Source organism: Mchenga conophoros, linkage group LG13 (assembly GCF_057382185.1).
Source record: "Mchenga conophoros isolate Kocher_MC1m ecotype Shallow Benthic linkage group LG13, M_conophoros_male_GT1.1, whole genome shotgun sequence".
In the NCBI taxonomy this organism is placed as follows: domain Eukaryota; kingdom Metazoa; phylum Chordata; class Actinopteri; order Cichliformes; family Cichlidae; genus Mchenga; species Mchenga conophoros.
Genome location: NC_140538.1, coordinates 30,964,645 through 31,036,733, shown reverse-complemented (window position 1 = coordinate 31,036,733; position 72,089 = coordinate 30,964,645). Strand labels below are relative to the sequence as shown.

Genomic DNA, 72,089 nt, shown 5'->3' with positions numbered 1-72,089 from the left:
AGAGTGAATGAATAGTGGAATTGTAAAGCGCTTTGAGGGCCTCGAAAAGTGCTATATAAATGCAATCCATTATTATTATTATTATTATTATTATTATTATTATTATTATTTCAGTAATTCAACTTAAAAAGTAAAACCGATATTAAATACTCATTATTTGCCAAACTAGACATTTTTAGCCCATTTAGTAATTATGATGATTATGATTTTGAACTTAAGAAAACCCAACTTCAAAACCAGAATATTGTGAAAAGGTTAAATATTTTAGACTTAAAGTGCCACTCTACTATGAGCTAATTAATTCAAATCATCTGCAAAGGGTTCCTGAGCCTCTAAATGGTCTTTCTAATTTAGGACGACTCACAGGATGGACATGACTGCTGTCCTGACAGCTGTGGGGGAAAAAACACATAATTGACACCCTCCATAAAGAACACCTTAAAAGACATTGGCTGTTCCCAGAGACTATCAAAGCACATTAATAGAAAGTTTTGTCCAATGTAAGTGTGGATGAAAGGGGTGTCACATAGTGTAGTGGCTAAGACCGCAAGGCTGCTACTGAAGCATCCTGGTCTTCCATAACACCTCAACAGATCCACAGACTGATTGCATCCATACCACGCTGCATGGAGGCAGTAATTTATGCAAAAAGGACCCAAACAAATAGAACAGGTTTTTCATAAGTTCTACGTCTTAATTATTAACATTATAACAAATACTTGAAATGCCTCACTTTGTATGTAATGAGTCAATATCGGTAATTTCACATTTAATTTGAATTACTAAAATAAATGAACTTTTGCACATTACTCAAATGTTTTCGATTTTTGCCTGTATGCAATCCCTTTCAATAGAAAACATTTAAACTGACTGGAGTCTATATATGATTCAGTTAAAATGAACTGTAAAGTGCCATGCGATGACATGTTGTGAAACGATGCCATGTAAACTAACTAAACTATTTCTAAACAATTTTTTTTAAACAATTTCTGTAGGGCTCAGTTTTGGTTGGAGCTGTTTGCGGATCTTCGAGACGCTGGATACTTCAATGGAAGTCATGAGCATCAGTGTCTTTTGAGATTTTGCTTCAGAAGGATCTTGATGAATGTGTGAAGTTGTGGAACACTCATCGGATTCGTCCCTCAAGAACAGCTTCATGTCCAGGAGGCGTGCCAAATGAACTGTACTACCTACCCCACAGGTAATGGATAATAATGATCAAATAATTACTTTGTGTAAACATATATTAATGCAATTGTCTTCCATTGACCACAGATACGGCTCCAGGGACTGTGGATTCCTGATTCAACAATCTGAACTGGACACTTTTCTTGAGTCTAGGCTGTCAGTAGTTGTATGTGGGGACTCAAACATACAGGAGTATCTGAATTTTGTAATGGAGCAAAATCATTTTCAAAAGCCAGTCTGCTGGGAGTCTGCCACTGAACTCTACATGAAGTTATTAGAAATTGCAAATTTCAAAAAAAAAAAAAAAAAAAAAAAAAACCCAAAAAAAACCCACCTTTTTTCTTTTTTTTTTTTTACCAAAACCTATAGCATATGCTGTATTTTTGTACTAGGCTACATGAGTTGGCTGAAGATGCCAAAAGTTTAAGTTAGTGTTTGTAAAAGCACATTCTTACTGCAATGTCTTGCTAATTGTGATCCTTGTTTAGCTGATGGAAGTTGAGATACAGTCCTGAAGATTTCGATAAATAATAAAATCAAATCTTGCACTGTATTGTGGGTTTATTACAACTTTTAAGAGTAGAACACGGTGCACTTTTAAATGCCTTTACTTTTAGCAGCACTGTCAAACATTTGAACAAATCAAGTCAAGCCATTGTATTTTAAATCCCCTTTGAACATATGTACCTACATTTTAGAATAAAAAAAAAACACACGCTCAAATACATAACTGATTTCTGGATAAGTCCTGTATCAAAAAACCTACAGAATTTACAATGTAATGCCAAGAAGAAGCAGCTGTAAGTGACTGGGTTATCTAATAAAATTACAATAAACCTGGTAAACCAAAATGGATTTGTGCTGTACCACTAGTATGTCCCACCTTCTCCTATTCATAACATATTTAAAAAAAATCTTGACTTAAAAACTTGAGAAACAAATCAACAGCAGGTTTGAAATACAAGGCCAGACATCCTAGAAACATCCAAATCCTGGGGAGTTTTGAATTCCAAAATCCATGTTGGATTTAAACACAGAATATGAGGTTGTCATGGGTAGTTTCAATGAGTTTAAGCATGTATTTGCCATCGGGAATAAAGAGTCATCCAGGAACTGTAGGCTTGGTAGTGGATCTAATCCAGAAGGTGGCAGTGATGTTAGCCCAGTTGCAAACATCAGAACATCGCCCACCGACACAGCAGTTTGTGATTCTGCAAAGAATAAAAAATAAATTAAAAAAATTATATATGTATATGTGAATTCAACACATTGTCTTGTAATGAGTACTAAAAGAAATACTGGTACAGTGGGGCAAAAAAGTATTTAGTCATTGTGCAAGTTCCCCCACCTAAAATGATGACAGAGGTCAGTAATTTGCACCAGAGGTACATTTCAACTGTGAGAGACAGAATGTGAAAAAAAAATCCATGAATCCACATGGTAGGATTTGTAAAGAATTTATTCGTAAATTAGGGTGGAAAATAAGTATTTGGTCAATAACAAAAATACAACTCAATACTTTGTAACATAACCTTTGTTGGCAATAACAGAGGTCAAACGTTTACTATAGGTCTTTACCAGGTTTGCACACACAGTAGCTGGTATTTTGGCCCATTCCTCCATGCAGATCTTCTCGAGAGCAGTGATGTTTTGGGGCTGTCGCCGAGCAACACGGACTTTCAACTCCCGCCACAGATTTTCTATGGGGTTGAGGTCTGGAGACTGGCTAGGCCACTCCAGGACTTTCAAATGCTTCTTATGGAGCCACTCCTTTGTTGCCCGGGCGGTGTGTTTTGGATCATTGTCATGTTGGAAGACCCAGCCTCGTTTCATCTTCAAAGTTCTCACTGATGGAAGGAGGTTTAGGCTCAAAATCTCACGATACATGGCCCCATTCATTCTGTCCTTAACACGGATCAGTCGTCCTGTCCCCTTGGCAGAAAAACAGCCCCATAGCATGATGTTTCCACCCCCATGCTTCACAGTAGGTATGGTGTTCTTGGGATGCAACTCAGTATTCTTCGTCCTCCAAACACGACGAGTTGAGTTTATACCAAAAAGTTCTACTTTGGTTTCATCTGACCACATGACATTCTCCCAATCCTCTGCTGTATCATCCATGTGCTCTCTGGCAAACTTCAGACGGGCCTGGACATGCACTGGCTTCAGCAGCGGAACACGTCTGGCACTGCGGGATTTGATTCCCTGTCGTTGTAGTGTGTTACTGATGGTGACCTTTGTTACTTTGGTCCCAGCTCTCTGCAGGTCATTCACCAGGTCCCCCCGTGTGGTTCTGGGATCTTTGCTCACCGTTCTCATGATCATTTTGACCCCACGGGATGAGATCTTGCATGGAGCCCCAGATCGAGGGAGATTATCAGTGGTCTTGTATGTCTTCCATTTTCTGATGATTGCTCCCACAGTTGATTTTTTCACACCAAGCTGCTTGCCTATTGTAGATTCACTCTTCTCAGTCTGGTGCAGGTCTACAATACTTTTCCTGGTGTCCTTCGAAAGCTCTTTGGTCTTGGCCATGGCGGAGTTTGGAGTCTGACTGTTTGAGGCTGTGGACAGGTGTCTTTTATACAGATGATGAGTTCAAACAGGTGCCATTCATACAGGTAACGAGTGGGGGACAGAAAAGCTTCTTACAGAAGACGTTACAGGTCTGTGAGAGCCAGAGATTTTCCTTGTTTGAGGTGACCAAATACTTTTTTTCCACCCTGATTTACGGATAAATTCTTTACAAATCCTACCATGTGAATTCATGGATTTTTTTTTCACATTCTGTCTCTCACAGTTGAAGTGTACCTCTGGTGAAAATTACTGACCTCTGTCATCATTTTAGGTGGAGGAACTTGCACAATTGGTGGCTGACTAAATACTTTTTTGCCCCACTGTATGTCCTCGTCTTGTGCTACTGTTGCTACTGTTACAATACAGACAGAGCGACATAGAGCTGAAGTCAGGGAGAAGAGCTCTATAACATACAGTCTTTTAGCTCCAGGCAGAAAGACACAAGATGAAGGATTTTCCTTATGGATTGTTGGCCAGTTGCTTTACATCGTCGAGCTTTCAAATGGAGCTCAGGAAGAATGTGAACAGAAATGATCTGGTGTTGGATTTTAATAAAGAGATGCAGCATCAAGATCCTGATGTCACATGATCATAGCAAAGGGAATTTTTTGGATGTTTGTATGTGTAGATGGAAATAAAAGGAAACAGAACCTGAATGTAAAGGGAAACCAACAGAACATTTAGCACAAAGACTCATGAAACAGCATTTCTATAGTGACAGCTGCAGAGCGGCCCACCTTAATTTGATCTTGCAGGGTTTTTTTCAGCAAAACAAATGCTGCAGACAACCTCAATCATTCTGTTGTGCTTTATTGCTCCAGCCGTCCTGTAAACGAGTCCCATCTTGCGGCCACATTTGGTAATGTTTCTGGAAACTAGCTTTACTATGAGCCAGTGATGATTATTTTTAATGAGACTGTAAGTGTCAGGGCTCTGTGTGCGGGCAGGCGGAGAGGAGGATCCAAACGCAGGACTCAGACACTAACTTGAAACTCAAAGAGCTCAGCTTTATTGCTGGTACGAAAGCAAAACATGAAGTGAACATGGAATATGGAGAACCGAAACACACAGGCATAATCTGATGGCACGACGCGACACCTAGCATGGGAAAACACAGGGCTTAAATACACAGGGTAGTAATGAGGGAATGGGCCACAGAAGGGAGACACAGCTGGGGGAGATCAGGGCTAACGAGACGGGGGAGCTAGGCTGCACACACACTAACATAAGACAAAGACTTTCACAATAAGACAGGAAACAAGAAGTACTAAACCAGATGCAGACATGACACTGAACAGAAACTGCAATACACATGAGAACCCAAAACCTAAGAACTGATCCCTCACCAAGAATAACAGAAATAGATCCATAATGATAATAATAAACAAAGCACCAGAACATCAGAAAACAATCCATAATGCAAAAATAAACCAAAACATACTAAACTCAAAATACTGAACTGAATACTGAATACAGAACCGTGACAGTAAGGTTGTATAGTGCAGATGCAGGCACTGTGGGGTTACCCTTATCAGTGCAGAGGCTGCAGCACTTGTAAACAATCATCCAGTTATTACTATTATTATCATAAACTGTTAGATCTGTTACTACTCCTTCAAGGAGAGGTCTGGACCTTTACCAGGCGTTACCACTGCAGTTCTTTCATTCTTTTGTCAACCATTCTACTGTAGGTATGATGGTGTGCTTGAGAAGTAAACAGTGCAGTCAATATATTTGGTACAACTGCGGTAACAGTTTTATTAATAATAGAATTTTTTTTAATGCAAGTAATGTAATAAAAACATCCATTAGTTCTAGTAAAAATAGAGCTGGCAGACCTCAGTCTAAGTCCTTATTTTCCACCCTGATTTACGGATAAATTCTTTACAAATCCTACCATGTGAATTCATGGATTTTTTTTTCACATTCTGTCTCTCACAGTTGAAGTGTACCTCTGGTGAAAATTACTGACCTCTGTCATCATTTTAAGTGGAGGAACTTGCACAATTGGTGGCTGACTAAATACTTTTTTGCCCCACTGTATGTCCTCGTCTTGTGCTACTGTTGTTAAAAATAAAAAACTAAACAAAAACAAAGTAAGCTAAATATACTATGGGAGCAGTAATTAGGCCTTGGTTACAATATAAAGTGTAACCAAAATCAATTACATAGTATTATTATAACCATAAAACTATCACATTTTCTGTGGTCGGCAATTATCAGAAGCCCAATTCCACACACCTGCAAGTCTGTGATTCCTGAGAAAGTGCTTGGACATTAGTCCAGCTCCAACTTATCTTCAAAGAACGTGTAGAATCCTTTAACACACTCACTTTACTGCAGCAAGTGTGAAAGCATTTAGGTTGGACAAAACCCAGAGTATAGCTACCAACGGTACATTTACTACACTTCACACATCTGTCTAGAATGTGCCTCCATTGTTGAACAAGAGGAAGTGACCTACTGTGCATGTACAATTTTATTTACATTGCAAACACCTCATGTGTCACGGGTAATGGGGAAATACAGACTCAGTCGCGGAGCTCTGGATGCGAAGCAAACAGTGCGTTTATTTACAGTGCTCAAAAACAGTCTCAAAACACAAAGCGAAGTGCAAAAATTCAACGGTGATCATCTCCAAATTCCCAGTGGTGTGCAGGTGAGTCTCCCAAGTGATTATCCAAGTGTGTTTCTCCTCCGAGAGCTTAATCCAGCGGGCTCCTTCTCTCCAACCTTCTGCTCCGTATCACTTCCTCCTACAAACGAGTGACGACAACAACAGGTGAGAAGGGTAGCCGGCTAAAGCTATGTTACAAGTAACAAACACTGTTTACTACCAAGCTTCCAGTACAATCCAGCATCGACTGCCATCCGGACACACAGTTAAATACCTCAGCCCACAACGAAGGATGATCAGTGACAGCTGGGTGGCAAATTAGGTGCAGGTGTGTCAGCCACTGGGTGGAGGAGGAGAGAGAGAGAGAGAAGCACACACATACACACACAGGCAGGTCGCCCCGGGAAGGACCGTCCGACCATGACATCATGTGTCCAAAGACAGCAAAGTCATGTCCAAAATCATATGAAGCTGAACAGACATCAGATCGGAAAGAAATGAAAGGAACTTGTGTGGGTCAGTCTTTTTCTGCAATCACCTGCAGTGAAGTGACAATGAAATTAAAGAATTTGGAGCTTTTTGTCACTGCTGTTTATTGCACTGTATGTTTTAATGCAGTTAGCACTAAACTGAAATTAGACCACACAAATCCACTGTTGGCTTAATAAAATCAGTAACCTACACAGAAGGTTCACTGTGGCTCCAGCACTTATTCAACAGAATAAGTAACAAGGTATTAGTCTTCAGGCTGAAGGTCAAACAGATGTTTAAAAAATTTTTTTTGCTGTCCTTCTGCAATCCACTCTCTTCATCCACTCACTGCAATATGAAGCGATAGACTTTTTCATTTCGTCATCCATATGTGTCGTTATATCGAACAGCCCTATTTTGAACTCTCCTTGTCCTTTGAGTGCGCAGTTGCCTTTGTTATATAGCAAGGTATTTAAAATGAATAAATAAATATCCCGTTCATTTCAATACGCATGATCTGAGCATGCGCGGAATGACACGGAGCTATTCTTTGATCCTTTGATCTTCTCAAAGGGGAGACTGTGACGTGACGGTCGACGTCACCATCTCTGCCACATGAGTCCATAAATAGAGGTGCTTTAACACAGTTTTCCTTGGTGCTTTTCAGACATGGCCCTGCAGCAGTTCCAAAGTGAGTCAATGGAGAGAATAGCTCAGCGTTTAGAGCTTCTCATAGAGCAAAATAGAAGGCTTAATGGATGGACAACATTCAAAGGGAGTTGAATGAACTAAATGAAGAGACTGAGAATGTGAGGCATGAGAAAGTACCACAGAGTGCTGTTGCAAACTTCGTGCGTTTCGTAGGTCTAGGTCTAGGTCTAGGTCTTGCCATAACGGGCACTATTCTCGGTGCAGTTTGGGGCAAGTTGTCTCATCAACTTTGGGGCAAGTCGTCACATGTGACGTCGTCGTCACGTCGTCACAGCCTCGCTGCCCATGCCCTCCCAGGCTAAAACTCCGCTGTCAACATTATTGGAACCTGAGATCGCTGCGGCGGGTTTCTGGACCTCCTGAACCCCGAGCGCCAACTCCAGCTCCCGCTAGGATTGGCCTGGTGAATGCCAGATCACTTTTAAACAAAACTTTTATTCTTCGGGACTTCTTCAGTTCCTGTGATCTGGATTTTCTGTGTGTGACTGAGACATGGCTGAGTGTTGGTGAGTCCAGTGTTCTATCTGAACTTTTACCTGTGGATTGTTGCTATTTTAACTCGCCACGGACGTCAGGCAGAGGTGGAGGCACAGTGACTGTTTACAAGAAGGATTTTAAATGTAAGCAGTGTTCGTTCTCCAGCTTTGAACTTACCTCGTTTGAGGTGAGTCGTACAAACCCGATTTTCTGAGCTGTCATCTATCACCCCCCGAAATACAATAAGAACTTCATAAACGACTTTTCTGATTTTTTTTTAGCTAGGATTATGCCCAACTATGATAGAGTTCGTATTGTTGGAGATTTTAATATACACGTACTGTATGTTGTCCTGATAAGCCACTGGTAAAGGACTTTTTAAGCCTTATTGACTCTTTTAGCCTGGTACAGTCCGTACGTGGCCCTACACATGAGCACGGACACACATTGGACCTTGTTCTGTCATATGGTGTGCCTGTCACTGACTTGGAGATTTGTGACTGTGCACTCTCAGATCATATGCCTGTCTTATTCAACGTTGGTTTGACATATACCGCAGTTAAATCTGGCGCTGCTACTCGGTGCTGTCGGGTTATTAACCCCGCCACTGCTGCGCAGTTTTCTGCTCGGCGGCCCTTCTGACTTTGTCTCCTCTGATACAGAAGAGCTAAATTCCTGGTTTTATTCTTGCTGTCAAAAAATCATGGACTCTGTGGCTCCTTTAAAAACCAGGCAGCCTAAGGCTAAACCTGAGCCTTGGTTTAATGAGAGCAGTCGTGCTGTTAAGAGGGAATGTCGTTGAGCAGAACGGAGGTGGAAAAAGGATAAACTGCATGCATCATTTCCTCTTTTTTTTAAACTTTTTATTTTGTACTTTTTCCAATTTTATAGTACATGCAAACCAAAACACGAAAAAAAGAACACAAAAGAAACAAACCAAAAAAATAAATAAAGGACACCCAATCTGTGGAAGAGGGGAAAAGGGAAAAAAACCCAACAACAACAACAACAACAACGAGGAGAGGTCCCTGCCCTATGGGGCTGAGTGAGTCTTATAAACTATCCATTTTGTCCACCGTTTTCGGTGTTTGTCAGATTTCAGTCTCAAAGTGTAGCTCATTTTCTCCATTATATATATGTCATCGATTACATCAGTCCATTCTTCCAATTTTAAAGGGTCACTTTTCAGCCAGTTTTTTGTTATTACCTTTTTGCTTGACAACAACATAATTTTAAACAAGTAATGGTCCTCCTTTCTTACATTTTCCCATATTCCAAAATACATTACTTGTGCCTCACACAGCACGTCATACCCCAGCACTTTCGTCATTGTTACCGCAATGCTTTCCCAGTAAGGTTTGATATTTTTACACTTCCAAAACACATGAGAATGATTGGCGTCCCAGTCTCCACATAATCTCCAGCATTGTTGGGGTGTTTTCAGCTGCTTGCTTTTGATATAAGGAGTAATAAAGAACCTAATCACATTTTTCCAGCCATATTCTCTCCATCGTCTAGAGCTAGTGGAATTATGCTGTGTGAGCCAGTCATCCTCTGACAACTCAAGATGTAATTCCGATTCTCACTTTTGTTTGATATATAATGTAGATGAAATAAGTACACTATACGAGGCAAATTATGTAAAGATTAGTAATACAATCCAAAAAGATTTGATTAAATGGGTTCCTATTCAAATTTTGCAGGCCATTATATAATTTCGATAAAATTCTTGATGGAGGATTTTTATATGCACCTTTTATTATTTCTATTATATGGCTTCCTTCTCTCAAGAACTTCTTCCTAATTTCTGTATTGTAAAAATGTCTTAATTGAAAATACCTAAATAAATCTGATTTATCCAGTCCAAATTGTCTCTGTAGATTCTCGAAGGATTTGAATGTTGTCCCGTCTATTAATGTACACATTGCTGTAATTCCTTTATTGACCCATCTTAAAAATGTACTGTCCCATTGTCCACTTTGGAATTTTCGAGAATATGCAGGCCAAATCAGCAATTTACAGTCTTCTATAATTCTATATTTCTTCACTATAATCCACCAGAGTTTAATAGTGAATTCAGTAATAAGATTTGTGTTCGTAGACTGGATAGTTTCTTCTCCCAATCTTGCTTGTGGATGACATGATAAGCAATAATTTATCTCCATATGCTTCCATTTTGAGGTGTAATCCGGTGAACACCAGTAAACAATATATCTCAGCTGGGCTGCATAGAAATATTCCTTGAAATTCGGGAGGGCAACTCCTCCTTTTTCTTTTCTTAATTGGAGTATTTTAAATCTTATTCTTGGCTTTGTCCCTTTCCAAATAAATCTACTAACTAATTTATCCCATCTACCAAATTGTGCATCTGGTATATGGACTGGCAATGAAGTGAACAGATACAGTAGTCGGGGAAGGACATTCATTTTTATTACCTCTATTCTTGAGCTAAGGTCCATGACAAGCGGAGCCCATTTAATCAAATCTTTTTGGATTGTATTACTAATCTTTACATAATTTGCCTCGTATAGTGTACTTATTTCACTAGTTAGATAGACACCTAAATATTTGATCTTATTTGAGTCCCATTTTAGTTTATTGTGTGGATGCTTTAAGAGAGGCATATTCGAATCGTCATATCTCCTTAACGAAGCAAAGTTAAGACATGAGGCTTGTCCCAGTATATCTTCAGACACTCCTGACGCTCACAATTCAAGAATTTCTTTCTCACCTATTACCGTTCTGAAATGAGTTGGACTTGTTTGAGGGTACGAAATTTGTCCTTCGCTCAGATTTCTTCAGATTTCAAACTCTGGAAATGAACCACTTTTTTCTCTCGTCATAACTTTTTGTTGGATTTCCACAGAGACCTGAAAATTTCCATGAGTGTTCACCAAAGCCTGCTGTCTCTTACGGTGAAAGAATGATATCGATACTCCAAATAGATTTAGAGTTACAAAGCGTTGTTTGAGGGCAAGTCAAGGCAGTTTTTGCTTCGCTCTACTCAGTTATGGTGCATTAGAAGTCAAATATCTTTAATAATTCATATTTTAATGATAAATTGTCAACAGTGGAAGATTCCCCCATCTCTTCTGAACAAAATGGTGTAAGAATGACCGCTCTAGCCCCTGCGGTTAGGAAATTATAGTCATTTGTTTGAAGGGAGTCCTCACTATGAGAAATAGACTGCAAAAATCCTGTGTCTCTCTGTACATGCACCTGTTTTGGCGGGAAAAAGTACACAGGCTCTCTGATTGGTGGATTCAAATTCAGCAGCTCCCAGGCTGACCTAGAAACTTACTTCTCTCTCCGTGTCTGTGTGTGTGTGTGTGACAGAGAAAGAGAGAGCCTTTTTATGGGATGATTTGTGCTTAATATAGTATTTCTGCTTTTTATAGGATTTGTGCTTAATATAATATTTCTGCTTTTTATAGGATTTGTGCTTAATATAATATTTCTGCTTTTTATAGGATTTGTGCTTAATATAATATTTCTGCTTTTTATAGGATTTGTGCTTAATATAGGATTTCTGCTTTTTATAGGATTTGTGCTTAATATAGTATTTCTGCTTTTCATAGGATTTCTGCTTTTTATAGGATTTGTGCTTAATATAGTATTTCTGCTTTTTATAGGATTTGTGCTTAATATAGTATTTCTGCTTTTTATAGGATTTGTGCTTAATATAGTATTTCTGCTTTTCATAGGATTTGTGCTTAATATAGGATTTGTGCTTAATATAATATTTCTGCTTTTTATAGGATTTGTGCTTAATATAGTATTTCTGCTTTTTATAGGATTTGTGCTTAATATAGTATTTCTGCTTTTTATAGGATTTGTGCTTAATATAGGATTTCTGCTTTTTATAGGATTTGTGCTTTTCATAGGATTTGTGCTTAATATAATATTTCTGCTTTTTATAGGATTTGTGCTTAATATAGGATTTCTGCTTTTTATAGGATTTGTGCTTAATATAGGATTTGTGCTTAATATAATATTTCTGCTTTTCATAGGATTTGTGCTTAATATAGTATTTCTGCTTTTTATAGGATTTGTGCTTAATATAATATTTCTGCTTTTCATAGGATTTGTGCTTAATATAGGATTTGTGCTTAATATAATATTTCTGCTTTTTATAGGATTTCTGCTTTTCGTAGGATTTGTGCTTAATATAGTATTTCTGCTTTTTATAGGATTTGTGCTTAATATAGTATTTCTGCTTTTTATAGGATTTGTGCTTAATCATAATATTTCTGCTTTTTATAGGATTTGTGCTTAATATAGTATTTCTGCTTTTCATAAGATTTGTGCTTAATATAGTATTTCTGCTTTTCATAGGATTTGTGCTTAATATAATATTTCTGCTTTTTATAAGATTTGTGCTTAATATAGTATTTCTGCTTTTCATAGGATTTGTGCTTAATATAGGATTTGTGCTTAATATAATATTTCTGCTTTTTATAGGATTTGTGCTTAATATAGTATTTCTGCTTTTCATAAGATTTGTGCTTAATATAGTATTTCTGCTTTTCATAGGATTTGTGCTTAATATAATATTTCTGCTTTTTATAAGATTTGTGCTTAATATAGTATTTCTGCTTTTCATAGGATTTGTGCTTAATATAGGATTTGTGCTTAATATAATATTTCTGCTTTTTATAGGATTTGTGCTTAATATAATATTTCTGCTTTTCATAGGATTTGTGCTTAATATAGGATTTGTGCTTAATATAATATTTCTGCTTTTTATAGGATTTGTGCTTAATATAATATTTCTGCTTTTCATAAGATTTGTGCTTAATATAGTATTTCTGCTTTTCATAGGATTTGTGCTTAATATAATATTTCTGCTTTTTATAAGATTTGTGCTTAATATAGTATTTCTGCTTTTCATAGGATTTGTGCTTAATATAATATTTCTGCTTTTTATAGGATTTCTGCTTTTCATAGGATTTGTGCTTAATATAGTATTTCTGCTTTTTATAGGATTTGTGCTTAATATAGTATTTCTGCTAAATGTAGTATTTATGCTTAATCATAATATTTTTGCCAAATCATGGTTTTTGTGCCAAATCATAACATTTGTCTTATGTTATAGTATTACTACTAAGTGGAGGAATTTCTGTCATGTTACAGTATATGTGCTGATTACAGTATTTCTGCTAAATCATAGTATTTCTACTATATTATATTTTTCTTTCTAAATACAGCATTTCTGCTATATAATTGTATTTCTGCTATGTTATAATATTTGTGCTAAACCAGAGTATTTGTGCTGAAACATAGTATTTCTGCCAAATTATAGTATTTCTGTCAAATGATAGTATTTGTGCTAAAACATAGTATTAATTTAAAATTACAATATTCATAGTTCATCACAGTGTCTCTGGTAAATCACAGTATTTCTGCTATGTTGTTCTATTTTTCTAAATCATAGTGTTTCCGTAATGTTTAAGTATTTTTGGCTAAATATATAGTTTCTGTTGTCTTATACTATTTCTCCTAAATTCTTGTATTTTTGAGAAGTTATCATGTTTCTGGTAAGTTACAATATTTCTGCTAAGTTCTGCTATGCTATCGCATTTCTGCCAAGTATTATGTTTCCTCTAAGATATTGCAGTTCTGCTAAGTTATTCCATTTTAGCAAAGTTCCTTTGCTTCTGCAAAGTTTTTACAATTTCTGCAACTTTTCAGCTTTAAAGCATCCACACTGCATTTTCGCAGGAAATGCAAATTTTTCTAGTATTCGTTTTGAATTGATTCTTTGAAGAAATAATTCAGACAGAGTACTTGAGTCTTTACGATATTTAATTTATATCCTGAGTTTTTGCCAAAATATTTTAATGCTTTAATCAACCGAGGAAAGGTCGTGTCAGGATCCTGTAGGTATATAATTATATCATCTGCAAAGAGACCTATTCGTTGTTCAATTTTAGAAACTAAAACCCCTTTTAAGTCTGCACTTTGCCGTATATACTGAGCCAAAGGCTTGATATACAGAGCAAAAAGGGCTGGACTCAGGGCTGGACTCAGGCAGCAACCCTGCCTGGTTCCTCTGAAGAGCTCAAAACTGTCTGTCAGGTCCCCATTTATTTTAACTCTAGCCAATGGCCTGTGGTACAAGGATTGTATATACTCGATGAAGATACTGTTAAAGCCCATTCTCTTCAAAACAGCAAAAAGAAATATCCAAGAGACTCTATCGAAGGCCTGTTGTCAGCAATACAGACTTGTAATTGGGTGGATGCCGTAGGCATCCACACTATTGAGATCCTGTTTCTCTTTATTCTTTATCCTTTATTATTCTAGTTGCTCCGTTTCTTTGCCGCTTAACTACTCCCTCAGTTTTCAGCCGATTTTTACCATTCAAACTCTAAACTGTTCTGCTATTTCTGCTTTCGACTGCTATATCTTTTGGTACTTATTACTATTATACTTTTTAAAATATTACACTTTTTTCCTTTAATTTGTCCCATTGAAATGAATGGGAAACTTCTACAATTCTGCTAAAACTTGCTTGTCTTTGAAACTTAACTACTTCCTCATACTTTCACCTAGAAACTCCATTCAAACTTTAAAACGTTCTCAGATGATTGGGCTATTCCTGTGTGATTCAGCTTTTTCATATCTGTTACCGTTTTCATGTAATGACTCTTTAAGTTTTCAGTTACAACTTTGTGATTTTTCAGAAAATACATGTGTTGCTATGGTTGCTATGCAATTAACTCCCACTGCACACTCGTCCGTTCTGAATTTTCTCTTCATGTCTGAACAACTCCTTGCTACTCGCTCAATTTCCACTCAACTTCCACAAATTATACATCAAAACGTAGGTATTTTTGCTGGCTTTAAGACAGTGTCACTATAATTATTGTGAGAGTTACGTTTTTTTCACAATTTGCCTCGAAGTGACACATGGTCTAAAAACTCCCCATTCAAAGTCTATGGGGAGGTTGTGAAACTCAGAGCTGAACTAGAAAAAATTGCATTTCCTGCGAAAATGCTGTGTGGATGCCTTACGCTGAAGATTTCTGCTGAAAAAAGCAGAAAAAGTTGAAAAAACAAAAAACATTGCCCTGAGCGAGATTCGAACCTGGCCTTTCTGATCTATAGGCGGCGTCTCACCTTACTGGACCAAACTGATTCTTACAAAGAAGAGGTGGAGAGACTGACAATTCTGGTGAAATTAGCAGAAGCTGCTTAGTATTGTGCTAATAAGAGGTGAAAAGGCTAAACATTTAGCAGAAAAGAGGTGAATCAGAAGAAGTTCTGCTGAAAAGAGGTAAAGAAGCAAAAAGATGAGTTGAAAAGAGGTGTAGAAGTGCTTGCTGAAGATGGCTGTATGTGTAATGACACACTGGAGAGTGTCAAGAAAGCAGAGCGCATGCAAGCAGGGAACATGTGTAGCAACTGTCACAGGTAGGATTCGAAACTCTGCCCCCGGGTCTCACGGCAGCTGCCCTACCCTCTGAGCCAAATGAGTTCTGGTCTCAAGCAAATATATGATGAGAGAGAAAATGTGCACTGTGGAGCAGAAGCTCAAATTAGCAGAAAAGAGGTGAAGAGGAAGAACTTTGTTGTGAAATGAGGTAAAGAAACTGAAATTTGTGCTTAAAACAAGTGAAAAAGCTGAACTCTGAAATCCTGCTAAAACAGTAGTAGAGGCTGATATTTTTCAGCTACTCACTGAGCCAAACTGGTTCTCACGTAACTGAAAAAAGGTGGAAAAGCTTAAAATTCTAATGAAAACAGCAGAAGAGGCTAAGTGCACTGTGGAGCAGGAGCTCTAATTAGCAGAAAAGAGGTGAAGAGGAATAATTTCTGCTGAAAAGAGGTAAAGAAGCAAAAAGCCGAGTTGAAAAGAAGTGTAGAAGCAGAAGTGCTTGCTGAAGATGGCTGTATGTGTAATGACACACTGGAGAGTGTCAAGAAAGCAGAGCGCATGCAAGCAGTGAACATGTGTAGCAGCTGTCACAGGTAGGATTCGAACCTCTGCCACCGGGTCTCACGACAGATGCCCTACCCTCTGAGCCAAATGAGTTCTGGTCACAAGCAAAGATATGATGAGAGGGAAAATGTGCACTGTGGAGCAGCAGCTCAAATTAGCAGAAAAGAGGTGAAGAGGAAGAACTTTGTTGTGAAATGAGGTAAAGAAACTGAAATTTGTGCTTAAAACAAGTGAAAAAGCTGAACTCTGAAATCCTGCTAAAACAGCAGAAGAGGCTGATATTTTTCAGCTACTCATTGAGCCAAACTGGTTCTCACGTAACTGAAAAAAGGTGGAAAAGCTTAAAATTCTAATGAAAACAGCAGAAGAGGCTGAGTGCACTGTGGAACAGAAGCTCAAATTAGCAGAAAAGAGGTGAAAACAGCAGAAGAGGGTGAGATTTGTGCTGATAAGAGGTGAAACTGCGGAACCAATCAGAGGTACTGCTTCTGTCTGCTTCATCAGGCTGTGTACTTGTATGTATTTCTGCCATAGACTGTTAACCAGAATCTGAGGTCCATATTAGAAAAGCTGCTAAAATCATTAAACTTTGCAGAATTGTAATAAATTATCAATATGAATTACCGGTCTGTGATAGTGTATAAATTTGTAGTTAAAAAAAAAACATGTGGGCCAAGGTGGAATCGAACCCACGACCTCTGGTCTGAAGAGCGGTGTCATTACCAATCGCGCCACCTCTAAGGGGGCGGGCGCTTTGAAAAAAAGGGTGATGAGGAGTCAGAATTAGATCGCGGTGAGACGCGAAAAACGCCGTTTTTTGGAGTTACAAAACGTCGTGTAACTCAAAAACTAGGTGGGATAGAAGCATAATTCTTGCACTGGGTGAATCAGCGGACTTTGGTGTACTTTGACTGCGATTTACATAGCTCTTTGTATCTCCGTCGCGGAGATATGACGAGAGAAGAAACGGCTTCATTTTCGGAATTTGAAAAATGAGAGGAGGACAGATTTCCACCCCTCAAACAAGTCTAACTCATCTCAGAACGGTAATAGGTGAGAAAATAATTCTTGAATTGTGAGTGTCAGGAGTGTCTGAAGATATACAGGGACAAGCCTCATGTCTTAACTTTGCTTCGTTAAGGAGATATGACGATTTGAAAATGCCTTCAGTTTCAGTATTTCAGCTCTGAGTTTCACAACCTCCCCATAGACTTTGAATGGGGAGTTTTTAGACCATGTGTCACTTCGAGGCAAATTGTGAAAAAAACGTAACTCTCACAATAATTATAGTGACACTGTCTTAAAGCCAGCAAAAATACCTACGTTTTGATGTATAATTTGTGGAAGTTGAGTGGAAATTGAGCGAGTAGCAAGGAGTTGTTCAGACATGAAGAGAAAATTCAGAACGGACGAGTGTGCAGTGGGAGTTAATTGCATAGCAACCATAGCAACACATGTATTTTCTGAAAAATCACAAAGTTGTAACTGAAAACTTAAAGAGTCATTACATGAAAACGGTAACAGATATGAAAAAGCTGAATCACACAGGAATAGCCCAATCATCTGAGAACGTTTTAAAGTTTGAATGGAGTTTCTAGGTGAAAGTATGAGGAAGTAGTTAAGTTTCAAAGACAAGCAAGTTTTAGCAGAATTGTAGAAGTTTCCCATTCATTTCAATGGGACAAATTAAAGGAAAAAAGTGTAATATTTTAAAAAGTATAATAGTAATAAGTACCAAAAGATATAGCAGTCGAAAGCAGAAATAGCAGAACAGTTTAGAGTTTGAATGGTAAAAATCGGCTGAAAACTGAGGGAGTAGTTAAGCGGCAAAGAAACGGAGCAACTAGAATAATAAAGGATAAAGAATAAAGAGAAACAGGATCTCAATAGTGTGGATGCCTACGGCATCCACCCAACTAGAAAAAATTGCATTTCCTGCGAAAATGCTGTGTGGATGCCTTACGCTGAAGATTTCTGCTGAAAAAAGCAGAAAAAGTTGAAAAAACAAAAAACATTGCCCTGAGCGAGATTCGAACCTGGCCTTTCTGATCTATAGGCGGCGTCTCACCTTACTGGACCAAACTGATTCTTACAAAGAAGAGGTGGAGAGACTGACAATTCTGGTGAAATTAGCAGAAGCTGCTTAGTATTGTGCTAATAAGAGGTGAAAAGGCTAAACATTTAGCAGAAAAGAGGTGAATCAGAAGAAGTTCTGCTGAAAAGAGGTAAAGAAGCAAAAAGATGAGTTGAAAAGAGGTGTAGAAGTGCTTGCTGAAGATGGCTGTATGTGTAATGACACACTGGAGAGTGTCAAGAAAGCAGAGCGCATGCAAGCAGGGAACATGTGTAGCAACTGTCACAGGTAGGATTCGAAACTCTGCCCCCGGGTCTCACGGCAGCTGCCCTACCCTCTGAGCCAAATGAGTTCTGGTCTCAAGCAAATATATGATGAGAGAGAAAATGTGCACTGTGGAGCAGAAGCTCAAATTAGCAGAAAAGAGGTGAAGAGGAAGAACTTTGTTGTGAAATGAGGTAAAGAAACTGAAATTTGTGCTTAAAACAAGTGAAAAAGCTGAACTCTGAAATCCTGCTAAAACAGTAGTAGAGGCTGATATTTTTCAGCTACTCACTGAGCCAAACTGGTTCTCACGTAACTGAAAAAAGGTGGAAAAGCTTAAAATTCTAATGAAAACAGCAGAAGAGGCTAAGTGCACTGTGGAGCAGGAGCTCTAATTAGCAGAAAAGAGGTGAAGAGGAATAATTTCTGCTGAAAAGAGGTAAAGAAGCAAAAAGCCGAGTTGAAAAGAAGTGTAGAAGCAGAAGTGCTTGCTGAAGATGGCTGTATGTGTAATGACACACTGGAGAGTGTCAAGAAAGCAGAGCGCATGCAAGCAGTGAACATGTGTAGCAGCTGTCACAGGTAGGATTCGAACCTCTGCCACCGGGTCTCACGACAGATGCCCTACCCTCTGAGCCAAATGAGTTCTGGTCACAAGCAAAGATATGATGAGAGGGAAAATGTGCACTGTGGAGCAGCAGCTCAAATTAGCAGAAAAGAGGTGAAGAGGAAGAACTTTGTTGTGAAATGAGGTAAAGAAACTGAAATTTGTGCTTAAAACAAGTGAAAAAGCTGAACTCTGAAATCCTGCTAAAACAGCAGAAGAGGCTGATATTTTTCAGCTACTCATTGAGCCAAACTGGTTCTCACGTAACTGAAAAAAGGTGGAAAAGCTTAAAATTCTAATGAAAACAGCAGAAGAGGCTGAGTGCACTGTGGAACAGAAGCTCAAATTAGCAGAAAAGAGGTGAAAACAGCAGAAGAGGGTGAGATTTGTGCTGATAAGAGGTGAAACTGCGGAACCAATCAGAGGTACTGCTTCTGTCTGCTTCATCAGGCTGTGTACTTGTATGTATTTCTGCCATAGACTGTTAACCAGAATCTGAGGTCCATATTAGAAAAGCTGCTAAAATCATTAAACTTTGCAGAATTGTAATAAATTATCAATATGAATTACCGGTCTGTGATAGTGTATAAATTTGTAGTTAAAAAAAAAACATGTGGGCCAAGGTGGAATCGAACCCACGACCTCTGGTCTGAAGAGCGGTGTCATTACCAATCGCGCCACCTCTAAGGGGGCGGGCGCTTTGAAAAAAAGGGTGATGAGGAGTCAGAATTAGATCGCGGTGAGACGCGAAAAACGCCGTTTTTTGGAGTTACAAAACGTCGTGTAACTCAAAAACTAGGTGGGATAGAAGCATAATTCTTGCACTGGGTGAATCAGCGGACTTTGGTGTACTTTGACTGCGATTTACATAGCTCTTTGTATCTCCGTCGCGGAGATATGACGAGAGAAGAAACGGCTTCATTTTCGGAATTTGAAAAATGAGAGGAGGACAGATTTCCACCCCTCAAACAAGTCTAACTCATCTCAGAACGGTAATAGGTGAGAAAATAATTCTTGAATTGTGAGTGTCAGGAGTGTCTGAAGATATACAGGGACAAGCCTCATGTCTTAACTTTGCTTCGTTAAGGAGATATGACGATTTGAAAATGCCTTCAGTTTCAGTATTTCAGCTCTGAGTTTCACAACCTCCCCATAGACTTTGAATGGGGAGTTTTTAGACCATGTGTCACTTCGAGGCAAATTGTGAAAAAAACGTAACTCTCACAATAATTATAGTGACACTGTCTTAAAGCCAGCAAAAATACCTACGTTTTGATGTATAATTTGTGGAAGTTGAGTGGAAATTGAGCGAGTAGCAAGGAGTTGTTCAGACATGAAGAGAAAATTCAGAACGGACGAGTGTGCAGTGGGAGTTAATTGCATAGCAACCATAGCAACACATGTATTTTCTGAAAAATCACAAAGTTGTAACTGAAAACTTAAAGAGTCATTACATGAAAACGGTAACAGATATGAAAAAGCTGAATCACACAGGAATAGCCCAATCATCTGAGAACGTTTTAAAGTTTGAATGGAGTTTCTAGGTGAAAGTATGAGGAAGTAGTTAAGTTTCAAAGACAAGCAAGTTTTAGCAGAATTGTAGAAGTTTCCCATTCATTTCAATGGGACAAATTAAAGGAAAAAAGTGTAATATTTTAAAAAGTATAATAGTAATAAGTACCAAAAGATATAGCAGTCGAAAGCAGAAATAGCAGAACAGTTTAGAGTTTGAATGGTAAAAATCGGCTGAAAACTGAGGGAGTAGTTAAGCGGCAAAGAAACGGAGCAACTAGAATAATAAAGGATAAAGAATAAAGAGAAACAGGATCTCAATAGTGTGGATGCCTACGGCATCCACCCAATTTGCATTTCCTGCGAAAATGCAGTGTGGATGCTTAAAGCTGAAGCTGTATGCAAAAAGTAGCTGAAAAAGCTGAAAAGTTGCAGAAATTGTAAAAACTTTGCAGAAGCAAAAGAACTTTTCTAAAATGTAATAACTTAGCAGAACTGCAATCACTTAGAGGAAACTGTAAAGCTGAAGCTGTCTGCTGAAAATACTTGAAAATAGCTGAAGAAGCTGAAGAAATCAAAGTCAGTGTTTAAAAAGTTGTTGAAATTTTAATAACTTTGCAGAACAACATCAAGTTAGCAAAAATGTAATAACTTAGCAGAAATGCAATAACTTAGAAGAAACATAACAATTCAGCAGAAATGTTGTAATTTACCAGAAGCTACAACTTAGCAGAAATGTAATAATTTAGTCAAAAATTAATAACTTGGCAGAAATATTACAACTTACCAGAACTGCTATAATTTTGCAGAAATGTAATTATTAGGAAAAAAATGTATACAGATAACAGCTGAAAACGATGACGTAACCTCAAAGTTACTTGTTTAACTGTGAAAAATGACCAGAAACATTAGAAAAGAAAGAAAACCAATTCAATTCAATTTATATAGCACCAAATCACAACAAAAGTCACCTTAAGGCGCTTCATAGATACAGAGAAAAACCCAACAATCATATGACATATGACCCCCCCTATGAGCAAGCACTTTGGCGACAGTGGGAAGGAAAAACTCCCTATTAACAGGAAGAAACCTCCAGCAGAACCAGGCTCAGGGAGGGGCGGCCATCTGCTGCGACCGGTTGGGGTGAGAGAAGGAAGACAGGAATACCAGCCAGCAGATAAACTGATGTGAAACAAAACCAAGGTAAAATTGCAGAATTTACACAGTTGGTGAAAGGTAAAAATGGCAACAACAACCCCCAAACAAACAAACAAAAAAACAAAAACAAACAACATTTAGTTAATAAGTGCACAAGATGATTCGATGATAAATATGGTACCAATCTACAAAATACTGTCGAAATGAAGTCCACATTGTGATATATTTCAGGTGTGGAGAGTCACAGAGCTAAAACAATCGATGTGCATATTTAAAGAATCAAATAAAGAACATTGTTGTGGAATAAATTACAGTGAATAATAATCACTGCCCTGCGTTAGAGAGTGACTTATGATGATGTATTAATTGGCTTAACTTTACCTCTAACAGCTTTTCACATAGTGCTGTGACCAGGGTGAAATCCATCATAAAGTAACTGTAAACAGTAGAACCATTAGCATGAATGTTATGGTTCTACTCTGATCAAAACTCAAGTCAGCTGTGTGACCTGATATAAAATGATAAAGAGGAACACATATAAATGACCTTTATGAACTTTTCAAAATGACTTTATATGTCTGACCCATTATCTATATATATTAGAGCAGATGTGGAAAACCATTGTTAGACCTACTCTATACTAACACAAACAAAGTCAAAAATTCATTGCTAGTGTGACATGTGGTCCTTTTTGCCTTTGACCAATGATATGCTGGTTACTTGGACCAGTTTAGTATTTGCTGTCACAGAGGAATGTTAACCATAAATCCAAAAGACAAAACTGAAAAAACATGTTAATTGCAAACATGTTTTTGCTTAGTAAAAGGATTGAAATTACATGGAAACTGTCACCTTAAAGCCTCATTGTAAATATCATCACAAACAGATGTTTTCCACACGGTTAACAAAGCTCCACCACAGCCAATCACTGCATATAAATCTAAAAGAAAACAACAACAAATAAAATGTAATTAACACAAGTGAAGTCTAAGGAGCTTGGAAAGAAAAGCGTCTGGACTTCTTTGAGTTCCTTGAAGACGTTTCACCTCTCATCCGAGAAGCTTCTTCAGTTCTAAGGGTCAATGGTGGAGAGTCCCAGATTTAAACCCAGTGGGAGTTTCCCCCCAAAGAGGGACAAAGAACCCCCTGATGATCCTCTACCTAATCACATGAGCCAAGGTGTGAAAGTGGGTGTGGGTCCCAATCAGCCAGGGTTTCGGGTGAGCTCATTGTGAAACCTGGCCCCACCCTATCATGTGATTTCCTGAGGTCAGGAAATCACCCACGCCCACTCCCAGGATGTGAGTGGACGTTACGGTGTCTGGAGAGGGAACTCAAAACTGGATTATAGATGGCAGACAGTTGGTGTCGTAAACCACCGCCTCTGTTCAAAGATGGTCGCTCACAGTGGACGTAAATGGCTTCTTTCACTCCTCCATCTGTCCAAAATGTGAACATTGGCATCCTCAAAGAGTGACCTTTGTCCTTTAGATGCAGATGAACTGCTGAGTCTTGTCCTGTGGAGGTGGCTCTTCTATGTTGTGCCATGCGCTGGTGAAGTGGCTGTTTGGTCTCTCCGATGTAGAAGTCTGGGCATTCCTCGCTGCACTGTACAGCGTACACCACATTGTTAAGTTTGTGTTTAGGAGTTTTGTCTTTCGGGTGAACCAGTTTCTGTCTGAGTGTGTTACTGGGTCTGAAGTACACTGGGATGTCGTATTTGGAGAAAACTCTCCTGAGTTTTTCTGATACACCGGCTACATAGGGGATGACAATGTTGTTGTGTCTGTCTTTCTTATCCTCCCTCGCTGGTGTCTGATGTTCTTTTCTGTGAAGCTGGAATGCAGGCACACTGGACGAGCTTGTTCTAAAAAATACAGAAAAAGGAACATTTTATTTGTGTTAAGGCCTAAAAACTACAAATAAGTTATACAATGAACAATATTGAAATACCTTATAGGTGCTGTGGGCCACATAACCAGAATCCAGAGCAATCTCACACTCCCATGATGGTGAGGAAAGACATGAGCTCTGCAGGGAGGTTTGAATGTCTCAGTTGGGACACTGAAGAACTCAGAAGACAGCAATACCTGCACAGAGAGACAGAGTAGAAAAAGCATAGATATGTAATCTATAATGTCAATTAAAACTCAAAAAGTGTCAACAAGTATAATCATTTGAGTGTGGAATTATTTATGCAATAAACAGGATTTTAATTAATTGAATTAAAAACACTGACATTTTTTATCAAAGATAAAGAATCATACCTCTCTCTGCTCTGAGGATCACTGAGCATCTCTGACAGGAAATACAGTTTCCTCAGTATGAGTCATCATTGATGGTCTCAGAGGTTGTAGTGTGGCAGCATGATGATGGTCTCCAGATCAGGCAGGAGGTCAGGTAATGGGTGTGTCATCTTCTCCATTGAAGACACACTGGTATGGCAGTTCATAACACAGCAGTCTCCTTGTGGCATGTGGTTATCTGTGCAGTCCAGCACTGATGGATCAGGTTTGGCTCAGCAGTTTATGAAGATGGTGTTAAGATGTTGTTGTTTCAGCTGAGGATGGTGAAGTTTGAAGGTTTTGCCACAAAGGAGACTGTGCCGTTTCTGAAAAAATATATCTAACAAAACAAGTGCTTTTAACACCACCCACCCAGCTCAGCCCCCAAGTGTCTATGTAATGCTGGTATGGGGTGTCGGTTACTAAGTCTAATTAGTACATGGGGGATGACAATGTTGTTGCATCTGTCTTTCTTATCCTCCCTCGCTGGTATCTGATGTTCTTTTCTGTGCATCTTTGCTGACTTTATAAACGCCCAATTAGGATAGCCACATGTTTTAAGTGCTTCATTTACATGTTTGTGTTCCTTCTTTTTCCCTTCAGGCTTAGAGGGAACATGTTCTGCCCGGGGGGGTGTCCTAATTACTCCAAGTTTGTGTTCCAGAGGGTGATGGGAGTCAAAGAGGAGGTACTGGTCCGTGTGTGTGGGCTTCCAATAAACTTCAATGTTGAGGTTGCCGTTCTCTTCAATGTGCACAGCACAGTCCAGGAAAAGCAAACAGTCGTCCTTTGTGTCTTCCCTGGTGAACTTGATGTTTTTATCCACGGCGTTAATGTGCGCAGTGAAGGATTCCACTTCTTGAGTTTTGATTTTGACCCAGGTGTCGTCTACATATCTGTACCAGTGGCTGGGTACTCTTCCTTTGAAAGAGCCAAGAGCCTTCCTTTCCACTTCCTCCATGCAAAGGTTGGCTACAATAGGTGACACGGGGGAGCCCATGACACAGCCATGTTTTTGTCTGTAGAAACCCTCGTTGTATTTGAAATATGTAGTGGTAAGGCAGAGGTCTAACAGTGTGCAAATCTGATCGGGTGTGAAGTTGGTCCTGTCTTCCAAGGAGCTGTCTTCTTGTAGTCGTTTTCTGACAGTCTCCACGGCCTCCGTAGTGGGTATGCAAGTAAAGAGAGAGACTACATCAAAGGACACCATGAGAACCTTCACAGACATAACACAAGAGAAGACTTTTGATTTAATAACTAAGCTTAAAATAAATGTTACCTTTGAATATTTGTGGGAAAAATCTGATGCTACCCCAAGAATACAAAGCCACACTGGAAATGATGACAGGCTTGCAGCCCTCTGTCTTCCTGGATGAAGTGCCTGATCAGTAGCAGTGAGTTGACAGAAGTCAGTGTCTGTAAGAGTGGTCAAACACTGATACTCTGTCCACTTGCGTAGAGTCTAAGAAGCTGGAATGCAGGCACACTGGACGAGCTTGTTCTAAAAAATACAGAAAAAGGAACATTTTATTTGTCTGTACAAACCCTAAAAACTACAAATAAGTTATACAATGAACAATATTGAAATACCTTATAGGTGCTGTGGGCCACATAACCAGAATCCAGAGCAATCTCACACTCGCATGATGGTGAGGAAAGACATGAGCTCTGCAATGAGGTTTGAATGTCTCAGTTGGGACACTGAAGAACTCAGAAGACAGCAATACCTGCACAGAGAGACAGAGTAGAAAAAGCATAGATTTGTAATCCATAATGTCAATTAAAACTCAAAAAGTGTCAACAAGTATAATCATTTGAGTGTGGAATTATTTATGCAATAAACAAGATTTTAATTAATTAATTGAATTAAAAACACTGACATTTTTTATCAAAGATAAAGAATCATACCTCTCTCTGCTCTGAGGATCACTGAGCATCTCTGACAGGAAATACAGTTTCCTCAGTATGAGTCATCATTGATGGTCTCAGAGGTTGTAGTGTGGCAGCATGATCAGGCAGGAGGTCAGGTGATGGGTGTGTCATCTTCTCCATTGAAGACACACTGGTATGGCAGTTCATAACACAGCAGTCTCCTTGTGGCATGTAGTTATCTGTGCAGTCCAGCACTGATGGATCAGGTTTGGCTCAGCAGTTCATGAAGATGGTGTTAAGATGTTGTTGTTTCAGCTGAGGATGGTGAAGTTTGAAGGTTTTCCCACAAAGGAGACTGTGCCCTATCTGAAAAAATATATCTAACAAAACACGTGCTTATAACACCACCCACCCAGCTCAGCCCCCAAGTGTCTATGTAATGCTGGTATGGGGTGTCGGTTACTAAGTTTAATTAGTGCATCAGAAAGCGGGGGCTACACCTAAAGCCCACACTTTATGATGTCTTTGTTTATTAGCAGCTTTTTCCAGCTGCTCAGAGAATTCTGACTTGGCCTTTATCCACCCAAACCCAAACCCACCCGGATAAAGGCCAAGTCAAACTCACACACCATACCAGCATTACATAGACACTTGGGGGCTGAGCTGGGTGGGTGGTGTTAAACTGTAGTCGGGAACTTTCAGAAAACTATCCATTTACTTCTACATCAGTTTTTATACACATTCTGTAAGCTGTACTAATGTTTTTCTCTACATAATGTATCATTATAGACATCTCTGGTAGCCTAAAGATAGTTTAAAACTTTTGACATTTTTTACCTGTAAAACATGATAAGCAAAAACTCATTCATCACAAAAACTTTTGATTCTACAAAATCTACTATAATCAAGAAAATATAATTGTCTGTATTTATTCGTGTATGTCATCATAATATATACCTGCATTTATCTGGGATTTATTTATTTACTATTTCATATTTTAAAGCCCTTGGAGGGGAAGATCTCGTTTGTTGAGCTACATACGTCATAGTAAAAAGATTTAGTCATTTAAAACATGATGTTGGTTTATCAAATGTTGCAGCACATTTCAGATCAGAGGTGCATGATAGCAGATGTTCTCTGCTCTGCATGAAGTTCAGCAATAATTTGGTGAAATGATTAATAACATTGCAATAAGAAAGGGTCTTCTGACAGACAGAGTAGGGAAGACCCTTTTTTCAATGAAAAATCTTTTTCATGCTCTACAATCAGTAAACTCTGTAACAAACATGATCTGTAATTGTTTCAAAACTCACCAGACGACTTCATGATTGGCTCGAGGACAGGACACAAAAGACAGGGTTGTGGTAACTGTAATATGATCTCAGAACACCTGAATACAGACATTTCTGTGGCTGAGAAATAAAAATGAGGTCAAGCAGGGTGTTCTTGTCTGTAGTGGCAGAAGTGATCAGCTGTGAATACCCTCTCGACTGAAACTGCTCCAGAATCTGTTTTCTTCCACTCTGCAACTGGTTCTCATTAAAATCTCCACACACAATTATTGGGTGACAGTCCATTATTTCAAGTGAATCTAAAAGACTTACCAGGTTTTGCATGAATGGTGTCAAACTGTAGTCAGGGGGTCTGTACACAACAGCAATGAGTGCAGGGAATGGAGCCTGAACCTTCAACACTAAAAACTCAAGATCAGTGACATTATGCAGATACTGTTTTACCTGAACCTGAAAATGATTCCTCAAATACACAACAACTCCCCCACCACTTCTGCTGGCCATGTGAGGAAAGTTTGTGTAGGACACATGTCTGTTGCGTTTGAACATGGTGTAGCCGTCCAAATGAAGACTGTCTGCAACAAAGGAGCCTTGAAGGTGAGACTCAGTGAGACACAAAACATCTGCTAAACACATTTCATGATGACTCTTGATGTCACTGATGTGAGATGGCAAACCCTCTGTATTGTGATGGATCAGTGTAAGAGTGTCAAGTCTGCTGGCTGTTTCTCTGACCTGAAGAAGAGGCATCATTTCCTCAACACTGGCTTGTCTCATGGTTTGGAGCGCTGCAGTTACCTCGGGATTGGCGTAAATCTTTTTCTCATCCAAGTCCTGCAAATAGAGTCCACTGAGAGACGTCACCCTGCTGAGAGCAACGTAAGCCATACCTGGTTCAAAAATGTTCTTCATTGAAACTACAGCTGTCTGTGTTGTAAGACCCTGAGTTTTGTGAATTGTGCAGGCGAATGCTAGCTTTACAGGAAACTGTCTGCGTACTGCTCCTTTAAACTTCAGACTCTCCTCTGCTCTCTCAATGTAAACAAGATCATCAGATGCTGCATTAGCACTGCGGTTGTGTCTCATAGGCTGCCGGTTGTCCATCCTGAGCCCCAGTTTAATTATGTGTCCATCATTTTCAGATCTCACCACCTTTACCAGTATACCAAAAGCACCGTTGACTAAACCGTTTAGTGTGTCCAAGTTTCTGGTCAGCATGACTCGAGCTCCTTCAGCAACATTCAGAGTGTCAGGTAAATCATTTCGCCCACCTGTAAATGGTTTGTCTCTTCGTTCCATTCTGCCTGTACATTTATCCTTCTGGAAATCGTCTGCATTGATTATTATGATGTTTGAATGAAGCTTCTTCAGGGTATCTATGTTGTGGGATTCCACATTCTTGTTGGTGGCATAAATGTGTAAGACCTCAGTTGGACATTCTTCTGGTGCAGTCACAGCCTGTGACAACAAATCTCTGTCGCACTGAGAAAGTTCATCCGTCTTTTCTTTGACTCTAATCCTGTTCAGCATCTCTGCAAAGGCCACATCATCTTTCTGACGCATGATCTCGGTTAGAGTGATCATCTGAAAATGTTCCTGCCATAGGTCAATCTGTTCTGGATCGTAAACACAGAGAGGTTTAGACTGTCGCACTGGTGGCAGCTGGTAAAAATCTCCAACAGCTAAAACTGACATTCCACCAAAAGGTCTCTGAGTGCCTTTGATTTGTTTCAGTCTTGCATCCACATAAGCAAAAAGGGGTTTTGAAACCATTGAAATCTCATCAATAACAATAATTTCAGCATTCATCAGCTCAGATCTGACTTCATCCAGTTGGTTACCAAGTCCTTGAATGGGTGGTTTCAGACTCCTGGGTAGTTTCAGTAGAGAATGTAACGTAGAGCCACTGATAGAAAAAGCTGCTGTACCGGTAAATGAAGTCAGTAAAACAGTTGGATTTGATATGTCAGCTTCTTCTGCATTAGCAGGCAGTCTGCTCAGGATCTTTGATGCTTCAGAATGAATACACTTAATCAGATGTGACTTTCCAGTTCCTGCACCACCGTTGATATAGAAGAAAAATGGATCTGGGTTCAAACCACAAACTCGCTGAATACACCAGTCTCTTATGGCATAGAACACGCAGGCCTGCTTCTGGTTCAGATTCTGATACATTACACGTACCACGGCTGGATCTACTGCAGGTTGTTCTCTGACGGCTCTGATCTTTGTTACAGCATCAGACTGACGACTGTAGTCGGGAACATTCTCCTGTTCGTTCTCATCATCAGAATGTCTCTCAGGAAGATTCTCATCACATTGCAGCCTCACAACTTCAGATTCAGGAGCAAGATTACACCATTCATCAATCACAACATCCCTATTTTGTTCAAACTCTTCCAGTGCACTCTCAATATCCTCAGAGTTCTTCTCATACTTGTCTTTATTTCTTTTCACAACCCTTTTCACAGACTCACTGTGGTCTGAACATGGAAGTCGTACAAAACCTGAGTTGTAGAAGGACTGATAGGTTTGGAACCCTTGTGGTTTCAGTTCCTGCTCTGATCTGTGTGGAAGGTAAAGTCTCAACAGTCGACCATAATATTGCTCAGGATCTTTTTCCTGTGAACAGTGGTAATACCTGATTATAGCTGGTTTATCATTCTTTCGCCTTTGTACAAATCCAAGCTGGTTTAGAAGAGGAAGCACATCTTTTCCTTCATTTGGACCACTCACCAACCTGCACAAGGCAGCAAAATCAGCCAGTGACATTTCCTCATATTCTGGGGTCTCAGGTCTGCATTTGTATTTATCACTCAAACTTGTCATCCAAATATTACAACTGTCATGTGTTGTGCTTTCCAGGAAGCTCATGGGGCGACTCATTTTTACTGGGTTATCATCTGTTGGTACAAATACAACACTGCGGGAACATTTTTTCATTTTTAGGCCACAGACTCGAGTCACACACTCCTGTGCGCTGATTTCTCTCTTTTTTGAGTAAGCCTGCATCACAGCTCTCATTTCATCACATTCATTGACGGTGTTCTTATCAGAGTTGTCAATAACTGTCTTCAGGTATTCAGAGAGGCCAGATTCTTTCTTTGTTATATATTTACAGAGGTATTCTATACATGAATAGGCATTCAAAATGAATGAGACATCTAAATTAGAGTTCCAGGCTTCAAGCAGGTCTGGGTTGTAATTGTTGATCCAACACTCATTTGGGTCACGTTTCAGAATCAGAGCTGTTTTCTTGTTTATGTCTTGGAGGCATTGTTCATACTCATTCATTGTCAAGTTGCATCGTGACAGAATCTGCTCTATGGTGAGGGAAGCAGCTTCAGGTTCCTTCAGCAGGTTCAACAAAGGTCTGAGTTTGGCTTTTGCAGCTTCAGTGTCTGAATCCTCATCCTGTCTCACAATCATTGTTCTTGTGGCTGGTGGTTTGGGAAACCCAAATCTACAACCAGAGTTCACACTCTTAAAGCATGTCTTTGTGTGGTTTTTGCTGTGCTTTTGTAGCTCAGTGACTTTTTTGTGCAGTTCAGGTTGTTTTTCTGGATCAGGGAGTTGAGCTGAGATGTATCTGTCCACAAAGTCACAGACAGTTTGGTCATCATCCACATCTGCTTCTACCTTTTCTCGAATCCACAGCAACATGTGTATATGTGGACTACCTCTGTGCTGGAACTCAACTCTGTAAAAGTAATCAATGATCTCACCAAGGGGCTGTGCAGGAGAAAAAAGCAAATCTCTGAACAAAGCCTCAACACGTTTATCAAACATTCGCATGGTGGTTACTGGATTTGATCTTAGAATTTCACACTTTTCTGACCAGTCCAGGGCTTCAAAATCAACCTCTTCACCTTGCTGTCTCTTTATTGCTTGAATCACTTCAGGCCATCTCATCTCAGCAGCAGAGAAAGTGACAAAGAACTGAGGTGTTCCTATTTGGCGAACCATGCTGAATAGATCTCTGGTAGTTTTCTGCCAGTAAGCTGGAGTTCCTCTGAGTGGCTGCATAAATCTGATTGCATCTTTATTTCTTACCAGCTTCTCTACTTCTGTCTTACTTTGTAACATTCCTGATGTGATTTTGCGTCCATCTTTGGTCATAGTTTTACCTTTCCTTAGCTGTATTGTCATGCTGGAATTAGCCAAATGTATTTCAGTGACAAACTGTGAGAAAAACAGGTAATTTGTGTCTTTAGCAAATCTTGCATCAATGTTGAAAAGCCTTGACTTGAAGTAAGCACTTGGTGTGAGTTTAAGACGTCTCTTTTCATCCAGTGTATTCTGACCAGTAGGAAACTGCACAGGAAATGCCATGGCTTCCAAATGAGGAGTTCTGAAGAAGCTAACAGGATTGTTTCTTTCTGCAGGAGCCACACAATATGTGTTATCAGTGAAACAGAGAATCTCTTCTGAAATGTCTACAGGCTGCAGACAACTTTCTAGAGCAAAACCTCCATTGTTCAAATCACTTTCTGGTTCATCTGGATTTTGTTCCTCTGGTTGTTCATCACAGGATTGCATATTAATATCTTGGTCACTTTGAGACTCACTTTCACACAAAAGGGCATCTTTTTCATAGTTGTCAATTTCCATTAAATCTGCTTCATTATAATCATCACTTGCCATGCTGGCTTCATCACTGCTGTCATCATCAGGTAACGTTGGATCACAAAGCAATGCATCATCTCTGATAACAATATCTGTGTACTGTGGATGAATTTGTTTCAGTTTACGCAGAGCTTGAATGAGTTTAGACCAGGTGACAGTCTGGAACAGCTGATGGCCTTTGTAGCACAGTCGTCTTTTCAGCTTTATCCTCATGATCTGTGATTGGCTTCTGATCCTCGGTAAACTGTCAACTGTTTGTTGGACCTCAGATGGTACACACACCACATTACCACGTATAAGTCTCTGTCTCCCCTTTGGAAGAGGAATAATCTTAGCAAATGGTATGCATTTGGCAATCAGATGTCTCTCCAGAATGTTGAGATCACAAAGTTCAGCTGGAATATCCTGCAGTTCTAAACCATTAACAGCAGCAAGCCTGGGCATGCATCCACTTTTGAGGGAACTGTGACACGTGTGACAGATATACTCTTTTTTTCTCTCAACAGGAAAGCTGCAGTGATCATTACATGCTTCATCACACACATGAACATATTTACCAGTTAGACACTGATGAGCTACAGTCTGGTGTTTTGAGTAATTTTGTCTTTTGCAGATTTTTACCTGATTAGGAAAAGAAGCTTTTAGACAAACAGTACAAACATAAGATGGTGCTGACTTAATGTTTGATCTGAAACGAGATATGGCCTCATTCATTAAAGTGTTCTCTGGATGACACTGTAAAGTCTCAGCTGGTCGATGCATCTGGCGATATTTCCGTTTTATGTTCATTGCACATCTGATATTATGCATCTGTCTGAAAGAAAAACTGTTCCAATATTTTACTCTCATTCGTTCTCTCATATTGTCCTTGTGTTGTTGCTGAAATTGTTTTTCTTCTCCATACCGCTTAGTCATATAAGATCGTTTTTTCTGTTTAAAATCTTCGCTTTTTTTATATAGGTTATATACATATGACCTCATGTAAGCTTTATGTTTCTCTCTGAATCCAGCACAAGTTCTGTATATTCTTCTTATACGCTCTTTCTGCTTATCTCTGAATATGGGAGATTCTCTATACGTTCTTGTTATACGTTCCTTCTGCTTATCTCTGAATAGGGGATTGTCTCTATATGTCCTTATGACACGTTCTCTTTTTCTCTCTCTAATTTTAGCACTTTCTCTATACATCTTTCTCAAATGTTCTCTGTGTTTCTCCTTATAGGTAGCATTTAATTTATACAGCTCATTTTTGTACAGACTCTTTTTCTGTCTGTGATCAGGATCATTACACTTCTTAGTTGAGTTTTTTTTCTTTGTCTTGAAGCTTTCATCAAACCTGTACATCTGCCTTTCTTTCGTCTTCTGATTTTCCTTTCTCTGTGGTAGCTTTTGTTGGGTCAATAATCTTCTCCTCATTTTTTGCCTTTCATGTTTACTATATTTCAGCAGTTTATCTGAGAGTTCCTCTGTTATCTTAGTTGAACTGGAGGCACTGTTTGAATCATTCTGAGGAACAGAATCTGATGTTACCTGAGTGTCTCTTACAGAAGATGCAGAGGTTTCTATTTCTAAATACTCAGAAGGAAGATGGTTGTTTTCAGTAGCAGCTGTCTCATTTGAATAATCCACTCTGGATGATGTCACTTCAGTCGTTAAAGTGTCTCTCACAGTCTTCTGTGTCTGGTCAGTAGATCTTTGGGAGTTTATTTCATGAACGGCTTCATTTAAAGCTGGTGCTGTAATAGTTGTAGCTGTTGGTCTGTATTCGGTGGTTTGATTAGCATCTCTTTGGTCAGCAGCGTTTTCACTGTGAAACTCGATGGGCTGTAGTTCATAAGTGCAGCTTGGTGCGATGCTGAACATTCTGTACAAACGTTTGATCCTGTCAATCATGTCATTAAGACGTGTGAATTTCAACATAACTGCAGTTCCACCACTTACACTTAGCGACAATGGCATACCAGTAGACTTACGTGGGTGAGGGTCAAAATATGCATATTCACCTGAAGTCAGCCTGCTAACAGCGATGACTGTTCCTCCCATGACTAGCAAAGCATAGCGAACGTCTGAAGCCAAACACTGTAATCCCTGTTCAAGGCTCGGAAAGTGATCTGTACCATCAAATGTGCCGTAATGAGCAAACTGAGACATGTCGACTTGATACTCGTGTCTGCGGCTGGTAACAACTGAGGGAAGTTCATCGCAGGCTAGAAACACACTGTTCACAAACCTCAGTCTGGCATCTGAATAGACGGCATGGCCTTTGTCCAACACACGGTTTAGATCTGCTCTGGTAATAAATTCATCCTCATGTAAGAATGACAGGAAAACCAAACTGTTAGCCATGCATTGCTGATTCCGGTACTTTCCATACCTAGGAGCGGCCTGGCTTCGGGAAGCACAGACGCTACTCACTCGTGGACTTTCACTGTTTGTAACCTGTACATGAGACTGTACTGGAGCGTGTCCATCATGCTGTGTTTGTACAGTTAGCTGGGGTTTAGTCTGGATTACCTGCATAACTTCAGGCTCTGGGACAGACACTGAGGGAACACTTCTCTTTACCACATCTGCATAAGACACTGTGGCTGTCTCTTCATCATGCTGTGTTTGTACAGTTAGCTGGGGTTCAGTCTGGATTAGCTGCATAACTTCAGGCTCTGGGACAGACACTGAGGGAACACCTTTCTTTACCACATCTGCATAAGACACTGTGGCTGTCTGAACACTGCTCTGCACTTCAGTGCTGGGAAAAGTTGAAACACACACCTTTACCTGCTCACTGCTCTGAGAAACATTCAGCTGTTCTTTCTCCTTCTGACGTCTAAGCTTCTGAGACTGAGACCTTTGACCTTTTCTTGGCATTTTGCTGAAGTACAACCTGGAGCTTATATGTGGTTATACACAAATGTAAACAAAACTGAACCTTGAAACACAGAAAAACGTATAACTCCTCAAATTACTGTTAAATCTGAGAAATGTACTATTATATATAAAAAGCTGATTTTCTACTCCAAACTCAAAATAAAGGAAATTCAAAGTTCTCTGGAAACAATTTGATCCGTTTTATTGTAGCTCTTTTTGAAACTGTATAATTTTACTTATATTTTTTTAACCAGACTGATAAATAATTACAACTTCTGTAAAATGATATGCAGAATAAATCTCAACAATCAACAGGCTATATTAAAAGTCTTAGCTCTTAGGGGAGTTTATGTAAATCTTTCAGATATCTAAAATTGAAATCAAATATATGGAGCTTTGGTGGTGTGGTGATAAGATGACTGGTGATGAGGATTCTCCAGCTGGATTTTCTGCAGCAGTCAGGAAACAGGAAGTCCTCAGGCGCTTCTCGATGACAATACTAACTGAATACTTACACTGAGTGACAAAATGGGTTTGTCCTTAAATAATAGTACTATAAACTTGCAGTCAAATGTTATAGCCAATGAAACAGACTAACAGACTGGATCTAATTTATTATTTATCTGAATGTATGTATTACAAAATAACCAGATTATCTTATTACAAATAAACTTATAAAAAGGTGATATTTTATACAATTGATCAAAGTAAGCCAAACTAGCAGTCCAAACTAAAGTCTAATGCAAAATTAAAATGACAAATGTAGGGCTGTGTAAGTAGTTTCTACTATAAGTTCTACTGTACTGTAATTCTACTACTGTATATTCAACTTGTAATTTCCAGCAAAATGACTGAATGTGAGAGAGTTTAAAGACAGGAAAGAAAGAGCAGTGAGAGCAGAGATCTCTCAGAATTCTGTAACAGATAGATTGGATTCTGAAAAGGATTTCTGAAAACTTGGATTCTCAAATTAGATAGAGCAGTAGAGATAGAGGGATACAAGATGGAATGGCTTTCAAATTAGATAGAGCGGTAGAGATAGAGGGATACAAGATAGAATGGCTTTCAAATTAGATAGAGCGGTAGAGATAGAGGGATACAAGATAGAATGGCTTTCAAATTAGATAGAGTTGGGAGAGTGATAGGATAGACAGAATTGCTTATAATGATAGAGAGAGAGAGGATCTTCTGCAGCAGGTCACCTGTAAGACACAAAAGGACTGGAATTAGTCGTATTTCCAATATGCTTGGATTTACCATATTCTTCAGACTATATGGCACACCTAAAATCCTGTCATTTTCTCAAAAATATACAATGTGCCTAGTGTATCGATTCTGGTTATGCTTACTGACCTCAAACGGGATTTCTGTGGTACACAGCGCTCAAAATTCTGTGAAATATTTTAGTAATACTTCGGTAAGCTACAAAGCTGCGCTGCTTGATGTATTGTCAGAGCATTATGGCTACCATAGTCAGGACCCTCGCAGAGTAATTCGTACGGTGCTTCAACATAACATTATGGTGTGTGTACAAGGACCTGGCACGTGCTAAGAGACATGCTTATGAAGCAGATTTCAAACTGATCAACCCATGAAGAGTTTGATGGATTTGTAGATGAGGAATGAACTGAAAAAGTGAGTGTATTGTTCTGTATTTTATGTGTTACAACTGAACAGTGTTGAGAGTTGTTGTGAATGACTTGAATAAAGTTGGACTTATCTGACTGTTTGTTCGGCTTAATCTGCCTTAAAAACAGGCTTGTTTATTGACATTATGCCTTATAATCTCAAAAATACAGTACATGTAGGGCTTTAAATACTAAAGAGTTCTACAGTAAATTATTGGAGTGAACAGAATGACAATGTTTAACAAATGATGGTGGAACTGTTATAAGGACATTTTTACGTTCTATTAAAACAATAAACTAAGTCTATAAACTCAAACCAAGATGTGCTGCTACAGTAACTTACTGTAAATATTATATGGTCCAACAAAACCAACACACTGAGGTTAGAGCAGACAGTTTCAGGCCACTCTGTATGAATTTTGGCAAAATGAGAAATTTGGAGACAGCTAGTTTCTACACAGCAGTTTCTACATATTTCAGTCACATTTGGGGCATGTTTGATACACAGCAATAAGCACTACACTAAATCTATAATAAACTTATCATAGCTGATATAAAGGCCTAATTACCATAATTTAGTATGATGATAATTTCTTTGTAGATCATTTCATGATAAAAAGAACAGAAGTGAGTGCTGTATCTGAGCTGTTGCATGTAAGATCTTTGCTGGAGATTCCCACATTTCTTAAACAAACAAACAAACAAACATGACTTTCAGACAGTTCATCTTTTGTAAATTAGGGCAGGATTATTTTCAAAAAACAGCCTTGATAAAAATATCAGGCCACTATAAAATGTCTTATGTTTATGTTTTCATCCCACCTATATTTTGCAAGTCATTATGACAAATTACAAAAAGCAGTTTTTAGGCAGTGATTTAAGGGAAGAAGCTTTTGAAATCCACCATGCCCTACCACCAGTGGTCTCAAACTCTGGTCGTTAAGGCCTGGTGTCCAGAAACTTTTCTATGTGTCCCTGTTGCAACACACCTGAATAACATTAGTAGGTCATTAGCAAAACTCTACAGAACGTGACTGCATGCTGAGGTGGTAATTCAGCCATTTGATTCATGTTATAGCAGCTCATGAGTGAATGAACATGATGCAATGAAAGTACTTTTAGAAGTACATTTTTCCAAACACTTAAATTACTTAAATTTGAACAGTCTTCGGGGATGCCACTTCAACACAGTCAAATTCTATACTCTCACTAATGACCTACAAATGTTATTCAGGTGTTTTGTAACAGGGACACGTGGAAAAGCTTCAGGACACCGGCCCTTGAAGAGTGGAGTTTGAGACCCCTGCCCTATGTGAATATTTAATTGTCCCTAAACTGCTAGTCGTGAGCTGCTCTAATGTGAAACAAACACATATAGTTCTGTAAAGGTTTACAAAGAGATTTCTAAGGATCTGGAGACCCCAGAAAACAGAAACCCTCCCAGACGTTGTAGCTGAACAGGCAAAAACAAGTTGCCTAATAATATCTCAATGATAACCAAGAGCTGTGCTGACTAACTGCACTAAACTGAATCATCTATAGTGAGAGAAAAACACCAGCATTAAAGTCAAACATGGTGCTGTTACTGTGATGTCCCAGAGTTCCTTTACTACTTCAGGACCTACATCAACTCATCAGGTCCTGGGCTTAAGTTTAATCACACTTAGGATCTGAAGCACACAAGCAAGTCCAATTGAATGAATGAAACAAAACACTTGGTGTAAACGAATCAGTCTGGACTTTAATGAAATTAAGATACTTGGTATGACTTGAAAACCCTATCCATCCATCCATCCATCCATCCATTCGCTTCCGCTTATCCTTTTCAGGGGGCACTGGAGCCTATCCCACCTGTCATAGGGCGAGAGGCAGGGTACACCCTGGACAGGTCGCCAGTCTGTCGCAGGGCCAACACACAGGGACAGACAACCATTCGCACTCACATTCATTCGCAGATACACACCTAGTGACAATTTGGATTATTCAATTAACCTATCCCCACAAGCTGCATGTCTTTGGACGGTGGGAGGAAGCCGGAGTACCCGGAGGGAACCCACGCAAACACCGGGAGAACATGCAAACTCCACACAGAAAGACCCCGGCCTGGTGTTGGAATTGAACTCAGGACCTTCTTGCTGTGCGGCAACAGTGCTAACCACCGTGGTACTTGGTATGACTTGAAAACCCTATATTGGGCCTTAATTAAGACTTTTTTCTTTTCTTTTTTTGCCTGTCCTGTTTGGATCTAATTAAGACAATTCTGAAATTATAGTGGACCAAAATCAACCAGTGATGTAAACCAGTCATTACCAGTTACTGTAAATGCTTGATGGTAATTGTTGCTATCAGGGCATCCACAGCTGGGTATTAGAGACCAATATGTTTTTACATTAGACCAGGTTGTTCTGGTTCAAAAATGAAATCATCACTTTAAAACTGCTTTTTGTATTTATCCAGGTCATCCTTGTTAGATGATTTGAAACATGTGAAAAAAAGCATAAACAAAATAAATCTGCAAAGAAGAAAGACCTTTCTCAGCACTGTACCGCAGACAAAACCTTTACTTACCAGACTTGCGACGATCAGATCAGTATCCTAGAGAAAGGAAACAACACATCAGATCACTGTTTAATGACTTACACTGTTGAACCTCTTCACACACAATCCAATTTACTGTGACATGAAATAACTAGTAAGATCCTCAATTTCTTCAAGCCTTTATGAACTCACTGTAGTCTAAAGAGGACAAACTTCAGTTACAGAGTCTCACAAGACGATAACATGTGTAATAAAGGCATGCATACTACAGAAGTGCAAAGAAGAGGCACCAATATTTGTTGGTACAGATTATGGCTTTTTAGCTCCATCATTTTCTATCACAAGTCAGTGCTTAATAAAGTGTGGAAAAACCACAACTGTTAGAATCAACGGAAAACCTCATTAGGTTTTAGTTCTGATCTGAATATGTAAATCCTAAAATACATGTCAATTCTGACATGTTATAGTAACAACAGTGGCACGCCATTTTTGCAATTAATTTCTTAAAAATTATAATAAAAAGTCCTTCCATTGTACCTGTTGGCAGGAATCTTTTTGTATTTTGCAATATTTCCCTTTTATATATAATTTTCAAACACATTGTATCAAGCAACTTATTAAGAAACTGATTTAAACTTAGTGTACATAAATTACACACAGGCTTTAACATACACAACATTGCCTACTCACAACTCTGGTTCTCTTAGTCTTTTATTATTGCTTAAATGTTTAACCTACCACTTCTGTTCACTCAGGCAAAAATACTTCTATAGTGGTCTGACTTTAATGTAATACATAAGCAGAATATGAGTGAAGATATAAATCAACAACTGTGGTGCTCTTAAGTGTTTAAGCTACCACTTACACTAACTCACCTAAAATGCGTTCATAGTTATGTCTGCTAGGTAAATCCATAAACAAACGGAGAACATGAACAACTGTATAAAAACAGTTGTTTGTGTTCAAACATAAAAATCAGACACAAATGGCCTGTTAAACTTCAGGGACAGTCAGAGGTCATGTGTGGGGCCTTTGCTGCTACAAGGTATAAATTCTGACCATTTGTTTTTGCCCATCAGTAAATGGTAATGTCACAAAAACCAAACTACGTTAGGTAAGTTGCTAAACATGTTACACAGTGACAATGTCATATTACTGCAGTTACAATTGCTGCTTACTTACCAGCAAAGGCAAAACCGAAGTTCTGTTTCACTCTGTAACAAAAGAACAAAAATACAGAATCAGACAACTGAAATCAGCATCAGAGTCAATACTGCATCACAATCTGTAGTGAAAAAAAAAATCTGTTAAATTCTTTGTTTACAACAGCTTTACTATAAACACCCCATCTTCTCTTTCTGCACCTTATTAAAGATTTCTGTCTTTATTAAGGTGATGTGTCGTTTTATCCATCTGCAATTCCACAGAAATTCCTCATGAACGTAAAGCTCTAATACTTTGGTGCTATTACATAACACAGCAGATACCACAAGCAATGATTTGCTCGCACTGCACACTTGATCAAATGATAACATCACAGTTTCAAAGCGTGCAACAATCACAAATAATACTTGATACTATAAATGCTTGATGGTAGTTCTTCGTATCAGGGCTTCCACAGCTGGGTATTAGAGACCAGCATGTTCTCACATTAGAACAGATAGCTCTGGTTTGGTTTTCTCTGCTTCATACGTGAAATCATCACTTTAAAATGCTTTTTTGTATTTATTCATATCATCCCTGTTAGATGATTTGAAACATGTGACAAAAAAGCATGAACAAAATAAATCTGCAAGGAAGAAAGACTTTTCCCAGCACTGTACCTCAGACAAAATGAACTCACTTTAGTCTAAAGAGGGCAAAATTTAATTGCAGAGTCTCAAATGGCCTTAACATGTGTAATAAAAACAATAATTACTACAGAAATGCTTTGATAAGCCTTTAAAATTAGACATAAATGGCCTATTAAACTTCAGGGACATTTTTAGGGACACTCAGAGATCTAGTGGGGGGGGGGCTTTACTGCTTATAAATCCTAAATGTGTTTTTGCCCATGAGCAAATGGCAAGATATCACAAAAAGCCAAACTATTGTATGTAAATTGCTAAAAATGTTACACAATCCCAATTTCATATTGCTTCAGTTACAATCACTGTTTACTTACCAGCAAAGGCAAAACCAAGCTTTATTTCACTCTGTGTAACAAAAGACAAAGAACAAAAATACAGGATCAGAAAACTCAAATCAGCATCAATACTGCATCACTCTCTGTTGTCAAAAAGATTCACTAAACTTCTTTGTTTACTACAGCTGGAATACAAACAACAACTCTCCTCTGTTTTCTTTGGTCTACATCTCATTTAAGATTGCAAAACACTCATACATGAAAAACTGCACGACATATTTTTAAGGCTTTAATATTTGAGGTGGTCTGCATTCAAATTCTACTTCCTAAAATATTACCAACTGCACATAGTATCATAGTAAATATGCTGTAGTTTTAAAATAAATATCTATGTACCATACTAATAATAATATACTGCCATATTTTATTTATGTGAAGGTGGGCTGTTGTTTATTTCATTAATTTCCCACAAAGTGAGAATTTAAACTGTGCTGCAGATTTAGGTTGGCACAAACAAGCCTTTGTTAAACAGTTCTTAAAAATTAAAGTCTACATATTAGGAGTTCTTATTATTCTTGGGCTATGTCCACACGTACACAGGTACTTTTGAAAATGGAGATTTTTCTATGCGTTTGCACCTTTCGTCCACACTTAAACGGCGTTTTCGGTCACTGAAAAACTAAAAACGCTTGCCAGAATATTTTCGAAAACTCCGTTTTTGCATTTATGTGTGGACAGGGAAACGGAGAAAACGCAGCGCCTTTTTTGACGTCACACTGTGCGCCACGTTATTGTTTCGGTGAAATGCATTTCTACAATACGGTTACTGTTAATTGTTCTCTCTGCAGTGTTTAAATGCTTACATATGCGCACACAGTTACTGTCCCCCCACAGATATGACTCGGTTCTGCTTCTATGCCCCATCTTTGTTTACCATTTCCCACCGAGGCTTCTAGACTTCTGATTGGCCAACATTTCTACACGGTTAGGAATATAGCGCCACCTGCTGCTTTGGCATGTTCCTAGCAGCGTTCTCCTTCATTTCTGCATTTATGTGTGGACGGGATTGTTTTTTAAAACAGAAACGGAAAATCTCCGTTTTCAAAAATACCCGTGTATGTGGGGACATAGCCTATGTTTAATCCTCAGTTTCTCCCCCCCTCCTTTGTCTTAATTAACCCACAAGACCTGCACACACGTGACTCTTTTTCTCCCGTGTTCGGTCAGAGGCGGTAAAATGGCTCCTTTGATCTTGCCGACAGCTGACACTGAATCTAAGATGGCGGTTCGTTAAAAACTTTACAGCATAAAGAATGAGGCTGTTTTAACCAACTGATTTGTGAAGAGAACTAACTGCACCTTATGTAACAGACTGACAAACACGAACACACCAAATGTAATTAATAAAACAACACAATAACCGTGGTTTACCGTCAAATCTTCATTTCACACTGGGCTCAAAGGAGCGCTAGGCATTAGCATCGGGTTGTTAGCTCATCAAACACTCCTTTTACATACAAAAATGACAAAGTTTCACTAAGAAAAAGCAACCACTGTGTTACTCTAATATGAGTTATACCTCGGTTGGCTTTATAAATCACTAAAAGAACTCGTTAAATCGCACAAACAGACTATAAACATTTAGGAGAGAAGAGGAGAAGCAGAGCAGCTGCACTCACCCAGAGCGGACTCAGCGAAGTGTGCGGAAAGGCGGATGTCCGGCAGTCAGGTAAAAGATGAGGCGTTCACGGGTAGTAGGAAATTCCAGTATTACACACAATGGGCATTGTAAACATCAAAAATGTAGGTGATTTTAAATATTCTATACAATATTTATTTGCTACAGAAAAAACTCGCAGAACTTTAAATCTATAACTTGAATAAATATTATTAGAAGGCTCTACTCCTGAACACCAACACCAAAGAGCTGAGTTCACCAGACCTGAAAAAAACAAAACAACAGCCAGTCCAGGACAGTCAGTCTGCAAAGATGTTTTAAAGACAAATATATATATATAAACATTATCCATTAAGGATTCCCCTCAAAACAAATGACTATAATTTCCTAACCGTAAGGGCTAGAACGGTCACTGCACCGTTTTGTTCAGAAGAGATGGGGGAATCTTCAAGCGTTGACAATTTATCATTAAAATGTGAATTTTTAGAGATATATGACATGGATGACTTGTTGACTTAGAAGCCACGAATTCCCCAATATGCAAATAGTATGATTAAGCATTAGTAGAAATACTATGTTTTAGCACAAATAGTATAAAAAGCAGAAATACTGTAATTTAGCAGAAATACTATATTAGGCACAAATTCTATGAAAAGCAGAAATAGTATGATTTAGCAGAATAGTAATATATAGAAATAGTATGATTAAGCATAAATACTACATTTAGTAGAAATACTATGTTTTAGCACAAATCCTATAAAAAGCAGAAATACTATAATTTAGCAGAAATACTATATTAAAATTAAAAATGCAAAAGACAATAAATGTCCCTAAGGACCTCTGAAGGTTAAACACAAATCCTATAAAAAGCAGAAATACTATATTAGGCACAAACAGTATAAAAAGCAGAAATACTATAATTTAGCAGAAATACTATGTTAGGCACAAATAGTATAAAAAGCAGAAATACAATTATATAGCAGAAATGCTGTATTTAGAAAGAAAAATGTAACATAGTAGAAATAGTATGATTTGGCAGAAATACTATATTTAGCACATATACTGTAACATGACAGAAATTCCTCCAATTAGTAGTAATACTTTAACATAACACAAATGTTATGATTTGGCACAAAAATCATGATTTGGCAAAAATACTATGATTTAGCAGAAATACTATGATTGAGCAGAAGTACTAAGATGTAGTAAAAGTACTTTGATTGAACAGAAATACAATTATGGAGGAGTAATACTTTAAAATGGGAGAAATATTGATACACACACACACATACACAGAGCCTAAAGGGAAGAGTATTTGTGCCATGGAGTGTTAACAAGAATGTGAGGTCCATATTATCAAAAGCTGGTAAAATCATAAAAGTTTGCAGAATTGTAATAAATGATGAATATGAATTACTGGTCTGTGACAGTGTATTAATTTGTAGGGAAAAAAAACATGTTGACCAAGGTGGAATCGAACCCACGATCTTTGGCTTGCAGAGCCGTGTCATTACCAACTGCGCCACTGGGAAAGAGAGCGGCCGCTTTGGAAAAACAGGCTGATGAGGAGTCAGAATTAGATCGCGGTGAGAGGCGAAAAACACCGTTTTTTGGAGTTACAAAACGTTGTGTAACTCAAAAACTAGGTGGACTAGAAGCATAATTCTTCTACTGGCTGAATCAGCGGTGTACTTTGAGTGCGATTTTCATTGCTCTCTGTACATCTATCGCTGAGATATGACGAGAGAGGAAACGGGAGACCTCAGATATGATTGGCTGGCTGGGAAGTGAAGAAAATATAATCTGATCAAACATTATTCAGCTTTAAATATTGTTCAGCTTTAAAGTTACTGTGCAACTGTGTAATAAAAATGTGCTCACGACTTTGGCCTTGAGAGCGATAAGAAGCGATCGCCTCATCCTGCAGGTGCAAGATATCTGCAAGCGAAGAGACTAGAACACCCAAGGCCGATTTCCTTTTATGGAGTTGTTTTTCTGCTAATGCAGCACTTTCCTCACAACCCCCTCCTGTAAGTTTTAGAGAATATATACCCATCCTCACAGCAAATCTTAGGAATCTCCTGATGTGAGCTGTGTTGAGAGGTTGTCTCTGTCTCAATAAAAGTTCACTGATTCCCCATCTGCCGCAGGTGTCCGGTTGTCTTCATTCTCCGCCAGCCTGGTTAAGTCAATTCCTCCTTAACATCTAAAAGAACCTATTTAATGAAGGAAGACGGGTTCACTTTGTGTTTAATATTATTCTATTGCTGTTGTTGTTTTTTTGTATCCTTCAATTGGCGTCACGAACAGGATCCGCTCCAGGTCAACTGGAACGGATGGGAGGACTTCGGCCGTGGTCTGAGTGAACGGAGTTTGGACAAAAGCTGTGTGCACACAAAAACAAGGTAAGCAGACCTTTTATTTCTGCTATATTGAACATTATAAAAATACTTAGTGTCCAAACTCCTAGTAATTCATAACCAAAATTGTCTGGCTTACTTAAGGCTTGTTGAGAATCAGACAAGTGAATAAGAAATAAGTGAATAAGAGATAAGTGAATAAGAAATAAGTGAATAAGTGAATAAAGATAAGAGTGAACTGAGGTCTGACCACGGTTGCAGCCGACGGGTTGCTCTCCGGTGTCGGATACATACCTCAGTGCAGGTCTGGGACCTTGAAAGGGTTTATTAGTAACGCCTTTCTAAACAAATTAAAAGGTTAAAGGCCTTGAGAATATTTTTTAGTAATATTCTCTAAACTACAGAAGGGTTAGGAAGGCCCAGAGGACTTTATTAGAAAAGATCCTCTAAAACTTAAAAAGGAGAAGTACTGGTTGGAGTCCAAAGGAGGGGTCCCTTTGATCAATAGGAGAAAACGGATCTCTTCTTAAAACCCCGATGATTTTAGTGTTTTAAATGTTTTGATGTTCTGTTTGATATTGGACACACATAAATACACGCTGAATGCTTGCTGTGGAACACTGGGCAGGACAGTTTGGTTCTCCGTTGTTCACAGATTACACAATTAAAGGAACTAGGTTCCTCTTTTGGTTAAAATAATACACCACACATAGAATTTTTTTTACACATTTATTACATACATAAGGAGGGTAATGAGTGACTGCAGGTAATGTATGAAGTGTGAATGAGACGTGTGAACAAGGTGACAACCAACTAGCACCCCTATCAGGAAGCTCTAGGCAAGGTTACCCGCCAGACTCCGGTTTGGTAGAAGCTTGGTAACACCTGAAGGGATATTTCAGTGCTGACTCACCTTTAAAGCAGCGCCCCAGCTGTTAGTGCCTAACAGAGGCAGAAACCCAGCTGGCCCAAATTCTCCTTTAAAATCAATAAAAGAACACTCCTCCATTGACAGTAAAATGGATGGAGAATTAGATCGAGAAACTAATGATGATGGTTGGGGTCCCGGTGTTATTCTTAGCACATTGGGAGAACAATTAACATGTGTTGAGACAGTCATCAACTCCACACACCAGCCTAAAGAAGCAAAAAAGCAGAAAGAGTCATTGAGGAAAACAGCTGAAAGGTTAATGAAAGAAAAGGGAAAGGACGAGGGGAGTAGTGGTAACTGGGGAATAATTTGGCAGAATAAGGCTATGCAGGCAAAAGAGAAAGAGGAAGAAGCCAACTCAGCAGCAGCAGGTGCAGGTGTGATGAGCGGGGTGAGACACAGAAAGGAAGCAGATAAGCACGCAGGCCGCAAAGCTAAATTTAATCACTGGGTGTGTTTATGGGAAACTGCAAAACCACACATGAAGAAAAATAGGTCTCAGCCACCTCCCTATTCTGCCTCAACTCCTCCCTCAGCAGGCATATATCCGGTACTTAATATCTCTGGTGGAATAATGACTATTGGAGAAGAACCGCCCGTAGCTCCAACTCCCATAGATACCAAGCATTTTTGCCCAGGAAGCTCCTCTCTGTCGGCGACATCCTCAGCTAGTAGTAGAGCCCCCTCTTCTATGTCCCATTGTTTTGGAACCGGATCTGAGGGCCTAACTGACCCCCCTGCGAGCGCACCATTTGCGGTTCGAATGAACAGACAGGAACCCACTGAACAACAATTAACTGATCAAGAAGCAGCATTACGCAGCTGCTTAAATGAACATAGGTCAGTGGTCCAGGTGAATAATCGTGTTGCGTCAGCCCCTCTTTCCCGGTCCAACCCCTTTGCCAGCACTCCTGTCGCTGTTAAAGGGGATCTGACCGCTACTGCAAAAACTGAGCCTGGCACTTCACCAAATGTCACAGTTACCATGTCTTTGGTGGGCCGTCAGGATCCGGAAACACAGATGAGTTTAGCCCACGTTTTTGCTGACACTGCTACCCCACCAGGCGGGGAAGAAACTGAGGATACTGATGATGAACTCAGTGACCTTAACAATACACCCCCCTCTACCCCTCCCAGTTTAGGATATCAGACTAGATCTAAGGGCCCTGTGCCTCAGCCTCCAGGCATATTTCCCCTGGTCCAGACTAAAGCGCAACGTAGACCAGTGTATCAACCTTATTCATTCGGAGATGTCCAGGCCCTAGTGGACAAACTCCCTGACATAACGGAGGGAGGGAATGCCTGGTTGGCTGGTTTGGATAAATACACAGCTGGACAGGACCTCGCACTGGGAGATTTTAGAGCTATTATAACTAGGTGCACATCCCGATCTCAGGCAGCGGACCTGGAACAAAATGCGGGTACTACCATGCATGAGAACGAGGTGCCACTAATGCAGGCCTTGAGGTTTATTGGACCGGCCCTGCGCAAACAATTCCCACCCAAAAATCAAGGCACCTTACAGAAATTTAAATGGGAGGGAAAGCAAAATCCCACCCATTATCTAAATCAGGCTGTTGAAGACTGGGTGAACCATACAGGTCATCACCCCAGTAGGACTTGTTCACAGAGCATGTGGTTTAGAAGGGCGGTGCTGAGGGGCATTCCGGAGTCAGTAAGCCAGAAAATGGAGGATAATCCTGATTTGCAGGACTGTGACTTTGCAATCTGGAAGAAACATTTGATTTTTAATCTTAACAAAGTGCAGATTAAGTCTGATGATAAAGCGGAGAGCGTCGAAGATTTACAGTTGCAACTGTTGAAGGTTCAGCTGCAGAAAGCTAAAAACGACCTGGGTGGAAAAGGTGACAAGCCTAAAAAGCAGCTTGTGGCCGCTGCGGCTCCCCCTCCTGGTCCAGTTGCCCCTGATTTGTATCCGAACCCATGGCCAACTGATCCACAGCCCCCCCAGTATGGTGCTTATCACTCCCCGGCCCCTTATGGGCAGAGAGGTTCCCCATTTGGAGGAAACAGAGGTGGTTTCAGGGGAAGGGGTCAGATGGGAGGTGGTAGGGGAGGCCAGATGTATGTTTGTTTCCGGTGTGGACAACCTGGACACTGGGCTAAAGCGTGCCCTTTGAACCCGGCTGCTGGAAGAGGCAGGGGAGCCCGTGGTGGGCCCTATCAGCATCCTGGCCACAGAGGTGGACCTCGTGGTGCTGTAGTTGGAGTGCCCCCGGCCCCACAGATGCCTGTGATGGGGTGGGAGTACTACGAGGGTGGTCCCCAGCTATAGGACACCCCACAGACTGCCCAGGACGGTGAAGGGACAACGGCGGACCCTATGCTGTCCATAACTGTAGATAGAAGAAGAAGCAGCTTTTTAGTGGACACTGGAGCTACGTACTCCACCATTAAGGATGTTGCTCGTGAAAGACTTACTGACAGAGTGATTACAGTGGTGGGCATATCTGGGGAACCTAAAACTCTGCCTTACACCGTGCCCCTCCCCACAACGGTTGGAGATCAGACCTTGTTACACAGCTATGTTTGTTCAAAACAGGCGCCTGTGAATTTACTGGGAAGAGACTTGTTGATTAAATTAGGAGCCACAATACTCTGCTCTTCACAAGGCCTAACTGTGACTCTCCCTACTGGGGTTGTACTTCCCTGCTCTGATGGGCCAGAGGGAGGTGGTCAGTTTCTGCTGCAACCCTCCTCCTGTTTGGCGGACTCTGCTGACATCTACTGGGCATTATTGGAAGTTGAAACACCTGCTGAACCAGGAGTTTGGACTGCTTTTCAGCAATGGCGGCCGTGGCTCTCACTCCTACATCCTTATGTCCCTCCCCCTGACCCACCTCATGTTACACTGTTTTATGACAGGCATGACACCACCTGGTACCAGCACATGTTCCAAAAGCAGTGTGAGGGGCGGGCTTGGTCTCTGAACATGTCGTGCATTTTTGCGGCACCGGAGGGAGTGGCAGCAGCGGTTACTTTTACAACAGATCAATTACAGTGGTACATGATGTCTGATGAGGCAGCTCCCCATGTGTCACTGGCCTTACATCCTGGACACCAGGCTAAGGAGCTGGGTGGAATGGTTAAACGTTCCCTTGCGGCCACTGACTGGACACCTACAAAACTCCCACAGGTTTTGTTTTCTCCATCTACCAAGACATACCAAATTTTAAATGATTGCTTTAATTCCTCAACACTGCAACATGGAGTGGTCAGCGGGTCACATGGAAGAGAACACACAGACCACTGTGATGCTGCGCCTTTACTCGACTCTCTTCCAGATTGTTTGTGGTCCCTTGGACCCACAGATGTAGGTTTAGTTGATGTGGAGCCAGTCTCTTTTCAACTGTCATCTGCTACCCCTTTGTGGCAGCCTCAGTACCCACACAGACCGGAGGCTGAGGCTGGGATTGCAGAAACAATTTCTGGTTTGGTCACTGCCGGTGTCTTGGAGCCCTCCTGCTCTAAGTGGAACACGCCCATCCTACCCGTTGAGAAAAAAGGCACGGGGAAGTTCAGAATGGCACATGATTTGAGAAGGATTAATGCCTTACTTGGCACTCCTACTTTGCCTGTGCCTAATCCTTATGTTGCCTTGACCAACCTCCCACCATCTCATGCCTGGTTCACCTGCATTGACTTGGCTAATGCCTTTTTCTGCCTCCCACTTCGTGAGTCACTGCGTGACATTTTCTCATTTACATTTAGAGGCCGACAATGGCGTTACACTCGCTTACCACAGGGATTTGCCCTCTCCCCAGGACTGTTTAATCAGTGTTTGAAAGAACTTTTACAAACCAGCCCACTACCATCTGACTGTATGTTAATACAATATGTGGATGACCTTTTGCTGTCTGCCCCCACGGCTGACATCTGTTTGGAGGCCACCAGAGTGGTACTTCACCACCTGGCCAACACAGGTTTTAAAGTGAGCAAAAACAAACTACAGATTGCAAGAAAACAGGTTTCTTTTCTAGGCCGCATGGTCTCACAGTCCGGTATTTCCTTGTCCCCAGAACACAGGAACTCCATTTTGCACCATCCAAAACCTCTAACTGTAAAAGACATGTTGTCATTTTTGGGCCTGACTGGTTACAGCAGGACCTATGTCCCAGACTATGTTGGCCTTACTTCCCCTTTGCGCGTTTTGGTAAATGAACAAGGCATGAGAAACCTCTCTGCTCCCCTCTCATGGACTACAGAAACAGAACAGGCGTTTATAAAGTTAAAACAACAGCTTTCTGTCGCCTCTGACCTTGCTGTGCCAGATTATGCTTTGCCTTTTCATCTTGATGTTTCTGGAACTGGAACCCATATCAATGGTATCCTGTTCCAGAAAAAAGGGGGAGAGAGAAAAGTGTTGACATATGTAAGCGTAATGCTTGACAACACTGAAAAACGCCACCCACCGTGCACACAACACGTTTCTGGACTTGCAAAAATCATTCAGAAAACAGCACACATAGTGATGAACCACCCACTAAAAATTTTGACATCACACAGTGTGGTGGCCTACGTCTCCTCACAGGCCTTCACACTCACTTCACTCAGGCAGAGACGCCTCAGTACCATTTTGGAAGCACCACACATCACCTACTCACATGAAGGCATAAACATGGCTGATCACATGGGATCAGGGGAACCACATATGTGTGAAGAGGTTGTGCAGGTACAGGAGAAAATCAGGCCAGATTTGCAGGCAGAACCTCTAATGGATGCAGAAAAAGATTGGTTCACAGATGGATGTTGTTTCAGAACTGAAAGTGGAATGTTGAAGGCTGCATGGGCAATAGTGGAACAGACAGACATGAGATGGAAAACAGTGAAAGCAGAGCAGTTGACAGGACAACAGTCTGCACAGAGAGCTGAACTGAGAGCGGTGATTGAAGCCTTAAGGATGGGAAAGGGACAGAAAGTGAATATATACAGTGATTCAGCTTATGCTGTGGGAGCAGTGCATGTGGAGCTCAAGCAGTGGCTAAGAGCTGGTTTTTTGACAGCCAGCGGAAAGCCTATTAAACATGAGATAGAAATGAGGGAATTAGCGGAAGCACTGTTGTTACCTGTTAAGGTGGCAGTGGTAAAATGCAAAGGACACAGTGCCGGATTGGACTTAGTGGCATTAGGTAACAAACAGGCCGACTTAGTAGCTAAGCAGACAGCTGGTTACTTACCCTCCCTGATTATGGTAATGGACCCAGAAGCCACACCCCCTCCAGAAAGACCACCCATACAACTAGGCCTAGCCACAATCAGAGAGTTACAGGACAAAGCCAGCCCCCAGGAAAAATCATTATGGGTAACAAGAGGGGCCACAAACACAGATGTTTGGCGTGGCCCAGATGGAAGGCCCATTCTACCGCCAGGGGTCAGACAGACAGCAATGGAAGAGGCACATGGAGTGGGGCATGTGGGACCTGCACAAATGATGAGGAACTTAGCCGCCTGGTGGCACCCTTATCTAAAAGACATGACAAAATACATGGTTAAAACCTGTAAGGAGTGCAACCAATTTGGAATCAAGCCCGCCTTCAAGCCAATAGCAGGGTACTTCCCCATCCCACTTTGCCCAGGGAAAGAAATAATCATTGATTACACAGACATGGTGGACAGAGTAGGTAGTTACAGGTACCTGCTGGTGGCTGTGGATGCATTTTCAGGTTGGCCAGAAGCCTGGCCGACAGCAAGTGAAAACAGTGGAACTGTGGTGAAGTGTCTGATTAATCATTATATACCACAGCATGGGTTTCCCGAGGTCATAAGGTCGGACAATGGTTCACATTTCAGGAACCACGACCTGCAGAGGGTTGAAGCCGCATTAGGTTTGAAACATAAGTTTGGCTCAGTTTACCACCCCCAATCCCAGGGGAAAGTGGAAAGGATGAATCAAACTCTAAAAACTAAATTGGCTAAAATCTGTGCACAGACCAAATTAGATTGGGTTAAGGCATTGCCTCTTGCATTAATGTCCATAAGATGCTCAGTAAATCAAACCTCTGGTTACACTCCATTTGAGTTGGAGCATGGCAGGCCTTTTCCTGGCCCCTCCTCTCGCCTGTTAATGTCGGATGAAGCTGATTCAGACCTCGATCCGAGGACATATTATAACATGCTCCGCAGTTTTGTTGCCCAGTATTCCTCACAGGTCGCTGAAAGAAACCAGCAAGAGCTGAAAGAGGCGGCTACACCTGGAATGGACTACGTCCTCCTGAAAGTCACAAAGAGAAAGTGGGCTGAGCCTCGCTGGACAGGCCCTTACCGCATAACAGAGCGGACCTCCCACGCTGTCAGGCTCGAAGGGAAAGGTGACACCTGGTTTCATTACACACAGTGCGCTGCTGCCACCGAACCAGGAAGAACCTTGAGAGAGGTGCAGAAGGACCTGTCAGAAGGAGCTGCAACAGCATCACCAACCACTTGAGGGAGCCAAAACTCAACCTACAAGCCGGCTGGTTACAAAAGGGGGTGTTCTTCATACTGAACTAAACATTTTTATTTTTCTATTTTTAACATCTTTTATGACTTTGCTTTTATATTGGCTTGAGTTTTTAAGATTTACATTTTACATTGCAATAGTTTTAACCGCTGAAAGCTCATTTAAAGTTGTGTCACTGATACTTTTTGTTGCTCTTTAACTCCTAGAACACGCCCTTGGCGAGGTGGGGGGAACTGGACCACCTTTCTGTGCCCCATCATCCTCTATTAGAAGACATCCAAGCTAAGTAAACATGTCTTGGCCCTTTCCCCCTGAAATGACAGGCAGGCAAAGATGTTGCGTCTTTGTTTGCTTCCTGGCCCTGGGTCTCATTCCCATTGGCATAATCCTGATCTGTGAAGGGCCCCCGACACTTCTGACACCTTCAAGTTCAAAAGCTTCGCCCCCTTCTGACAGTCCCAATCTGACAAATGTAGCCCCTAGGGTCTTGCCCACCACTTCCTCTCCAGTTTTGCCCACGCCCGATCCATTTAGAAAGAAACGAGACACGGTTACCTCCTGTACCCCAAGTACGACTAGAATGATTACTCTCTGTGTCCCCAACAATAAAAGTTGGGTAGTCGAAATAGATTTCGCTAGCTTCCCAGTCACTCCCGTCACCAAAGACCAAGGGGGGGATCTTTTTAACCTTGCAGTACATCTCTCCTCCTCAGTGTGGTATATAACCCTGGGAGGTTGGCATCAGTGGAAGTGGTCCAGTTTAGTGTCAGAAACGGACCTCGATTGGTCCAAGCACTCTAGGGGTCAGGCTTTGCACTGGAGAAACCAAAATATGCTCAGAATAGCAAAAAAACCGGATCTTTCAGGCTTAATTTTTACCCTAAAGGATCTGGCCTTGACCTCCTGTCAACAATTTATACTTGCCCCTTGGACTGATCGCACCGCCCTGTATTGGCAAATGGAAATATGCCCTAGCGTTGGTGCAGCTCCAAGCTCTGTAGTTAAAGATGATAACCCCACCTTTAATGGCCCTCCGGTGACATATACAAACGGGGGGAGAAACGGCCGAATACGCATTGTAGACACAAATAAAATGTCTAAAGATGACCTCTTCCAAATTCTAACCGGTATTTCTGGAGCAACAAACAACTGGTTACTACTAGCTGAACAAGCTGCTGACAAGACGGCTTCCGACTGCATAGTGTGTATGGGAGCCCGCCCCACTTTAAGAGTGGTACCGGCGCCAGTCAATAGTGCATGCCTCCTGCATCTTATGAACAATACAAAACGAGGTCATTGCTCATATCTGGAAAACCACTTTCCTAAAACTCAACGCTCGGTCTCTAATAAACCACCTTTCTTTTCTTCAGATGTAGCTGTGAACAATTTCACTTGTATTAACCTGACTGGCAATGCAGTAAAACTAGGTAGCTTGAACTCTTCTTGGTGCACTGAGATGACGGTTATGAAACCAAACTTCCGACCTACGGCTAGGGCTGATTTGTGGTGGTGGTGTGGCAATAACAAGTTATATGATGGTTTCCCTCGGGATGCGTCAGGTCTTTGCGCTCTCATAACTCTTATTTTACCTGTTTTAGTCACTCCAGTAGATCTCTCTATAGAAGTACACGAAGTTGGCCTCCCATCCTCCTCTGAACGCCGCTCTAAACGTTCTCTAATCCCAGGTTCAGCTCATAATCCAACCTATATTGATGCTGTAGGTATACCCCGTGGGGTCCCCGATGAATATAAACTGCGAGACCAGGTTAAAGCAGGTTGGGCCTCGATACTTTGGATGGTTGAAATAAATGCGAATGTAGACAGAATTAACTACATTCACTTTAATGTGCAACTGTTGGCTAATTACACTCGAGATGGTTTTGAAGCTGTGCATGCACAGTTATCTGCCACTTCCCTAATGGCTTTCCAAAACAGGGTCGCAACGGATTTTCTCCTCGCAGAAAGAGGCGGAGTCTGCAGCCTTTTTGGTCAGGAGTGCTGTACCTATATCCCCAATAACACAGCTCCTGATGGTTCCCTCACTAAAGCTATTACTGGTCTCACAGCTCTTACTGTTAAAATGAAGGAACACTCGGGCGTTGATACTGCCATGTGGGACTCTTGGCTTAACATGTTTGGCAAATATAAGGCCCTTGTAGCTTCCATCCTAGTTTCCATCTCAGTTTTTGTTGCTGTCCTAGTCACCTGCGGTTGCTGTTGTATTCCATGCATTCGATCCCTCTTCCAGAGACTGATTGTTACAGCTCTCACTCCTGAGGATAAGGATCTCGCCCGGCAGATGCCTTTATTGGCTAGTCAACTTCCCACCTCCTCGCCAACGGATGATGAAAACTCTGATCGTGAGGGTGACGAACATTATCGTCTTTCTCTTGTTTAAATGCTTCTAGAATGGTTGTTTCTCTGTGGTGTTTTGTATTAGGCTTGTTATTAATTGTTTCCCTCACCCACTTCCTCTTGAAGGATATATCTGGTTGAACTGTGTCTGGTCGGGTTGTGAGGGTTAAGCGATGTTCTCAGGGTCTCCGGACTTAAGCCTGAGCGAATGTGTACTCCCACCACTGGATATAAATTGTTTTTTTCCACACCCCTTCCTCACATTTTACCATATTCACTTTTGAATGTCCTTAGCAGTTACCGTTCTGGGTTTATTTTACGGTTGATTTATTCTTTCACATTTTCACGTTTATATCTCTCATTATTATAGTATACTCTGTACTCTCCACATTTTTATCATTACTTATGCTTTTTGGTTGCTGGGTTACAGGAACTGTTAATTTTGTGTCACTACCCTGGTTGCACTGACTCGTTGTATCCTTGGGTGCAGGACAGCTGTTACTGCTTTCGTCGGGAACCGAGACTGCTTGCAGCCGACCCCTGGGCAGGGTGGTGCCTGGACTCTTTTCTCCTCATCTGCAATGACAGATAAAGACAAATGATAAGACCCGAGGAGTTTTTCGAGCCAGGCTTCGACACGTCTCTGTGTTCCTTTGAATGTTACTTATTTTTGTGTGTTGACCCATTTAAGATGGGTCAAAAGGGGGATTTGAAGAAAATATAATCTGATCAAACATTATTCAGCTTTAAATATTGTTCAGCTTTAAAGTTACTGTGCAACTGTGTAATAAAAATGTGCTCACGACTTTGGCCTTGAGAGCGATAAGAAGCGATCGCCTCATCCTGCAGGTGCAAGATATCTGCAAGCGAAGAGACTAGAACACCCAAGGCCGATTTCCTTTTATGGAGTTGTTTTTCTGCTAATGCAGCACTTTCCTCACAACCCCCTCCTGTAAGTTTTAGAGAATATATACCCATCCTCACAGCAAATCTTAGGAATCTCCTGATGTGAGCTGTGTTGAGAGGTTGTCTCTGTCTCAATAAAAGTTCACTGATTCCCCATCTGCCGCAGGTGTCCGGTTGTCTTCATTCTCCGCCAGCCTGGTTAAGTCAATTCCTCCTTAACATCTAAAAGAACCTATTTAATGAAGGAAGACGGGTTCACTTTGTGTTTAATATTATTCTATTGCTGTTGTTGTTTTTTTGTATCCTTCAGAAGCCGTGCAGGCTGTGATCTGTATACTTGAATGTCTGAGTCCTCACAGAGGATTGGCTGCCTGGGGACCTGGCAGAAATATATAGAAATAGTATGATTAAGCATAAATTCTATAAAAAGCAGAAATAGTATATTAAGCACAAATCCTATAAAAAGCAGAAATAGTATATTAAGCAGAAATCTTATGAAATAGCAGAAATTGTATGATTTAGCACAATAGTAATAAGTTAAACAGAAAAATTGGAAAAGCAAAATGGAAAGCTGAAAAAATGCTGAACATGCTGAGGGTCCCTCAAATATACTTGTTAAATGAAAAAAATCAGCAAAAAAACCTATAACAGCCACACAATCACAAATATGTACACATGAGGAAACACACATGCACAGAGAGACACACACATAAGATCCAATTCAGTCAACCAGTCTAAATATACTGAATTTGAAGCTTAGAATGAGGTCATGCCATAAAAAGGCTCTCTCTCTCTCTCTCTCTCTCTCTCTCTCTCTCTCTCTCTCTCTCTCTCTCTCTGTCACACACACACACACACACACACACACACACACACACACACACACACACACAGGGAGAGAGAAGTAAGTTTCTAGGTCAGCCTGGGAGCTGCTGAATTTGAATCCACCAATCAGAGAGGCTGTGCACTTTTTCCCGCCAAAACAGGTGCATCTTTTTACACACGCAGCACGGAGAGGCACAGGATTATTGCAGCCTATTTCTCATAGTGAGGACTCCCCTCAAACAAATGACCATAATTTCCAAACCGTAGGGGCTAGAGCGGTCATTCTTACACCGTTTTGTTCAGAAGAGATGGGGGAATCTTCCAGTGTTAACAATTTATCATTAAAATGTGAATTTTTAGAGATATACGACATGGATGACTTGTTGACTTAGAAGCCACGAATTCCCCCAATATGCAAATTTGAGTGCCTGAGGCCACATATATGATTGGCTGCCTGGGAAGCCGTGCAGGCCCTGATTTGTGGATTTGAATTCCTCAGCCCTCAGATATGATTGGCTGGCTTAGAAGCCATGAAGGCCCCAATATGCAAATTTGAATGCCTCAGGACACATATATGATTGGCTGGGAAACCGTGCAGGCCCTGATTTGAAAATTTGAATGTCTAAGTCCTCACAGAGGATTGGCTGCCTGGGGACCTGGCAGAAATATATAGAAATACTATGATTAAGCATAAATACTACATTTAGTAGAAATACTATGTTTTAGCACAAATACTATAAAAAGCAGAAATACTATAATTTAGCAGAAATACTATATTAAGCACAAATCCTATAAAAAGCAGAAATACTATATTAAGCACAAATTCTATAAAAAGCAGAAATACTATATTAAGCACAAATCCTATTAAAAGCAGAAATACTATATTAAGCACAAATCTTATAAAATAGCAGAAACAGTATGATTTAGCACAATAGTAATAAGTTAAACAGAAAAATTGGAAAAGCAAAATGGACAGCTGAAAAAATGCTGAACATGCTGAGGTTCCCTCAAATATACTTGTTAAATGAAAAAATCAGCAAAAAAATGCACAGGGAGAGAGAAGTAAGTTTCTAGGTCAGCCTGGGAGCTGCTGAATTTGAATCCACCAATCAGAGAGCCTGTGTACTTTTTCCCGCCAAAACATGTGCCTCTTTTTACACACGCAGCACAGAGAGGCACAGGATTATTGCAGCCTATTTCTCATAGTGAGGACTCCCCTCAAACAAATGACAATTATTTCCTAACCGTAGGGGCTAGAGCGGTCATTCTTACACCGTTTTGTTCAGAAGAGATGGGGGAATCTTCCAGTGTTAACAATTTATCATTAAAATGTGAATTTTTAGAGATATACGACATGGATGACTTGTTGACTTAGAAGCCACGAATTCCCCCAATATGCAAATTTGAATGCCTGAGGCCACATATATGATTGGCTGGCTGGGAAGCCGTGCAGGCCCTGATTTGTGGATTTGAATTCCTCAGCCCTCAGATATGATTGGCTGGCTTAGAAGCCATGAAGGCCCCAATATGCAAATTTGAATGCCTCAGGACACATATATGATTGGCTGGGAAACCGTGCAGGCCCTGATTTGAAAATTTGAATGTCTAAGTCCTCACAGAGGATTGGCTGCCTGGGGACCTGGCAGAAATATATAGAAATACTATGATTAAGCATAAATACTACATTTAGTAGAAATACTATGTTTTAGCACAAATAGTATAAAAAGCAGAAATATTATAATTTAGCAGAAATACTATATTAGGCACAAATCCTATAAAAAGCAGAAATAGTATGATTAAGCATAAATACTACATTTAGTAGAAATACTATGTTTTAGCACAAATAGTATAAAAAGCAGAAATATTATAATTTAGCAGAAATACTATATTAGGCACAAATCCTATAAAAAGCAGAAATAGTATGATTAAGCATAAATACTACATTTAGTAGAAATACTATGTTTTAGCACAAATAGTATAAAAAGCAGAAATACTATAATTTAGCAGAAATACTATATTAGGCACAAATCCTATAAAAAGCAGAAATAGTATGATTAAGCATAAATACTACATTTAGTAGAAATACTATGTTTTAGCACAAATAGTATAAAAAGCAGAAATATTATAATTTAGCACAAATAGTATAAAAAGCAGAAATATTATAATTTAGCACAAATAGTATAAAAAGCAGAAATATTATAATTTAGCACAAATAGTATAAAAAGCAGAAATACTACATTTAGTAGAAATACTATGTTTTAGCACAAATACTATAAAAAGCAGAAATACTATAATTTAGTAGAAATACTATATTAAGCACAAATCCTATAAAAAGCAGAAATACTATATTAGGCACAAATCCTATAAAAAGCAGAAATACTATATTAGGCACAAATCCTATAAAAAGCAGAAATACTATGTTAGGCACAAATCCTATAAAAAGCAGAAATACTATATTTAGCAGAAATACTATATTAGGCACAAATCCTATGAAAAGCAGAAATAGTATGATTTAGCAGAATAGTAATAACTTACAAAATTACAAATATGGAGGCATATTGGAACACAAATGCACAGAGGGACACACAAACACAAACACAGGCTCTAATCCAGTCAACCAGTCTAACTATATTCAATTTAAATCCTACAATGACATGCTGCCAAATAAGGGCAGGGTCCTCTCTCTCCCACTAAACACACACACACACACACACACACACACACACACACACACACACACACACACAGACAGACACAGAGGGAGAGAGCTGCTGAATTTAAATCCACCAATCAGAGTGGCTGTTTACGTTTTCCCGCCAAAACAGGTGCATCTTTTTACACACGCAGGACAGAGAGGCACAGGATTATTGCAGCCTATTTCTCATAGTGAGGACTCCCCTCAAACAAATGACCATAATTTCCTAACCGTAGGGGCTAGAGCGGTCATTCTTACACCGTTTTGTTCAGAAGAGATGGGGGAATCTTCCAGTGTTAACAATTTATCATTAAAATATGAATTATTAAAGATATTAGACTTCTAATGCACCATAACTGAGCAGAGCGAAGCAAAAACTGCCTTGACTTGCCCTCAAACAACGCTTTCTAACTCTAAATCTATTTGGAGTATCGATATCATTCTTTCACCGTAAGAGACAGCAGGCTTTGGTGAACAGTCATAGAAATTTTCAGGTCTCTGTGGAAATCCAACAAGAAGTTATGACGAGAGAAAAAAGTGGTTCATTTCCACAGTTTGAAATCTGAAGAAATCTGAGCGAAGGACAAATTTCCTACCCTCAAACAAGTCCAACTCATTTCAGAACAGTAATAGGTGAGAAAGAAATTCTTGAATTGTGAGCGTCAGGGGTGTCTGAAGATATTCGGGGACAAGCCTCATGTCTTAACTTTGCTTCGTTAAGGAGATATGACGATTCGAATATGCCTCTCATTACAGAAATCCAGCGGTGATTTTGAACAAGCTCTCCATTCACTTTATATGGAGAGTTTTCTGACATTGTGTTGGTCTGAGGAGATTTGCCAAAATTCTATAAATCCCACAACAATGATGGTGACATTTTCTGAAAGCCAGCAAAAATACCTACATTTTGATGTATAATTTGTGGAAGTTGAGTGAAAATTGAGCAAGTAGCAAACAGTTGTTCGGACATGAAGTGAAAATTGCAAAACCTTCAGTGGCACACTGGAAGCCAAGAGCATAGCAACCATAACAACGCATGTATTTTGTGAAAAATCACAATTTTGCAACTCAAAACTTTAAGAGGCATAAAAGTAAAACAGTAAAAGATTTGAAAAAGCTGAATTATACCTGAATAGCCCAATAATTTGTGAACATTTTAAAATTTGAATGGTTGTTCTAGGTGAAAGTATGAGGAAGTAGTTAAGTTTCAAAAACAAGCAAATTTTAGCAGAATTGCTGAAGTTTCCCATTCATTTCAATGGGACAAATTAAAGGAAAAAAGTGGAATATTTTAAAAAGTATAATAGTTAAAAATACCAAAAGATATAGCAGGAATTAGCAAAAATAGCTGAATAGTTTAAAGTTTGAACGGTGAAAATAGCACAAAAATTGTGGAAGTAGTTAAACGGCGAAAAGTGTACGGAAGTCCTAAGAATAATAATAAAGAACTAGAAAAAATTGCATTTCCTGCGAAAATGCTGTGTGGATGCCTTACGCTGAAGATTTCTGCTGAAAAAAGCAGAAAAAGTTGAAAAAAAAAAAAACATTGCCCTGAGCGAGATTCGAACCTGGCCTTTCTGATCTATAGGCGGCGTCTCACCTTACTGGACCAAACTGATTCTTACAAAGAAGAGGTGGAGAGACTGACAATTCTGGTGAAATTAGCAGAAGCTGCTTAGTATTGTGCTAATAAGAGGTGAAAAGGCTAAACATTTAGCAGAAAAGAGGTGAATCAGAAGAAGTTCTGCTGAAAAGAGGTAAAGAAGCAAAAAGATGAGTTGAAAAGAGGTGTAGAAGTGCTTGCTGAAGATGGCTGTATGTGTAATGACACACTGGAGAGTGTCAAGAAAGCAGAGCGCATGCAAGCAGGGAACATGTGTAGCAACTGTCACAGGTAGGATTCGAAACTCTGCCCCCGGGTCTCACGGCAGCTGCCCTACCCTCTGAGCCAAATGAGTTCTGGTCTCAAGCAAATATATGATGAGAGAGAAAATGTGCACTGTGGAGCAGAAGCTCAAATTAGCAGAAAAGAGGTGAAGAGGAAGAACTTTGTTGTGAAATGAGGTAAAGAAACTGAAATTTGTGCTTAAAACAAGTGAAAAAGCTGAACTCTGAAATCCTGCTAAAACAGTAGTAGAGGCTGATATTTTTCAGCTACTCACTGAGCCAAACTGGTTCTCACGTAACTGAAAAAAGGTGGAAAAGCTTAAAATTCTAATGAAAACAGCAGAAGAGGCTAAGTGCACTGTGGAGCAGGAGCTCTAATTAGCAGAAAAGAGGTGAAGAGGAATAATTTCTGCTGAAAAGAGGTAAAGAAGCAAAAAGCCGAGTTGAAAAGAAGTGTAGAAGCAGAAGTGCTTGCTGAAGATGGCTGTATGTGTAATGACACACTGGAGAGTGTCAAGAAAGCAGAGCGCATGCAAGCAGTGAACATGTGTAGCAGCTGTCACAGGTAGGATTCGAACCTCTGCCACCGGGTCTCACGACAGATGCCCTACCCTCTGAGCCAAATGAGTTCTGGTCACAAGCAAAGATATGATGAGAGGGAAAATGTGCACTGTGGAGCAGCAGCTCAAATTAGCAGAAAAGAGGTGAAGAGGAAGAACTTTGTTGTGAAATGAGGTAAAGAAACTGAAATTTGTGCTTAAAACAAGTGAAAAAGCTGAACTCTGAAATCCTGCTAAAACAGCAGAAGAGGCTGATATTTTTCAGCTACTCATTGAGCCAAACTGGTTCTCACGTAACTGAAAAAAGGTGGAAAAGCTTAAAATTCTAATGAAAACAGCAGAAGAGGCTGAGTGCACTGTGGAACAGAAGCTCAAATTAGCAGAAAAGAGGTGAAAACAGCAGAAGAGGGTGAGATTTGTGCTGATAAGAGGTGAAACTGCGGAACCAATCAGAGGTACTGCTTCTGTCTGCTTCATCAGGCTGTGTACTTGTATGTATTTCTGCCATAGACTGTTAACCAGAATCTGAGGTCCATATTAGAAAAGCTGCTAAAATCATTAAACTTTGCAGAATTGTAATAAATTATCAATATGAATTACCGGTCTGTGATAGTGTATAAATTTGTAGTTAAAAAAAAAACATGTGGGCCAAGGTGGAATCGAACCCACGACCTCTGGTCTGAAGAGCGGTGTCATTACCAATCGCGCCACCTCTAAGGGGGCGGGCGCTTTGAAAAAAAGGGTGATGAGGAGTCAGAATTAGATCGCGGTGAGACGCGAAAAACGCCGTTTTTTGGAGTTACAAAACGTCGTGTAACTCAAAAACTAGGTGGGATAGAAGCATAATTCTTGCACTGGGTGAATCAGCGGACTTTGGTGTACTTTGACTGCGATTTACATAGCTCTTTGTATCTCCGTCGCGGAGATATGACGAGAGAAGAAACGGCTTCATTTTCGGAATTTGAAAAATGAGAGGAGGACAGATTTCCACCCCTCAAACAAGTCTAACTCATCTCAGAACGGTAATAGGTGAGAAAATAATTCTTGAATTGTGAGTGTCAGGAGTGTCTGAAGATATACAGGGACAAGCCTCATGTCTTAACTTTGCTTCGTTAAGGAGATATGACGATTTGAAAATGCCTTCAGTTTCAGTATTTCAGCTCTGAGTTTCACAACCTCCCCATAGACTTTGAATGGGGAGTTTTTAGACCATGTGTCACTTCGAGGCAAATTGTGAAAAAAACGTAACTCTCACAATAATTATAGTGACACTGTCTTAAAGCCAGCAAAAATACCTACGTTTTGATGTATAATTTGTGGAAGTTGAGTGGAAATTGAGCGAGTAGCAAGGAGTTGTTCAGACATGAAGAGAAAATTCAGAACGGACGAGTGTGCAGTGGGAGTTAATTGCATAGCAACCATAGCAACACATGTATTTTCTGAAAAATCACAAAGTTGTAACTGAAAACTTAAAGAGTCATTACATGAAAACGGTAACAGATATGAAAAAGCTGAATCACACAGGAATAGCCCAATCATCTGAGAACGTTTTAAAGTTTGAATGGAGTTTCTAGGTGAAAGTATGAGGAAGTAGTTAAGTTTCAAAGACAAGCAAGTTTTAGCAGAATTGTAGAAGTTTCCCATTCATTTCAATGGGACAAATTAAAGGAAAAAAGTGTAATATTTTAAAAAGTATAATAGTAATAAGTACCAAAAGATATAGCAGTCGAAAGCAGAAATAGCAGAACAGTTTAGAGTTTGAATGGTAAAAATCGGCTGAAAACTGAGGGAGTAGTTAAGCGGCAAAGAAACGGAGCAACTAGAATAATAAAGGATAAAGAATAAAGAGAAACAGGATCTCAATAGTGTGGATGCCTACGGCATCCACCCAATAAAGAGAAACAGGAACTCAATAGTGTGGATGCTTAAAGCATCCACACAATAAAGGATAAAGAATAAAGAGAAACAGGATCTCAATAGTGTGGATGCCTACGGCATCCACCCAAATACTGAAACTGAAGGCATTTTCAAATCGTCATATCTCCTTAACGAAGCAAAGTTAAGACATGAGGCTTGTCCCTGTATATCTTCAGACACTCCTGACACTCACAATTCAAGAATTATTTTCTCACCTATTACCGTTCTGAGATGAGTTAGACTTGTTTGAGGGGTGGAAATCTGTCCTCCTCTCATTTTTCAAATTCCGAAAATGAAGCCGTTTCTTCTCTCGTCATATCTCCGCGACGGAGATACAAAGAGCTATGTAAATCGCAGTCAAAGTACACCAAAGTCCGCTGATTCACCCAGTGCAAGAATTATGCTTCTATCCCACCTAGTTTTTGAGTTACACGACGTTTTGTAACTCCAAAAAACGGCGTTTTTCGCGTCTCACCGCGATCTAATTCTGACTCCTCATCACCCTTTTTTTCAAAGCGCCCGCCCCCTTAGAGGTGGCGCGATTGGTAATGACACCGCTCTTCAGACCAGAGGTCGTGGGTTCGATTCCACCTTGGCCCACATGTTTTTTTTTTAACTACAAATTTATACACTATCACAGACCGGTAATTCATATTGATAATTTATTACAATTCTGCAAAGTTTAATGATTTTAGCAGCTTTTCTAATATGGACCTCAGATTCTGGTTAACAGTCTATGGCAGAAATACATACAAGTACACAGCCTGATGAAGCAGACAGAAGCAGTACCTCTGATTGGTTCCGCAGTTTCACCTCTTATCAGCACAAATCTCACCCTCTTCTGCTGTTTTCACCTCTTTTCTGCTAATTTGAGCTTCTGTTCCACAGTGCACTCAGCCTCTTCTGCTGTTTTCATTAGAATTTTAAGCTTTTCCACCTTTTTTCAGTTACGTGAGAACCAGTTTGGCTCAATGAGTAGCTGAAAAATATCAGCCTCTTCTGCTGTTTTAGCAGGATTTCAGAGTTCAGCTTTTTCACTTGTTTTAAGCACAAATTTCAGTTTCTTTACCTCATTTCACAACAAAGTTCTTCCTCTTCACCTCTTTTCTGCTAATTTGAGCTGCTGCTCCACAGTGCACATTTTCCCTCTCATCATATCTTTGCTTGTGACCAGAACTCATTTGGCTCAGAGGGTAGGGCATCTGTCGTGAGACCCGGTGGCAGAGGTTCGAATCCTACCTGTGACAGCTGCTACACATGTTCACTGCTTGCATGCGCTCTGCTTTCTTGACACTCTCCAGTGTGTCATTACACATACAGCCATCTTCAGCAAGCACTTCTGCTTCTACACTTCTTTTCAACTCGGCTTTTTGCTTCTTTACCTCTTTTCAGCAGAAATTATTCCTCTTCACCTCTTTTCTGCTAATTAGAGCTCCTGCTCCACAGTGCACTTAGCCTCTTCTGCTGTTTTCATTAGAATTTTAAGCTTTTCCACCTTTTTTCAGTTACGTGAGAACCAGTTTGGCTCAGTGAGTAGCTGAAAAATATCAGCCTCTACTACTGTTTTAGCAGGATTTCAGAGTTCAGCTTTTTCACTTGTTTTAAGCACAAATTTCAGTTTCTTTACCTCATTTCACAACAAAGTTCTTCCTCTTCACCTCTTTTCTGCTAATTTGAGCTTCTGCTCCACAGTGCACATTTTCTCTCTCATCATATATTTGCTTGAGACCAGAACTCATTTGGCTCAGAGGGTAGGGCAGCTGCCGTGAGACCCGGGGGCAGAGTTTCGAATCCTACCTGTGACAGTTGCTACACATGTTCCCTGCTTGCATGCGCTCTGCTTTCTTGACACTCTCCAGTGTGTCATTACACATACAGCCATCTTCAGCAAGCACTTCTACACCTCTTTTCAACTCATCTTTTTGCTTCTTTACCTCTTTTCAGCAGAACTTCTTCTGATTCACCTCTTTTCTGCTAAATGTTTAGCCTTTTCACCTCTTATTAGCACAATACTAAGCAGCTTCTGCTAATTTCACCAGAATTGTCAGTCTCTCCACCTCTTCTTTGTAAGAATCAGTTTGGTCCAGTAAGGTGAGACGCCGCCTATAGATCAGAAAGGCCAGGTTCGAATCTTGCTCAGGGCAATGTTTTTTGTTTTTTCAACTTTTTCTGCTTTTTTCAGCAGAAATCTTCAGCGTAAGGCATCCACACAGCATTTTCGCAGGAAATGCAATTTTTTCTAGTTCTTTTTTAATCTCTTGTACCACAGATTCATTGTTAAGAATACCAGTATTTAATTTCCACAATGATTTCTTATTCTGATTATATAAGTGAATAGTCAAGTGTATGGCGCTGTGATCCGACAGATCAGCTATACCGATATTACACTCTATGACTCTATGTTTATCGCTTCTATTTATCAAAAAGAAATCTACCCTTGAGTGTACCTTATGGGCTACTGAAAAATGTGTATAGTCCTTCTCCAGAGGGTGTAATTCTCTCCATACATCGCAAATCTGAACACGGACACGCTGTCGGAGCTTAGCGATTCTTCGGGTCCGCTCTGTGATAGAGCCATAAAAACCATGAAAAAATGTTGCCGTAATATGAAGCGATAGACTTTTTCATATCGTCATCCATATGTGTCGTTATATCGAACAGCCCTATTTTGAACTCTCCTTGTCCTTTGAGTGCGCAGTCGCCTTTGTTATATAGCAAGGTATTTAAAATGAATAAATAGATATCCCGTTCATTTCAATACGCATGATCTGAGCATGCGCGGAATGACACGGAGCTATTCTTTGATCCTTTGATCTTCTCAAAGGGGAGACTGTGACGTGACGGTCGACGTCACCATCTCTGCCACATGAGTCCATAAATAGAGGTGCTTTAACACAGTTTTCCTTGGTGCTTTTCAGACATGGCCCTGCAGCAGTTCCAAAGTGAGTCAATGGAGAGAATAGCTCAGCGTTTAGAGCTTCTCATAGAGCAAAATAGAAGGCTTAATGCTAGGATGGACAACATTCAAAGGGAGTTGAATGAACTAAATGAAGAGACTGAGAATGTGAGGCATGAGAAAGTACCACAGAGTGCTGTTGCAAACTTCGTGCGTTTCGTAGGTCTAGGTCTAGGTCTTGCCATAACGGGCACTATTCTCGGTGCAGTTTGGGGCAAGTTGTCTCATTAACTTTGGGGCAAGTCGTCACATGTGACAACTTGCCCCTGCTATGATCCTGGGCCATGTTGGCCCAGTATTCTTAGTTTCTTGTATTTTGTTCCTTATTTAGGCCATGTTTCCTGAGTTGCCCTGTTGTGTTGTTCCCTAAGTGTTTTCCCTTCGTGACTCTTACCCCCTGTGTGCCCCTCTGTGTATTTATGAGCCCTCGTCTCTCTTTGCGTTTATTCCATGTTTCCCCTGCCCGTTATGTCTATGTTCTCCCTGTGCTCTCTCTCTCTCCTCCTGTCTGAACCCCCGTGTACTTCCTGTTTTACTTTGTGACTCTCGCGCCTGTATACGTCATGTTATGTTCACCCCGCCCTGTCTCGTTATGGTTATCTGTGTCAGCTGTGTCCCCGTGTGTTCCCATTTCCCTCGTTAACCCTCTGTGTATTTATGTGCATGTCTCCCCCAGTCCAGTGTTGCGTCGTCAATGTCTCCTCCCCAAACCTGTGTGGCTTTCTGTTCCCTCGGTCTTCTGTTAATATTTCCGCTTTGGTTCTGTTTCATTACAAGTCCTGCAATAAAGCAGTCTTTTGAGTTCAGTTCCTGTCTCCATGAGTTTTGCGTTTGGGTCCTCTTCTGCCTCCACACAGCCAGTTCATGACAGACATGGCCCCTGCAGCAGTTCCAAAGTGAGTCAATGGAGAGAATAGCTCAGCGTTTAGAGCTTCTCATAGAGCAAAATAGAAGGCTTAATGCTACACTGAAAAAAGAAAATAGTTGAACCAACTTAATTTAATTATTTCAATTGGTAACACCAAATTTAATTAAGTTCTTTGAAATGAAGTTAATACATTAGATTAACACAACTGATTTAACTCATTCACTGCCAGCCATTGGCAGTGAATGAGTTAAACCCATTGACTCATTCACTGCCATTGACGGCTATAGACGTCAATGGCAGTGAATGAGTTAAGTTACATGTACTTAATCAATTAATTGTTGTCAAATAAACATTTTGCATTAATCCAACTTAAAATTAAGACATTTCAACTTAAAGTTTTCAGTTTTTCCAACCCAATAATTTGCATAACCCAAAAGTAAAATATTGCTCTTTGCTAACCTAATCAATCAATCAATCAATCTTTATTTATAAAGCACTTTTCATACAGAAAATGTAGCACAAAGTGCTTTACATAGTTAAAAGCAGCCCACCCCACCCTCCAACTCACTCCCCACACTCTCATTAACATAAATGATGTGAATACACACATCTTCCCCCACCCCCCACCCACACACACACACACACACGCGCGCACACTTAAAGAGTAAAAATTGGGCTGGGTTCACATGAGCCAAGTGAGGAAACACTATAACAGGGAGCCGTCTGCACCGGGAGCCGGTCACAGACCGCAGCCTCCAGGCTGGGCACACAGCAGGAGGGAGGCAAAGGAGCCCCCCAGCCAGGCTGAGAGGACCCCCAGAGACCCAGCAGCCACGGTCGATCACAGCCCCGGTGCAGAGAGCCCCCTCCGAGGAAACACTGGAGATATGACACAATAGGCTATATACAGGGTAAAATGATAAAATAAATAAGAACGGGATACAATATAAATATAAATATAAATAGAGTAAGAAGATTAAAAAAATGGATAAGAATAAAATCAATAAATATTAGGTAAAGCCTAAATTAATAATAAAATAACAGGATAGAATAAATAAGCATAAAATAAATAAACGTTAAGTAAAAGCTAAATTAAAAAGGTGGGTCTTGAGCCTGTTCTTAAAAACATGTACGTTCTCTGCGGCCCAGGGCCCTGTGCTTCGTACGTCGCTTACTACATCCAAGATCAAATGAAACATCCAAGACCAAACCATCGCGCTAACCGTGAGCGCGCTAATCCGGTTCCCCGAACACACCTGCTGTTGACGATTAGTACAGCTGGACGCAGTAATGTGACATCACTGGGTGTCGTAAAAGGGGCTACGCATCGATAGTAGAAACATTGATCGGCAACCCTCTGATTGGTCGGCGAAAATGTCGACGGAGCGCGCTCGGCTCAGTATTTTTATATACCTTATACCAGAGGACCTCAGGGTCCGCGAGGGTTCATATGGTAAAAGCAGATCTGAGAGATAAGAAGGCCCAAGACCATTAAGACATTTAAAAACCAATAAAAGAACTTTAAAATCGATCCTGAAACACACGGGGAGCCAATGCAGCGATTCTAAAACCGGTGTAATGTGGGCCCGCCCTCTGGTCTTCGTCAGCACACGAGCTGCCGAGTTTTGCAAAAGTTGTAAAGTTGAAATATTCTTCTTAGGAAGACCAGAGAGCAGGGCATTACAGTAATCAATGCGACTGGTAATAAAAGCATGCATCAGCATCTCCGTGTTGGCCCGAGAGAGAATAGGGCGGACTCTGGCTATATTTTTTAGATGATAAAATCCAATTTTGGTTACATGTTTAATATGTGGGATAAAACCAAGCTCAGAGTCAAAAATAACACCCAGGTTTTTCACTTGTAGTGAAGGACATAGTGAAAATGCCTCTAATTTAGACAAGAGTTTCTCTCTCTGAGCCTCAGGACCGACGATTAAAACTTCAGTTTTGTCCTGGTTAAGCTGTAAAAAGTTTTCTGCCATCCAAGATTTTATATCTAAAATACAGTTAAAAAGGGCATCCATTGGTCCGGTGTCATCAGGAGACACAGAGATGTACAGCTGCGTGTCATCAGCGTAACTGTGGAAGTTCACTCCATGCCTCCTGATGACACCGCCGAGAGGGAGCATATACAAATTAAAAAGTACAGGGCCTAGAACCGACCCTTGAGGCACACCACATGTCATTTTATGGATCTTAGAGGAGCATGTATCCATGCTCACCATAAAAGTTCTGTCTGAGAGATAGGAAGTGAACCAGTTGTGTACAGCACCAGAGAGGCCCACCATGTGTTTCAGTCTGTTTAAAAGAATAGCGTGGTCTACTGTATCAAAGGCTGCGCTTAGATCCAGTAGCACCAGGACTGAGAGCTTTTGGGCGTCCCAGTTATATCTAAGATCATTTAAAACCTTTAGGAGAGCCGTCTCTGTGCTGTGGTTCACCCTAAATCCAGACTGGAATATCTCCAGGATCTGTCTATCATTTAGAAAGTCATTAATCTGAGTAAAAACAAGTTTTTCTAAGATTTTACTTAAAAATGGTAAGTTGGATACAGGTCTGTAGTTATTAAAATCATTACAATCCAAATTGCTCTTCTTCAGAAGGGGCCTCACCACCGCCGTTTTAAAGGCAGCAGGGAAGACACCCAACTGAAGAGAGCAATTCATCATGTATAAAAGCTCAGCCTCAAAAAATCCATAAAGTGTTTTAAAGAGTGAAGAAGGGATTGGATCTAAAAGACATGTGGTGGGTCTCACTGTGGAGAAAACTTTCTGAAGGTTCTCAGCATTAACCAGGACAAAGCTGTCCAGTGTCTCCTCAGGTACAATCGAGCCCTCAGATGTGTTTACAAACATATCGCATATTGCCACACAGCAAGAAGGTCCTGAGTTCAATTCCAACATCAGGCCGGGGTCTTTCTGTGTGGAGTTTGCATGTTCTCCCCGTGTTTGCGTGGGTTCCCTCCGGGTACTCCGGCTTCCTCCCACCGTCCAAAGACATGCAGCTTGAGGGGATAGGTTAATTGGAAAATCCAAATTGCCATTGTGTGAATGGTATGAATGTGCGAGTGAATGTGAGTGCGAATGGTTGTCTGTCCCTGTGTGTTGGCCCTGCGACAGACTGGCGACCTGTCCAGGGTGTACCCCGCCTCTCGCCCTATGACAGCTGGGATAGGCTCCAGCGCCCCCCGCGACCCTGAAAAGGATAAGCAGAAGCGAATGGATGTATGGATGGAAGAAGGGATTGGATCTAAAAGACATGTGGTGGGTCTCACTGTGGAGAAAACTTTCTGAAGGTTCTCAGCATTAACCAGGACAAAGCTGTCCAGTGTCTCCTCAGGTACAATCGAGCCCTCAGATGTGTTTACAAACATATCACGATTAGATAAAATATCAGATCTGATGGCGCTGACCTTTCCCCTGAAGTGGTCTGCAAACTGCTCACAGAGTGAGTCTGTGGGGCTTCTTTGGGAGCTGTTAAAATCAGGGTTAAATAAATGATCTATGGTGGAAAAGAGGACCTTGGGATTATTTTTGTTATTACTGATTATTTTGGCGAAGTATGAATTTCTTGAGTTCCTTAATGTATTATTGTACACTTTAAGTTGCTCGCAAATTATTTGATGGTTGATAGCATTTTTATTTTTCCTCCACCTCCTTTCTGCTGCCCTGCAATTTCTTTTGAGTTTTTTGACTTCTTCGTTCCTCCAGGGTGATACATGTTTTACGTTAATCTTTTTGGTGGTGAGTGGAGCAACGGAGTCAAGGCTTTTCTTCAGTTTGCTGTTGAAATGATTAAAAATCAAATCGCAGGGTGCAGGTAAAATCACAGGGGGGCATTCGTCTAAAACCCTGGTAAAATTTGCAGCCACTTCAGAGGTTAGATAGCGCCTCCTCACAGTTCGCACTGAGGTCTCCCACTGAATAAAACCGGTGATGTTAAAAAACACACAGTAGTGGTCAGAGACAGCCAAGTCAACAACAGAGGACACGCTGGTGGACAGCCCATGGGTGATGACCAGGTCCAGAGTGTGTCCACTGTTGTGAGTCGGCTGTGTGACGTGCTGGGTAAAATCCAAACAGTGAAGAATGTTTAAGAATTCTTTTGATGCAGAGTCAGAAGGATTATCTATGTGCAGGTTAAAATCACCGGTTAAAATTATCATATTATAGTTTGAATGTATGTTTGTTAAAAATTCTGAGAATTCCTTGATAAAAGCAGCGCTGTCTTTAGGTGGTCTATAAACTGTGACAGATAAAACTGAAGGGCTGCTGAAAACAATAGCGTGGAATTCAAAAGTGGTAAAATGATCAAATAAAATTTGTTTGGAGGTGAGTGTGTTGTTGGCTAAAGATGCAGTCCCACCACCTCTCTCACCACTTCTAATAGAAAAAGAGAAATTAAAATTTGGTGGGGAGGCCTCAGTGAGAACAACTGGTGCATCCGAACCCAGCCATGTTTCAGTTAAAAATAAACAGTCAAGTTTATTATCTAAAATTAAATCATTAATAATAAAAGACTTGTTCAACAGAGAGCGGACATTTAAAAGTGCCATACTGATTGAGACTGGTGGATTTTTGACAATAGAGTTGAATGGATGTTGATATTTTTGAAGAGGCCGGAGGTTATTAATGTTTTTGGAGTTACTGGATTTCTGATAATTCTGTTGCTCTCTGTTTGTGATTATGACGGGTATTGTGTTGACTGTGGGAAAGAGAGGTCCGAGTCCAGAGTTTTGTGTATTACTGTTAATGAATAAATATCTGAACAGTGTAGCTGACCAATGGGGATGAAAAAATATAAACACTCCTTTAGAGTTTTAGAATGTCACAACAGTTTGTTGTATAACTGAGCACATC

At 40.2% G+C, this 72,089-nt stretch overlaps 3 protein-coding genes and 2 long non-coding RNA genes across 8 annotated transcripts; 3 read left to right on the top strand and 2 right to left on the bottom strand.

The window, feature by feature from the left end:
* Window positions 1–21,104: 21,104 nt before the first annotated feature.
* On the bottom strand, window positions 21,105–28,543 carry LOC146561544 (uncharacterized). 3 transcript variants are annotated; one of them, XR_014888008.1, is made up of 8 exons: window positions 27,786–28,543; window positions 27,072–27,625; window positions 25,795–26,073; window positions 25,477–25,613; window positions 25,166–25,387; window positions 23,869–25,077; window positions 23,555–23,691; window positions 21,108–23,468 (listed from the first exon to the last, which is right to left on the bottom strand). XR_014888008.1 is itself a non-coding variant. In XM_085243002.1 (7 exons), the coding sequence occupies exon 1, from the start codon at window positions 28,347–28,349 to the stop codon at window positions 27,081–27,083; it is 1,269 nt and encodes a 422-aa protein (XP_085099128.1). In that variant the 5' UTR covers window positions 28,350–28,540; the 3' UTR covers window positions 21,105–23,468; window positions 23,555–23,691; window positions 23,869–25,077; window positions 25,166–25,387; window positions 25,477–25,613; window positions 25,795–26,073; window positions 27,072–27,080. The 3 variants fall into 3 exon arrangements, 2 of the variants coding, with proteins under 2 accessions (XP_085099128.1, XP_085099129.1); XM_085243002.1 differs by having other exon boundaries at window positions 21,105–23,468; window positions 27,072–28,540; XM_085243003.1 differs by having other exon boundaries at window positions 21,105–23,468; window positions 23,869–25,045; window positions 27,072–28,540.
* A 6,604-nt stretch (window positions 28,544–35,147) lies between these two features.
* Window positions 35,148–42,766, bottom strand: LOC146561543 (uncharacterized). 2 transcript variants are annotated; one of them, XR_014888006.1, is made up of 5 exons: window positions 42,512–42,766; window positions 40,872–40,902; window positions 39,890–39,921; window positions 38,738–38,764; window positions 35,148–35,743 (listed from the first exon to the last, which is right to left on the bottom strand). It is a non-coding gene; the product is annotated as an uncharacterized LOC146561543 (long non-coding RNA). The 2 variants fall into 2 exon arrangements; XR_014888007.1 differs by lacking the exon at window positions 42,512–42,766 and adding an exon at window positions 41,696–42,199.
* A 1,538-nt stretch (window positions 42,767–44,304) lies between these two features.
* On the top strand, window positions 44,305–55,683 carry LOC146561540 (uncharacterized). The gene is made up of 3 exons (XR_014888005.1): window positions 44,305–44,692; window positions 44,821–44,915; window positions 55,107–55,683. It is a non-coding gene; the product is annotated as an uncharacterized LOC146561540 (long non-coding RNA).
* LOC146561542 (uncharacterized) lies at window positions 45,159–48,097 on the top strand. Its single transcript, XM_085243000.1, has one exon. It carries the CDS (start codon window positions 45,890–45,892, stop codon window positions 48,095–48,097), a length of 2,208 nt encoding a protein of 735 aa, XP_085099126.1. The 5' UTR covers window positions 45,159–45,889.
* On the top strand, window positions 52,280–54,889 carry LOC146561541 (uncharacterized). The gene has a single exon (XM_085243001.1). The coding sequence runs from the start codon at window positions 52,554–52,556 to the stop codon at window positions 54,657–54,659; it is 2,106 nt and encodes a 701-aa protein (XP_085099127.1). The 5' UTR covers window positions 52,280–52,553; the 3' UTR covers window positions 54,660–54,889.
* Window positions 55,684–72,089: the final 16,406 nt, after the last annotated feature.

Bases quoted from the DNA above. Each gene is read 5' to 3' on its own strand.
- LOC146561544 (XM_085243002.1), bottom strand. From the start codon at position 28,349: ATGGAACGAAGAGACAAACCATTTACAGGTGGGCGAAATGATTTACCT.
- LOC146561542 (XM_085243000.1), top strand. From the start codon at position 45,890: ATGGATGGAGAATTAGATCGAGAAACTAATGATGATGGTTGGGGTCCC.
- LOC146561541 (XM_085243001.1), top strand. From the start codon at position 52,554: ATGTCTTGGCCCTTTCCCCCTGAAATGACAGGCAGGCAAAGATGTTGC.